Source organism: Elephas maximus, chromosome 7, assembly GCF_024166365.1.
Source record: "Elephas maximus indicus isolate mEleMax1 chromosome 7, mEleMax1 primary haplotype, whole genome shotgun sequence".
NCBI classification, from domain to species: domain Eukaryota; kingdom Metazoa; phylum Chordata; class Mammalia; order Proboscidea; family Elephantidae; genus Elephas; species Elephas maximus.
The window spans coordinates 62336185-62408273 of record NC_064825.1 but is presented as its reverse complement, the minus strand read 5'-3'; the positions used below and the strand labels follow the sequence as shown (position 1 = coordinate 62408273).

General features: G+C 38.3%; 2 protein-coding genes and 2 pseudogenes across 2 annotated transcripts; all 4 read left to right on the top strand.

The window, feature by feature from the left end:
• The first annotated feature begins 17580 nt into the window (after positions 1-17580).
• LOC126079415 (olfactory receptor 502-like) lies at positions 17581-18538 on the top strand (annotated as a pseudogene).
• A 17909-nt stretch (positions 18539-36447) lies between these two features.
• Positions 36448-37381, top strand: LOC126079426 (olfactory receptor 478-like; annotated as a pseudogene).
• Positions 37382-49621: 12240 nt separating this feature from the next.
• Positions 49622-50566, top strand: LOC126079420 (olfactory receptor 502-like). Its single transcript, XM_049890417.1, has one exon. It carries the CDS (start codon positions 49622-49624, stop codon positions 50564-50566), a length of 945 nt encoding a protein of 314 aa, XP_049746374.1.
• Positions 50567-62220: 11654 nt separating this feature from the next.
• On the top strand, positions 62221-63165 carry LOC126079418 (olfactory receptor 478-like). Its single transcript, XM_049890414.1, has one exon. The coding sequence runs from the start codon at positions 62221-62223 to the stop codon at positions 63163-63165; it is 945 nt and encodes a 314-aa protein (XP_049746371.1).
• Positions 63166-72089: the final 8924 nt, after the last annotated feature.

Below are 72089 nucleotides of genomic sequence, written 5' to 3'. Positions count from 1 at the left end.
AACAAACTAAAACTCAAAGGATGGAAAAAAATATATCAAGCAAACAATAAGCAAAAAAGAAGAGGAGTAGCAATAGTAATTTCTGACAAAATAGACTTTAGACTTAAATCCACCACAAAGGATAAAGAAGGACACTATATAATGATAAAAGGGACAATTGATCAGGAAGACACAGCCATATTAAATATTTATGCACCCAATGACAAGGCTGCAAGATACATAAATCAAGTTCTAACAGAATTGGAAAGTGAGATAGACACCTCCACATTTATAGTAGGAGACTTCAACACACCACTTTCGGAGAAGGACAGGACATCCAGTAAGAAGCTCAATAGAGACACGGAAGACCTACTTACACCAATCAACCAACTTGACCTCATTGACTTATACAGAACTCTCCACCCAACTGCTGCAAAATATACTTTTTTTTCTAGTGCACATGGAACATTCTCTAGAATAGACCACATATTAGGTCATAAAACAAACCTTTGCAGAATCCAAAACATCGAAATATTACAAAGCATCTTCTTAGACCACAAGGCAATGAAACTAGAAATCAATAACAGAAAAACTAAGGAAAAGAAATCAAATACTTGGAAACTGAACAACACCCTCCTGAAAAAAGACTGGGTTATAGAAGACATCAAGGAGGGAATAAGGAAATTCTTAGAAAGCAACGAGAATGAAAATACTTCCTATCAAAACCTCTGGGACACAGCAAAAGCAGTGCTCAGAGGCCAATTTATATCGATAAATGCACACGTACCAAAAGAAGAAAGAGCCAAAATCAGAGAACTGTCCCGACAACTTGAACAAATAGAAAGTGAGCAACAAAAGAACCCATCAGGCACCAGAAGAAAACAAATAATAAAAATTAGAGCTGAACTAAATGAATTAGAGAACAGAAAAACAATTGAAAGAATTAACAAAGCCAAAAGCTGGTTCTTTGAAAAAATTAACAAAATTGATGAACCATTGGCTAGACTGACTAAAGAAATACAGGAAAGGAAACAAATTACCCGAATAAGAAACGAGAAGGACCACATCACAACAGAGCCAAATGAAATTAAAAGAATCATTTCAGATTACTACGAAAAATTGTACTCTAACAAATTTGAAAACCTAGAAGAAATGGGTAAATTCTTGGAAAAATACTACCTACCTAAACTAACACATTCAGAAGTAGAACAACTAAATAGACCCATAACAAAAAAAGAGATTGAAACGGTAATCAAAAAACTTCCAACAAAAAAAAGTCCTGGCCCAGACGGCTTCACTGCAGAGTTCTACCAAACCTTCAGAGAAGACTTAACGCCACTACTACTGAAGGTATTTCAAAGCATAGAAAAAGACGGAATACTACCCAACTCATTCTATGAAGCTACCATCTCCCTGATACCAAAACCAGGTAAAGACATTACAAAAAAGAAAATTATAGACCTATATCCCTCATGAACATAGATGCAAAAATCCTCAACAAAATTCTAGCCAATAGAAGCCAACAACACATCAAAAAAATAATTCACCCTGATCAAGTGGGATTTATACCAGGTATGCAAGGCTGGTTTAATATCAGAAAAACCATTAATGTAATCCATCACATAAATAAAACAAAAGATAAAAACCACATGATCTTATCAATTGATGCAGAAAAGGCATTTGACAAAGTTCAACACCCATTTATGATAAAAACTCTTACAAAATAGGAATTGAAGGAAAATTCCTCAACATAATAAAGGGCACAACAGCCAATATCACTCTAAATGGAGAGAACCTGAAAGCATTTCCCTTGAGAACGGGAACCAACAAGGATGCCCTTTATCACTGCTCTTATTCAACATCGTACTTGAAGTCCTAGCCATGGCAATTAGGCTAGACAAAGAAATAAAGGGTATCCAGATTGGCAAGGAGGAAGTAAAGCTATCACTATTTGCAGATGACATGATCGTATACATGGAAAACCCTAAGGAATCCTCCAGAAAACTACTGAAACTAATAGAAGAGTTTGGAAGAGTCTCAGGTTATAAAATAAACATACAAAAATCACTTGGATTCCTCTACATCAACAAAAAGAACACCGAAGAGGAAATAACCAAATCAATACCATTCACAGTAGCCCCCAAGAAGATAAAATACTTAGGAATAAATCTTACCAAGGATGTAAAAGACCTATACAAAGAAAACTACAAAGCTCTACTACAAGAAATTCAAAAGGACATACTTAAGTGGAAAAACATTCCTTGCTCAAGGATAGGAAGACTTAACATAGTAAAAATGTCTATTCTACCAAAAGCCATCTATACATATAATGCACTTCCAATCCAAATTCCAATGTCATATTTTAAGGGGATAGAGAAACAAATCACCAATTTCATATGGAAGGGAAAGAACCCCCAGATAAGCAAAGCATTACTGAAAAAGAAGAAGAAAGTGGGAGGCCTCACTCTACCTGATTTCAGAACCTATTATACAGCTACAGTAGTCAAAACAGCCTGGTAATGGTACAACAACAGGCACATAGACCAATGGAACAGAATTGAGAACCCAGATACAAATCCATCCATGTATGAGCAGCTGATATTTGACAAAGCACCAGTGTCAGTCAATTGGGGAAATGATAGTCTTTTTAACAAATGGTGCTGGCATACCTGGATATCCATTTGCAAAAGAATGAAACAAGACCCATACCTCACACCATGCACAAAAACTAACTCCAAGTGGATCAAAGACCTAAACATAAAGACTAAAATGATAAAGATCATGGAAGAAAAAATAGGGACAACCCTAGGAGCCCTAATACAGGGAATAAACAGAATACAAAACATTACGAAAAATGATGAAGAGAAACCAGATAACTGGGAGCTCCTAAAAACCAAACACCTATGCTCATCTAAAGACTTCACCAAAAGAGTAAAAAGACCACCTACAGACTGGGAAAGAATATTCAGCTATGACATCTCAGACCAGCGCCTGATCTCTAAAATCTACATGATTCTGTCAAAACTCAACCACAAAAAGACAAACAACCCAATCAAGAAGTGGGCAAAGGATATGAACACACATTTTACTAAAGAAGATATTCAGGCAGCCAACAGATACATGAGAAAATGCACCCGATCATCAGCCATTAGAGAAATGCAAATTAAAACTACGATGAGATTCTATCTCACACCAACTAGACTGGCATTAATCCAAAAAACACAAAATAATAAATGTTGGAGAGGCTGCGGAGAGATTGGAACTCTCATACGCTGCTGGTGGGATTGTAAAATGGTACAACCACTTTGGAAATCCATCTGGCATTATCTTAAACAGTTAGAAATAGAACTACCATACAACCCAGAAATCCCACTCATCGGAATATACCCTAGAGATACAAGAGCCTTCACACAAACAGATATATGCACACCCATGTTTATTGCAGCTCTGTTTACAATAGCAAAAAGCTGGAAGCAACCAAGATGTCCGTCAATGGATGAATGGGTAAATAAATTGTGGTATATTCACACAATGGAATACTACGCATCGGTAAAGAACAGAGACGAATCTCTGAAACATTTCATAACATGGAGGAATCTGGAAGGCATTATGCTGAGCGAAATGAGTCAGAGGCAAAAGGACAAATATTGTATAAGACCACTATTATAAGATCTTGAGAAATAGTATAAACTGAGAAGAACACATACTTTTGTGGTTACAAAGCGGGGAGGGAGGGAGGGAGAGGGTTTTTTATTGATCAATCAGTAGATAAGAACTGCTTTGGGTGAAGGGAAAGACAACACTCAAGACAAGGAAGGTCAGCCTAATTGGACTGGACTAAAAGCAAAGAGGTTTCTGGGATAAAATGAATGCTTCAAAGGTCAGCGGAGCAGGGGCTGGGGTCTGGGGAACATGGTTTGAGGGGACTTCTAACTCAATAGGCAAAATAATTCTATTATGAAAACATTCTGCATCCCACTTTGAAATGTGGCGTCTGGGGTCTTAAATGCTAACAAGCGGCCATCTAAGATACATCAATTGATCTCAACCCACCTGGAGCAAAGGCAAAGGAAGAACACCAAGGTCACACGACAACTAAGAGCCCAAGAGACAGAAAGGGCCACATGAACCAGAGACCTACATCATCCTGAGACCAGAAGAACTAGTTGGTGACCGGCCACAATCGATGACTGCCCTGACAGGGAGCACAACAGAGAACCCCTGAGGGAGCAGGAGATCAGTGGGATGCAGACCCCAAATTCTCATAAAAAGACCATACTTAATGGTCTGACTGAGACTAGAGGAATCCTGGCGGCCATGGTCCCCAGACCTTCTGTTGGCACAGGACAGGAACCATCCCTGAAGACAACTCATAAGACATGAAAGGAACTGGACAGTGGGGGGGAGAGAGATGCTGATGAAGAGTGAGCTAATTATATCAGGTGGACACTTGCAATTGTGTTGGCATCTCATGTCTGGAAGGGGGATGGGAGGATAGAGAGAGTGGGAAGCTGGCAAAATCGTCACGAATGGAGAGACTGGAAGGGCTGACTCATTAGGGGGAGAGCAAGTGGGAATACGGAGTATGATGTATGTAAACTTATATGTGACAGACTGACTTGATTTGTAAAGGTTCACTTGAAGCTCAATAAATGTTATTAAAAAAAAAAAAATTCCAGCCTGCTTTTCTGGGTTCTGACTCTGGCCTTAGATATAAGGGGTCCGCAAAGTCTAAGAGAACAAGACCACCCCGACTAACCTGTGAATTGCTCTATCAGATCAGAAGAGATGAATTCCCCTGAGGGAATGAACACAGTTCTCAAACTCATCAGTGACTAAGCAGAGCAAAAGCAAAAAAGGATTACCAGGAGAATCCAGCAAACTGGATGACATTGAGTCTGTGAGGAAGAAAATCTTGGAGGAATTTATGATCAGGCCCACATCCTGCTCATAAAACTCCACGGGACGGGACTGTTTCTCAGCTGAAATAGTGACTGCCCCTCTGGACAGGCTAAATTAATCTCTATATGCAGATGACTGCTACATTTATTTCTGTCTCCTGTCCCAACTTGGTGATTCAGACACAAATTCAATCTTTTTCTAAACAGAAACACACAGCATGTCTTATTCAGGTTTCTCTAGAAAAACAGAACCAGTAGAGAGAGAAAAACAGAGAACATACCTTCGAGCCTTCTGTTCCAGCAACTGCAGGTTTGGTCATTTTAAGGAAATCTCCTGGTGAGCACAGCTAAAGAGAGAGAGGGATTTTTCTAGAGGAACTAGCTTACATGATTATGGGAGCTAAACCTGTTGCCATCAATCGAGACTCATGGTGACACCACGTGTTACAGACTAGAATGCTCCATATGGTTTCCTGGCTATACTCTTTATGGAAGTAGATTGCCAGGTCTTTCATGGATAGCACAGTTGGATGGGTTAGAACTGTCAACCTTAGGTTGGCAGCCCAAAGCAAACCGTTTGCATCATCCAGAGCTGTATATATATTCTGGAATATATGTAAATAGCCTCATGGCGGTCAAGTTGATTTCAACTGAACTGCCACATAGAGTTTCCAATGGTGTAATCTTTAGGGAAGTAGACTGCCACATCTTTCTCCTCCTCTGGCTGGTAGTTCCAAATGCCAAACATTTGGTTAGTAGCCAAGTGCTTAACCACTGTGCCAAGAGAGAGAGATCGATTTTGAGAAAGTAGCTCACAGGATTAGGCAGGCAAGAAAGTTCAAAATCAATATGTCAGGTAAAAGGCTGAAAACTCCAGCAATGTTTACTTACAGTGTTGAAGCCAAATCCTTCTTCAAGAAACCATAGTTTTCTCATAAGGCCTTCAACAGTTTGGATGAAGCACATCCGCATTTTGGAGGGTAATCTGCTTAGTTTAACATTAATTGATTTAATGTTAATCCCATGTGAATAGCTCTATAGCAACAACTAGACTACTGTTTGTCCAAACAACTGGGCACCACAGCATATTCATGATGACATAAAATAATCATCACAGGGCATTAATCATTTCATTCACTACAAATTTATACTGAAGAATGAAAACACTTCCTATCAGAACCTTTGGGACACAGTGAAAGCAGTGCTCAGAGGTCAATTCATATCAATAAATGCACACATACAAAAAGAAGAAAGGGCCCAAATCAAAGAATTATCCCTAAAACTTGAACAAATGGAAAGACAGCAACAAAAGAAAGCTTTAGGCACTAGAAGAAAGGAAAAAAAAAAAATTAGAGCAGAACTAAATAAAATAGGAAACAGAAAAACAATTGAAAGAGTTAACAAGACCAAAAGCTGGGTCTTTGAAAAAATTAACAAAATTCATAAACCATTGGCCAAACTGACAAAAGAAAAACAGGACAGGAAGCAAATAACCAGAATAAGAAATAAGATGGGTGATATTACAACAGACCCAACTGAAATTAAAAGAATCATATTACCATGAAAAATTGTACGCTAAAAAATTTGAAAACCTAGGAGAAATGGATGAATTCCTAGAAACACACTACCTACAAAAACTAACACAAACAGAGGTAGATCAAATAAATAGACCCATAACAAAAGAAGAGATTGAAAAGGTAATCCAAAAACTCATAACAAAAAAAGTCCTCACTCGGATGGCTTCACTACAGAGTTCTACCAAACTTTCAAAGAAAAATTAACACCACTATTACTAAAGGTATTTCAGAACATAGAAAAGGATGCAATACTCCCAAACTCATTCTATGAAGCCAGCATATCCCTGATACCAAAACCGGGTATAAACACCAGAAAGAAAATTACAGACCTATATCCCTTATGAACTCAGATGCAAAAAGTCTCAACAAAATTCTAGCCAATAGAATTCAACAACATATCAAAAAAGCAATTCACCATGACCAAGTGGGATTTTTACCAGGTACGCACAGATGGTTAAACATTAGAAAAACAATTAATGTAATCCATCATATAAATAAAACAAAACACAAGAATCACATGATTTTTTCAAACGATGCAGAAAAGGCATTTGACAAAGTTCAACACCCAGTCATGATAAAAAAAAAAAAACTCGCAGTAAAATACAAATAGAAGGACAATTCCTCAATATAATAAAGGGCATTTATGCAAAGCCACCAGCCAACTTCATCTTAAATGCACAGAGTTTGAAAGCATTCTGCTAGAGACCGGGAACCAGGCAAGGATGCCCTTTATCACCACTCTTATTCAACATTGTGCTGGAGGTCCTAGCCAGAGCTGATAGGCTAGATAAAGAAATAAAGGGCATCCAGATTGGTAAGAAAGAAGTAAAAGTATCTCTATTTGCAGATGACATGATCTTATACACAGAAAACCCTAGGGAATCTTCAAGAAAACTACTGAAACTAATAGCAGAATTCAGCAGAGTATCAGAATACAACATAAACACAAAAAAAATCAGTTGGATTCCTCTACACCAACAAAAAGAACATCGAAGAGGAAATCACCAAATCGATACTATTTACAGTACACCCAAGAAGATAAAACACTTAGAAATAAATCTTACCAGAGATGTAAAAGACCTATACAAAGAAAACCACAAGATGCTACTGCAAGAAACCAAAAGAGACCTACATAAGTGGAAAAGCATACCTTGCTCATGGATAGGAAGAATTAACATTATAAAAATGTCTATTCTACCAAAATCAATCTATAGACACAATGCAATTCCGATCCAAATTCCAATGACATTTTTTAATAAGATGGAGGAACAAATCACCAACTTTATATGCAAGGGAAAGAGGGTCCAAATAAGTAAAGCATTCCTGAAAAAGAAGAACAACGTGGGAGGCCTCACTCTACCTGATTTTAGAACCTATCATACCACCACAATAGTCAAAACAGCCTGGTACTAGTACAACAACAGATACATAGACCAATGGAACTGAATTAAGAATCCAGACATAAATCCATCCACATAGGAACAGCTGATATTTGACAAAGGCCCAAAATCTGTTAAATGGGGAAAAGACTGTCTCTTTAACAAATGGTGCTGACATAACTGGATATCCATCTGAAAAAAAAAAAAAAGACCCATACCTCACACCATGCATAAAAACCAATTCAAAATGGATCAAAGAGCTAAATATAAAATGTAAAACAATAAAGATCATGGAAGAGAAAATAGTGACAACGCTAGGAGCCCTAATACATGGCATAAACAGTATACAAAACATTGCTAACAATACACAAGAGAAACTTGATAACTGGGAGCTCCTTAAAATCAAAAACCTATGCTCATTCAAAGACTTCACCAAAAGAGTAAAAAGGTTACCTATAGACTGGGAAAACGCTTTTAGCTATGACATTTGCGATCAGTGCCTGATCTCTAAAATCTACATGATACTGCAAAAACTCAACTACGAAAAGACAAATAACCCAATTAAAAAATGGGCAAAAGATATGAACAGGCACTTCACTAAATAAGACATTCAGGTGGCGAACAGATACATGAGGAAAATGCTCATGATCATTAGCCATTAGAGAAATGCAAATCCATCTCACTCCAATCAGGCTGGCATTAAACCAAAAAACACGAAACGATAAATGATGGAGAGGTTGTGGAGAGACGAGCACTTCTACATTGCTGGTGGGAATGTAAAATGGTACAACAACTTTGGAAATCGATTTGGCGCTTTCTTAAAAGGCTAGAAATAGACCTACCATATGATCCAGCAATCCCACTCCTTGGAATCTACCCTAGAGAAATAAGAGCCTTTACACAAACAGACATATGTACATCCATGTCCACTGCAGCACTGTTTACAACAGTAAAAAGATGGAAGCAACTAAGGTGCCCCTAACGGTACAATGGATAAATAAATTATGGTATATTCACACAATGGAATATTATGCATCAATGAAGAACAATGATGAATCCATGAAACATTTCATAACATGGAGAATCTGGAAGGAATTATGCTGAGTGAAATTAGTCAGTTGCAAAAGGACAAATACTCTATAAGACGACTATTCTAAAAACTGGAGAAATAGTTTAAACAGAGAAGAAAATACTCCTTAATGGTTACGACAGGGGGGAGGGAGTGATGGAGGGAGATGAGTTTTCACTAATTAGATAGTAGATAAGAACTATTTTAGGTGAAGGAAAAGAAAACACACAATACAGAAGAGGTCAGCACAACTGGACTAAACCAAAAGCAAAGAAGTCTCCTGAATAAACTGAACGCTTCAAACACCAGCAGAGCAGGGACAGGGGTATGGAGACCATGGTATCAGGGGACATCTAAGTTAATTGGCATAATAAAACCTATTAAGATAACATTTGGCATTCCACTTTGGAGAGTGGTGTCTGGGGACTTAAATGCTAGCAAGTGGCCATCTAAGTTGCATCAACTGGTCTCAACCCACCTGGAACAAAGGAAAATGAAGAACACCAAAGTCACAAGGTAATTACGAGCCCAAGAGACAGAACAGGGCCACATAAACCAGAGACTAAGTCAGCATGAGACCAGAAGAACTAGATAGTGCCCAGCTACAACCGATGACTGCTCTGACAAAGAACACAACAGAGAACCCCTGAGGGAGCAGGAGAGTAGTAGGATGCAGACCCCAAATTCTAAAAAGACCAGACTTAATGATCTGACTGAGTTTGTTATGATCCACAAACTTGAATGCCTTTGCATAGTCAATAAAGCACAGGAAAACATCCTTCTGGTATTCTCTGTTTCAGCCAGGATCCATCTGACATCAGCAATGATATCCCTGGTTCCATGTCCTCTTCTGAAACTGGCCTGAATTTCTGGCAGTTCCCTGTCAATATACTGCTGCAGCCATTTTTGAATAATCTTCAGCAAAATTTTGCTTGTGTGTGATATTAATGGTATTGTTCTATAATTTCCACATTTGGCTGGATCACCTTTCTTGGGAATAGGATTAAATATGGATCTCTTCCTGTCAGTTGGCCAGGAAGCTGTCTTCCATATTTCTTGGCATAGATGAGTGAGCACCTCCAGCGCTGCATCTGTTTGTTGAAACATCTCAATTGATATTCCATCAATTCCTGGAGCCTTGTTTTTCACCAATGCCTTCAGAGCAGCTTGGACTTCTTCCTTCAGTACCATCGGTTCCTGATCATATGCCGCCTCTTGAAATGGTTGAACATCGACTAATTCTTTTTGGTATAATGACTCTATGTATTCCTTCCATCTTCTTTTGATGCTTCCTGTGTCATTTAATATTTTCCCTATAGAATCCTTCAGTATTGCGACTTGAGGCTTGAATTTTTTCTTCGGTTCTTTCAGCTTGAGAAACGCCAAGTGTGTTCTTGCCTTTTGGTTTTCCATCTCCAGCTCTTTGCACCTGTCATTACAATACTTTATTTTGTCTTCTCGAGACGCCCTTTGTAATCTTCTGTCCAGTTCTTTTACTTCATGAATTCTTCCTTTTGCTTTAGCTGCTGGACACTCAAGAGCAAGTTTCAGAGTCTCCTCTGACGTCCATCTTGGTCTTTTCTTTCTTTCCTGTTTTTCAATGACCTCTTGCTCTCTTCATGTATAATGTCCTTGATGTCATTCTACAACTCGTATGGTCTTGGGTCACCAGTGTGCAATATGTCAGATTTATTCTTCAGACGGCCTCTAAATTCAGGTGGGATGTACTCAAGGTCATATTTTGGCCCTCGTGGACTTGCTCTGATTTTCTTCAGTTTCAGCTTGAACTTGCATATGAGCAATTGATGGTCTATTCCACAATTGGCCCCGGCCTTGTACAAACTGATATTGAGCTTTTCTAATATCTCTTTCCACAGATGTAGTCAATTTGATTTCCGTATGTTCCATCTGGTGAGGTCCATGTGTATAGTCGCCGTTTATGTTGGTGAAAGAAGGTATTTGCAATGAAAAAGTTGCTAGTCTTACAAAATTCTGTCATTCAATCTCCAGTATTGATTCTATCATCAAGACCATATTTTCCAATTACTGATCCTTCTTCTTTATTTCTCTTTCACAATCTAATCACCAGTAATTATCAATGCATTTTGATTGCATGTTCAATCAATATCAGACTGTAGCAGCTGATAAAAATCTTCTATTTCTTCATCTTTGGCCCTAGTGGTTGGTGGGTAAATATCAATAATAGTTGTATTAACTGGTCTTCCCTGTAGACGTATGGATATTATCCTATCACTGACAGCATTGTACTTCAGGACAGATCTTGAAATGTTCTTTTTGACGATGAATGCAATACCATTCCTCTTCAAGCTGTCATTCTCAGCATAGGAGACTATATGATTGTCTGATTCAAAATGGCCAATACCAGTCCATTTCAGCTCACTAATACCTAGGATATCAATGTTTATGCATTCCAGTTCATTTTTTAATGATTTCCAGTTTTCCTAGATTCATACTTTGTACATTCCAGGTTCCAATTATTAATGGATGTTTGCAGCTGTTTTCAGGGAACAGGGGCAGCTGTTTCTTCTCATTTTGAGCCGTGCCACATCAGCAAATGAAGGTCCCAAAAGTTTTACTCCATCCACGTCATTAAGGTCCACTCTACTATGAGTCCATACCTCATACTATTAAAAAAATTTTTAAATAGATGAAGAATCAAAATACGAAACCATAACATTCTTACAACAAAATATGGGCGCACAGCTATAGGATGTACTTCTTAATGATGGATTATCACTTATGACAGCTAAAGGATCACTGAAGAGGACATTCAGATGGCTTAAAAACACATGGAAAGATGCTCAACAGCATTAGTTATTGTTGTTGTAGTTGCTGTCTAGTGGCTTATTAGTATTTGTATAGGATGGAGTGCTGGGTCACTATGTTTATGAGCCACTTTCCCACTTCCACCAAGGGGAGCACTGGTAGGACTTTATAAATTGAGGATTAGGAAGAGAATTATATTGGGTTATCAGGTTGAAGATACTTGCTTCTACCATCAACTCTCTAGTCACATAAGCCACAAACCACTAGTCAGCCCTTTGAGGCAATGCAGTATGAATACTGTCTTATTAAATTATGGATAACTTTTTTATTTCATAGTTCTCCATCTATACAACTTTTAAGGTACTAAGTTTATAACTTTTGCTAGAAAAAATAAGTACATATCTTAAATAATTTTGTTATTAAACATTCATCTTTACATGCTGTTCTACCTCATATTTCCCAAGGTATCGAACAGACTTTCTCATTCTCACTACCAAGTACTTACAAAATGAACAAGCTGAATGAATGAATGAAGATAATGTTACCTTTTATGTATGAACTTAAGTATTCCTTAAGATGAAATATCAAAGTAAATTAAAAACTAACATTTAGTTATGAGAAATTTATTTTATTATATCCCAATAATTGTTAAATGAGAGTGCACCAACACCTATATAGAAACAAAAATAAATTAATAAACAGGCCATTTGAGAATTGACAGAACCCTTAAGACTAGTTGTGTATGTGTGATTTCAACTGTTCATTTTCCACTGGGAATGTGATAATGATCTTTGGTGCTTTGAATTCACATTTGAATATTCAAAGAGCTTTATCCCCAAAGGCAAACAATAATAGAATGATAGTGTGGCTGCTATATAATTACAATGACTTTGGATTTATCACTGAAAGATGAACGAATTATTTCAAGAGGTAAGATTTCAGCATCTGTGAGTGAATCTGAAGTATTGACTATAATTCACCATTGAGAACACTTTGCTCTCTAGGACTGTGTCTGTACTCAGAAGCCATAGTTGGGGAACCAGGCAGATGTAATCAGGCCATCAGCTAGCAAGTAACTTTGATTGAATTCTTTAAGATTCTAGTCAGATTAGTGTGAAAAAATGAGCTTAATTCAAAATAGCAGGACTCCTTATTTGTCTACCCATCATTCCAGAAATTCACATAATCTTTAAAACTATCTATACATGACATTCGCCACAATGCTAATTAATTCATTAGCATCTAGATTCTTTGGGGATTTATTATTTTAAACATCTTTGCAGAAAGATTTACTTTATTTATGGGTATGAGTGCTCTAGGATCACAATCAACAAGATACAATGAACAAAGCCCAGAATAAAAAGCCAGAAAATTTGCTGATGAGGGTCAACCTGGCCACTAGCTGGGTGATCCTGGCTAAACTTCTTAACTTGTGAGGCTATACTTTATTCAACCGTATATTATGTCAATAATAATATTATTTCTTTCTACAATACTCCAATTAGAAAACATTGTTACAGTAGAAAATGATTTGATTTATTTGGATAATTGCACTTTAATTACATCTTGAATATTAGTCTTATGATGTTTTGTATGGTGATTCTATTGATATTACACACTCCTTCATAAAACAGTATTTTAACTACAAATATTGAATACATTTACAGAAGGTGACTATTCCCTAATTTCAAATTCCTGTGTTGTATTAACATCAAAAATAATTGTATTTCACCCACTAGCACAAGTTGCTTAAACTCCTCATTCTCCATTTTCTCATGTGAAAAATAAGCATAATAAAAGCAGGTAACCTCACAAAATTATTGTAATTGTGACTATTAAATTTATGTAAAATGTTAAGCATAGTTCTTGGCACAAAATAAGCTCTATGCTGGTTCTTATTTTGTTGGAGGAAAACCCTACTTCACTCATTCTTCAGAGAGAAAGAGATAAGAGTTTCTAAAATTAGAATTAGTAAGAGAATTAGGATAAGACTTTTGTCTTCAGATTGACAGCACATGTTTACCACGACTATCCCCTCTACACTGTAAATTACTCCTCAGGAGGGAACCCACAGAGGCATTGAGAGTGAGCGAAAGAATATTTCTTATCTGGAATTCCTCCAAGCCTCTTTTTATACTTTAGCTCTCTAACATACAATTTCCAAGATGTGTATTTTCTAACTTTTGCTATAATAATTAATGTACAAGTCTTAATAATTCTTGTTGTTTAAAATTCAACTTTACATAAAGTTCCATCTTATATTCCCCAAGGTACTTAATGACTTCTCTTGTAAATATCAGTAAAAAACATTTATCAGTGAACAATGCAGAATGGATAAAGCTAAGACTACCTTTTTATATCTGTAGTTCAGTACTGAGTATCACTTAATCAGATATACCAAAGTAAACTTGGAACCAACATTTAGGTAGAAAACCAAAATCTAACCAGTTGCCATGGATTCGATTCCAACTCATAGAGACCCTAAGACAATTTACACTCTACTCCCCAATAATTATTAAACGAAAGTTATAGAACTGTGCATGAACATCTATGGGGAAACAAACGAATAAACTGAGTACTTGAGAATTTACAGAATCCTGGGCGGAAAGCCTGGTGGCGCAGTTGTTAAGCGCTATGGCTGCTAACCAAAGGGTCAGGAGTTTGAACCCTCCAGGTGATCCTTGGAAACTCTGTGGGGAAGTTCCACCCTGTTCCACAGGGTCGTTATGAGTCAGAAAACCCTGGGCGGCAGTGGGTTTAGTTCTGGTTCTGTGTGGCCGGCAGCTGCTCAATGTGCCCTCCAGACTGTGATAACGCTCCGTGGGGCTTCGGAATTCACATCTGGGTCTCCAGAGTCTTCAGAGATTCATCCCCAAAGGCAAACGATAGTAAATGATAATCCATGAAACCACGGTGACTTTAGAGTTGTTACCAAAGATGAAAAAAAAAAAAGATGAGTGAGTTCTTATTCCAAGAGGTAAGAATTTCTTTCTTTTTTTAAATGAATCTGAAAATTGATTTTCATTTAGCATCTGAGAGACATTACTCTCTAAGGCTGTCTGTACTCACAGGTCAAGGGTGGCAAACGGCACATGTAATCAACCAATCAACCAGCCAGTAAGAATCTCTGGCTGATTTACTCTGTTTCCACAATCAGTTTCATCTGAATAAAAAGGGATAATCCAAGTTACCAGGATTCCATATGACCAGAAATTTATACGATCATTCAACACCATCTAAACAAGATATTTAGCCAGTTAAAAAACAAAAACAAAAAAACCACTGCCATGGAGTGGATTCCAAGATGCGTTGGGTATTTATTGTTAGTAAATAGCTTGGCAGAAAAACTTACTTTGCTTATGGGTCTGAATGCTTTTAACAGTGGACAAGTTCAGAATGTAAAGCTGGAATATTTGAAGATGTGAGACAGCATAGCCACTAGGGGGGTGATTCTCGGTAAACTTTAAAAATTTTTAGGTTACACTTTATTCAGCTGTACACAGGCATGTGTGGCTTACAACATTGCACAGCATATAGTCCATGGTCTCATGAAGTTTTTTTTTTTTTTTTTAATGGAAAGCAGCTCTCCTTTTGTGTATTTGTCCCTAATGGTTTTAATGGAGCTCTGGTGGCTTATTGGCTAAGAGCTGGCTGCTAACCAGACATCAGTAGTTCAAATCCACTATCTGCTCCTTGGAAACCCTATAGGTTCTACTCTGCCCTATAGGTCACTGCGAGTTGGAATTGACTTGCCCGCAACTAGAGTGTTTGCTTTTTTTAAAAATCATTTTAAAGACCCTAAACCCAGACCCCTTTAGCACTGGACAACCAGTGGGTTATAGGCAGTTGAGTCAGAGGACTCGGCTCTGGGCATGGGCTCTTAGTTTTTCTCAGGCAGTGGCTGAAGCTGCGGCTGTGGGGGCCGTGGGTACTCCTGCAGTTCAGGCTGGCAGACCATCCGGCTGGGCCCACTCTGCCCTCTCCTGCCTGACTTCCTTACCTCCTGTGACTCTGCTCCTACCACCACCTGTTCCACTGGCCTCTGCCTGCAGCTCCAGCACTAGAAGTATTGGCAATAGCAGCGACAAGGACGACTGGAAGCTGGCTCCCAGGTCTTTAACATGGTGTTAGCATGATGCCCAAATCACCTAACATTCTATTTCACAGAATGTATCATGGACCAATGCATATCTGTATTATGTTAAGAACAGTATAATTTTATTCTATAATGCTCCAATTAAAAAAGATTATTAGAATAGGAAATTATTTTATTTGCTTGAATAAATGCACTTGACTAATATCCTGATTATCAATCATAGTTTGCATAGTAATTAGACTGATATTTCAAACTAGAGGTAGCCCACAAGTTCAGTTATGGATGAACCACGCTTAGGACCATCTGCTTCTAACTTTTTTTGTACCTTACCATTAGTGATATGTATGACATACAATGATGCAGCGCATAATTAGCTGATGTTATCATGCTCAAATGTTCACTCAAAGACATTCAATGATATGATTTACTGTTCAAAACACTGCTGTATAGAAAGCTATGAAAACTACAAAAAAAAAAAAAATGAAGCATTTGACTTGCATTGGAACCAATTAACACTGAGATTCTCAGAATGGAAGTGAGTCAAAGCCAGAGGCCTACCTGTACTTGATAAAATGATAGCATATTAATTACAAATATTTACAAATTGAATAAATTTACAAAAGATGACTCCATTCACCCCTAATTGTGTACTATTTTCCAAAGCAATTGCATTTCTATTCTTTTTAGATGATTTTACTTAACCAATAAACCAAAAATCAAACCCATTGCTGTCTAGTCAATTCTAACTCATAGCCACCCTATAGGATGGGTAGAACTGCCCCATAGGATTACCAAGAAGCACTTGGTGAATTAGAACTGCCAGCCTTTTGGTCAGCAGCCTAGCTCTTAACCACTGCTCCACCAGGGCTCTATAGTGGAGCCATAGACCTTGTAAAATCTCTAACTAACTAGTCTCCTCTCTCATATATTAGCTGTCAAAACACTTAAAGGATAATCTAATATCCACCTATTGGCAAGTGCATTGGACACTAAGGTAAGTATTTAACTTCATTTATAGAGCAGTTACTAAAGAAATGTCAGACTTGCTGGCAATCACGTGTTGCCATGTAACCTTGTACAAGCTACATAATCTCTTTAACTTGGTTTCCTCATTTACAAAATAATGACAGCACTTACTACGATTTTATAGAAAATAAAAAGGAACTATGTCTTGTGGTTTAGTGGTTAATAGCTACACCCGTAACCTAAAGGTTAGCAGTTCAAATCCACCACCCGCTCCTTGGAAACGGTATGGGGCAGTCCTACTCTGTCCTATAGGGTCGCTATGAGTCACAGTCGACTCAACAGCAACGGGGTTGTTTTGGTTTTGGATATGTATATATAATTCTAAGCCCTATTCTTATCATTGAAGAAGATTGCAATGAATGACAGCTTTTTCTGAAGGTTTCATTACGAAACCTGTATTTTGCTTAGTATTACACTCACCATTCCTTTTGTTATTCTAATCAGTTTTTTTTTATTCTTTAGCATTAAAACCACCTTAAATGTACTTTTGAAAAATATAATATAAAAAGGAAAATCATCATATGTTGAATTTTCTTGTGTTTTTGCCAAAAACAGTAAATGTATATATATATATAATTGGGTATCAACATGTGAAGACAAGTATATATTTATCATTACATGTTAATATGCAATGACACTTGAATGATATCTTTATTTATAATGACTTTCCATATGTGTGTTAATGAAATTGGAGCCATGACATTTATAAGTTATTTAACACAATTTTTTCATCACAGATCTTTTTTGATACCAGCTGCATTGTCTCATGGATTCCCTTGTGGATGGGAACTACACTGCAGTGACAGAGTTCATCCTTATTGGGCTTAACAGAAGATCCTACCCTTCGGGTCACCCTCTTCATGGTCATCCTATGCATCTATCTGGTGACCATATCTGGCAATCTCAGCACAATCATTCTGATCAGAATCTCTCCTCAGCTCCATCATCCTATGTATTTTTTTCTGAGCCACTTGGCTTTGACTGACATAGGCTTTTCATCGTCTGTCACACCTAATATGCTTGTAAACTTCCTGGTGGAGGGAAATAAAATCTCCTATCTTGGATGTGCGATCCAACTTGGATCAGGTGCTTTCTTTGGGACAGTTGACTGCTTTCTTCTGGCTGCCATGGCCTATGATCGCTTTGTAGCAATCTGTAACCCACTGCTTTATTCGATTAAAATGTCCATGCAAGTGCGTGAGCAGTTATTCTCTGTGGCTTATGTAGGTAGTTTTGTCAATGCTTCCTCCTTTACGATTTCCTTCTTTTCTTTATTCTTCTGTGGACCAAATCAGGTCAATCATTTTTTCTGTGACCTTGCTCCTTTAGTTAAGCTTTCCTGTTCTGATGTCAGTATCCCTGCAGTGGTCGCCTCATTTTCTGCTGGCTCCATCATTGTGGTCACAGTGTTTGTCATAGCCATCTCCTACATCTACATCCTCATCACCATCGTGAAGATGCGCTCCACTGAGGGCCGCCACAAGGCCTTCTCCACCTGCACCTCCCACCTCATTGCTGTCACGCTGTACTATGGGACCATTACATTCATTTATGTGATGCCCAAGTCCAGCTACTCAACTGACCAGAACAAGGTGGTGTCTGTGTTCTACACAGTGGCAATTCCCATGTTGAACCCCCTCATCTACAGTCTCAGGAATAATGAGATTAAGGGTGCTCTCAAGAGACAGCTTGGTAGAAAAATATTTTCTCAACAAAACCTCTGATTTTCTACAGTTTGATGCAATAATATACCATTAGTGTAATATTAAAAGAAATTTGGTTCCTGTGGGCAAAATATATTTGCATATAATTCGCCTGTATGGGGTTTATAGTATATGCGGGTGTAGATCTTCCGATAGTAAATCAGAGACACTAGTGAGTTAGGTTTAATAAATTAAATTGTATTTTAGAATTAATAATCACAAATTGGTTCACATGAAGAAAATCTTAATCTGCTGAAAATCCTTCTTATGTTTTATTCATATATTATTTTTCAAAGAAATTCTATGTTGTAAGTTAGGGTTATTGTACTGCCAAACCTTTAAAGACATGTTCATTTTCAACAGCTGATTATGCTGAGATGAGCCTGATAATCCTAGTTTTTCCTTTTCCTTGACTGAATAAATTCTGAGGGGAAATCACAAAATGGAACCACACAGGAAAATTGCTAAACACATGGTGCTTGGAGAAATCTTATCTGCTGGGGGTGGCCTTTGTGGACTCTTAAAATTCCAGCCTGTGTTTCTGGATTCTGACTCTGGCCTTGGATATAAGGGCTCCCCAATCTAAGAGGATGAGAACACCCTAACTAATCTGTGAATTGCTCAGTCCTCTGAGGGAATTAATATGGTTCCCAAACTCATCAGGGATAGAGCAGAGTAAAAGCAAAAAAGGATTTCCAGGAGAATCCAGGAAGCTGGATGACATTGAGTCTGTGAGGAAGAACCTCTTAGAGGAATTTATGATCAGGCCCACATCCTGCTCATAAAACTCCAGGCGACTGACTGTTTCTCAGCAGAAATAGTGCCTGCCTCTCTGGGCAGGCTAAATTCACCTGTATATACTCATGACTGCTACATTTATTTCTATTTCCTGTCCCCATTTAAGGATTCAGACACAAATTGCATCTTCTTGTAAACAGAATCACACAGCATGTCTTATTCAAGTTTCTCTAGTGAAACTGAACCTGTAGAAAGAGGGAAAAAAAAAAGAGAGAACAGACTTTTGAGCCTTTTGTTCCAGCAACTGCAGGTTTGGTCATTTTAAACAACTCTCATGGTGAACACAGCTAAAGGGAGAGAGGGAATTGGCCCACACGGTTATGGGAGCTAAACCTTTTGCCATCAATCGATTGAGACTCATGGTGACGCCATGTGTTATAGACTATACTGCTCCATATGGTTTTCTTAGATGTAATCTTTATGGAAGCCGATTGCCAGGTGTTTCTTCCACAGCACTGTTGGGTGGGTTAGAATTATCAACCTTCAGGTTAGTAGCTGAAAGGAAACTGTTTGTACCACCCAGGGCCATATATGTATATCCTCGAATATATGTAAATAACCTCACTGGTAGTCGAGCTGATTTCAACTAGACTGCCCCATAGAGTTTCCAACACTGTAATCTTTACGGAATGGACTACCACATTTTTTTCCTACTGAGTTGATGGTGAGTTCAAACTGCCAACCATTTGGTTAGGAGATGAGTGCTTAACCACTGTGCCACTAGGGGGAGAGAGAGAGAGATTGGTTTTGAGAAACTGGCTGGTGGATTAGGCATGCTAGGAAGTCCACAATCCATAGGTCAGTTAAAAGGCTGGTAATGCAAGCAAGGTCTATTTACAGTGTTGAAGCTGACTCCTTCTTCAGGAAACCATAGTTTGCTTATAAGGCCTTCAACGGATTGGATGAAGTACATCCATATTATGGAGGGTAATTTGTTTAGTTTAAGGTCAATTGATTAAATGTTAATCACATGTAAATATCTTTATACCAACATCTAGACTAGTGTTTGTCCAAACAACTGGGCACCATGGCCTATTCATGTTGACATAAAATTAATCATCACAGAGCATTATTCATTTCATTCAGTCAGAAATTATACTCAGTGCTTTTAATATCTCTGGTAGTGTGTGGGCTCTTGGAAGTATAAGTGATAAACAAAGGTGTCAGCCTTCTTGATATTAATATTCTAGTAGAGGAGACAGAACACAAAACTAACATGTATGTGATATAGACTACTAGAGTTAGTGAGTGCAAAAGAGACAGAAAAAGCAAAGCAAAGTAAAGAAGACTGGCATTTCAGTGTAGACCTTACTGAGAAGGTAATATCTGAGCAAAGGATCAAAGTAGGTGAACATACTTTATGCTAGCTGTTGCCTGTGTACAAACATACAATTGACTTTTGAGGCTTCTGCTCCAGCAATGGTAGGCTTGGAATTTTAATCAACTCTCATGATGAACACAACTAAATAAGCTTGATGAAATATTAAATACTCCATAAAATCATACTAGAGGTTACAGGATAAGTGAGAACCCAAGTAAACTTTGATTACCCAGAGAAGTGAGCTCAGCACTCACAAATGCTTTTATAATGAGGAGATTTGACAAGTAGAAGAAAAAGCTAAGAACTGGGGCTGTGGATTTAGTGCTCTTTTGCAGTGAGAGCGGCAGAACTCAAAGCCTAGGGCATATCCAGGTGAGAAGCCTAATTCATGCACCTCATACACACCATGGTGGTCCGGAGAAACATGAAGTAAACAAACCTTTGTACAGATTTGCAGCCCTGGAAATCTAGGGAAACTTGAGCCTGGGTCTTGGGTTAAGGTGGTCTAAGACAAGGTGACTTGAACATCCTGTCTGGAGAAAGGTCTTCATTTTTCCTGCCGAGAATTACGACCATCAAAGAGTGAAAAATAATGTCCAATGCAAAAGGAAACAAGAGACTAAACATGGGAACCAGTAGGAACAGCAGACCACAGAAACAGAATCACTAAGACTAAGATAAGGGAATTAACAGAGACTATTTTTTTTTATAATACCGCTAAGCTTAAAGAATTAAAAGAAACTTAAAATAAATACAATCAAACCAATGAAATACTAGCAAATCAAATCAAAAAACATATTAAACGATTATATTCTATGATCAAGTGAGATTTATCCATGAATGCACGGGTGGTTCAACATTAGAAAATCAATCACTGTAATATAGCAAAGTAATAGAACAAAGGAAAGAACCACTTGTTCATCTCAATCAATACAGAAAACGCATTTGACAAAATTCAGCACCTTTTCATAATAAAAACAGCAAACAAAACAGAATTTCAAGGAAATGAGTTTCATTGTGTAGCCTTGTGCCTTGCTTCTGTATAAAAGAAAGAGAGAGAGGAAGGAATCAGCTTGGGAGATTTTTTTCCTGAGCCCTAAGGAGTTATTACAGTTTCCCTTATCAGAGTTATCCAGGGAAGAAGCTAGTCCTCCCAGTAGAAATGTCAGTTATGCAAATAGATGAAGCCACTTGAGAGGGGATTAGTCAATTTAGTCAGTGAGGGGATTGGTCAGTTATGCAAACAGGGTGTGAAAATCTGCCCAATAAGATTGAGCCACTTACCTATATAAGTGCCCACCCGACAGAGGTTGAGTGGTTACCTCACTACCAGCAAGAAGAGCCTGAAGTGGAGTGTGTGTTTTGGACACGGGGCTCTTGTGCTGAGAACCTCATAGACCTCGGAGACAGAGAGATCTTTAATACTGAAGAGCAGTGTGAGAATGCGTGGTCAGCTTCCTGGCCCATGGAGTGAGGTGGCTACAGTGCACTTACCAGCCCATGGAACAAAAGAACTGAGGGCCTTCAGGTAGGAGGCTTACTGCTGTAGTGGGGTGCCTCTAGGCACTTGGTGGTGGAGTGAATAAGCTCCAGAACAGGCATGAGGAGAAGCAGAGGCCAGGCCTAGGAGAAGCAGAGGCCAGGCCAGCAGAGGCAGAGGTAGAGGCCAGGCTCTGGCTCCGAGAGTGAGGACCTGGTAGCACCAGCCAAGCAGAAGGTGTCCTGATTGAAGAACTATATCCTGAGTTATTCCTGTCACTTCTGTCTATATGGACTTTAAACCTTAAAACTGAGGTCCTGGCATAACTGAAATGGATGACTTCAGGCCTAAATTAAAACTCCATTCTGAATTAAACTGTAATCTTCACTTCTGCTGTTCTAAATAGAAAATTCAGCCTTTTTGTCAAAATATAACTGCTTGGGACACAAAAGGAGCAAGAGTCAGAATTTCTGGCATGGATGAGGAATTGTTAGTTGAAGGTGTTTATTAAGAATGTTTATTCAGACTTCTGGCCAACATGGCGCCATAGACAGAAGCACCATGCTGTCCCTTCACAGCAAATACCCAAAAAAACTAAGTAAAACAGAGACAAAGGTCATTCCTGGAACCTGAAGTGTCAAATGAAGATGTATAGAACTCAGCCGAGCACCTAATGGAATAAGAAACTGACAGAGGACAGACAGCAAGCAGAGATAGGTGTGGACAGCCCCATCAGCTAACACAACCTGGATCTGGCATCTTAGACTCCTTTTGGGGATTGGCAGACAGGGACCAAAGGGAAGCAGCTTCAGAGAACTCCCAGCAGGACACAGAACACCTGGTAAGTGGCAATACGCACTTTCCCACCCCTCATTCTCTCCCCATTGCTCTACCTCTGAGCTTCCCGGCTGACTGTGGTGGCTAAACTGGCCGGGAAGTGCAGCATCTGAGTCACTTGGATTCGCCCCACCCATGTTGGACAAGGCTGACAGAGAGTTCGAGAAAGCAACTTCACAAAGTTCCCAGCAGCAGACAGAACACCCAGTAATGAATAATATACACTTTCCTAGCCCTCCCCCTCCTCACCCTCCCTTCAGCCTCCTCTGCTTCCTGCCAGCCAGTCTCTTGTCCAGGAGGTAACTGCTTTGGCCCCAAGCTGCTTGGATTCACCCTGCCCACACTAGCTGGTCCCCTGAGCTGGTGTTGGTTCTTTCCATGTCTTTTGGTTTCTACTGTGCCTCCTATCACCTCCCCCTCCTTTGTCTGGAGCACCTGGATCCATGTGCCATCTTCGCTTCTTCTTGAAAGGCTGTGAAGCCATGCTCAACTGGCAAACCACACCCCTGGCCCATGACACCATGCTGGTGGGATTCCTGGGGCTTTTTTTTTTTTCCCTCATTTTGCTTTGTTCTGTTTGTTTGTTTTTCTTTACACAGCTTGGGAGTCCCTTCTAGCCAGGCTGCACTGTACAGCATAGGAGTCACTCCCCCAGTATATGCAGCCGCATAAGAGGGATGCCTGGGGGTGTTTCTTTTTTTTTTTTCCTTTTCTCTTTCTTTTGTCCTTACTGTCTTTCTTCATTTGTCAGTTCTCATCTCTATACACTTATCTTCTTTTCCTGTCTCCTGAATACCTGGTGCTGTATGACGTGTATATCCCTTCTAGCCAGGCTATACTGCACAGCCTGGGAGCTATTTCCACAGTCTTAGCATTCCCACTGGTGGGACTCAGGGAATCCTGGAGACTTTTTTTTTTCGTTTCCAAATTTTTATCTAGCTTTTTTTTTTTTCCTTCTGCTTCCCTTTTTCTTTTATTTTCCTTTTTGTTTTTCTCCATTTCTCAGTTTCTCATCTATCCACTCCAATGGAAAACTCACTTACCACACTTTTTTTTCTTTGTTTTCTTGTTTCTTTTTGGCTCCTGTTTCTCCTCTTTCCCATGCCCCTGTTAGCTCCATACAGCACAACCTTTCCCCTCTTTCCTGCCTACCTGCAATGTGCACTGAGCATCACACCCCTGAGCAGCACAGGCACAACCTACTGGAACCTGCCCAGACCTGGTTCCTGGCCCGCCTTGTTGACCCAAGTACGTGCCCCAAAATCCCATCCCAGCCCCTCACCTTCAGCTGGACCTGCCCTGCTACACCACAGCTGAATTACTAGCCCAGCCTATTGGAAAAAGAGGTGAAAATTATCGTGATTACAGGCAAGCAAACAACAAAGAATAATGCACAGCCCGCGTGTTTAGATGTAAACAAATAAAACAAAAAAGCAGGGAAAAAAAAATCCACAATTCAGGAATGAAGAAAATAACAACTGAACGTCCCTAAGACAGCAGACAATAACAAAACAAAAAAGGACAGGATGGTTCAAGTAGGTGTCCAAAATAAAATACCAGATGACGTTGCAGTAGAAGAAAGGACACTAGAACTACCTGACAGGGAAATAAAATCTCTCATATTCAGAGCAACCCAAGAGTTGAAGGAAAAAGCAGAAAAAAAAAGAGGAAAAAATAGACAAATTTCTGGAAAATGCAGAGAAATTCATGGAAAATACAGACCAAAACAATGCAACAATTCAGGAAAGTAATACAGGAACAAAATGCAAAAATATATTTACAACTAGAAATCATTTAAAACCAAAAATTAGAAATCCAAAAGATAAACAACAAGATTTTAGAAAGGAAGTGTCATAGAAGGGCTGAGGAGTAGGTTTGAAGAGAAGGAAGACAGAATCACATAAATTGAAGACAAACACTTGGATACAGCTCTATTTCAGAAAAAAGGTGAAAAAAGAGTGAAGAAAAATGAAGAAACCCTAGGAATTACATGGGATATAGTCAAAGGGAAAAATTTGTGAGTAATCGGAGTTCCAGAACACGGAGAGAAAACGGAAAACACAGAGAGGATCATTGAAGAGTTGCTGACAGAAAACATCCCTCATATCATGAATGATGAAAAGCTGACCATCCCAGAAGCTCAACAACACCATATAGGATAGACTTCCAAAAGAAAAACTCCAATGCATATCATAATCACACTAAAACCAAAGACAAAGAAAAATCCTGAGAACAGCTCGAGAAAATCAAAAAGTCACATACACAGGAGAAACAATAAGGCTCAGCTCTGATTATCTGGCATAAACCATGCATTCGTTGCCAAGAAGGCAATGCAATGTCATCTATAAAACCTCGAAAGAAAAAAATTGCCAACCAAGGATAATATATTCTGCAAAACGTTCATTCAAATATGATGGTGGAATTAGGACATTCCCAGGTAAACAAAAATTAAGGGGTTATGTAAAAACCAAACCAAAGTTACAAGAATTATTAAAGGGACTCCTTTGGTCTGAGAACAAACGACATCAGGCCACAGCATGAATCTAGGATGCAAGATTGTACCAGCCAGATACCAACCGAGGAAATGAACTCTCAAGGACTATCCAAAACCAAAACAATTGCAACAGGGAACCAGAGAAGTTAATCTGTAAATGATGACAACGTCAGAACAATAAAAGAGGGAATAAATGGCATAGGTATAGAACTTTCTAATTAATAAAAAGGCAATACCAACTAATAATAGGCTGGTTCAAATTTAGGAAGATAAGGGTAAATTTCAAGGAAACCACAAAGAAAGTTAAGAAACTACTCATCAAAATAAAGAAGAAAAACATAAAATCTCAATAAAAACAAAATCTACAAAAACAAAAGAAATTGGGAAAATAAATCCAGAAATGAAAGGAACTCAACACAGAGAGTAAGAGGAACAAAGAAAATGTTAGCACCACAAAAAAAGCACTACAAAATGACAGCAATAAACTCACACCTATCAATAATTACGCTGAATGCAAACAGCCTAAATGCACCCATAACGAGACAGAGAGTGACAGAATGGATAAAAAAAACAGGATCTATCAATACGCTATCTACAAGACACACTTTAGAAACAAAGGATGTAAATTTATTAAAAAATCCAAGGATGGAAAAATATATCTAGCAAATACCTATCAAAAAAACAGCAGGAGTGGCAGTACTAATCTCAGATAAAATAGACTTTAAAACAAAATACGCCATAACAGACAAAGAAGGGCACAATATAATGATTAAAGGGACACTTCACCATGAAGACTTAACCAAAATAAACATCTACACACCCAATGACAGGGCTCCAAAATACATAAAACAAACTCTAACAGCAATGAAAACAGAAATAGATAGTTCCACAATACTAATAGGAGACTTCAACACACCACTCTCGCTAAAGGAGAACATCTAGAAAGAAACTCAACAAAGATACAGAAGAGCTAAAGCGCTCAATCAGCCAACTTGATCTCATTAAAAAGCAGGCAAAGGAAATGAACAGACATGTCACCAGAGAAGACATTCTAGTGGCCAAAAGACACATGAGGAATGCTTAAGATCTCTAGCCATCAAGGAAATGCAAATCAAAATCACGATGAGATACAATGTCACCCTAGCATTACTGGCATGAATCAATAAAACAGAAAATAACAAATGTTGGAGAGGCGGCGGGGAGATCGGAACTCTTATGCACTGCTGGTGGGAAGGCAAAATGATACAACCTTTTTAGAAAATGATACGGCGCTTCCTTAGAAAGCTAGAAATAGAAAGGCCATAGGATCCAGTAATCCCACTCCTAGGAATAGGTCCTAGAGAAATGAGAGTCATATATAGAACACTCCACCCCACAGTTGCAAAGTACACATTTTTTTCCAATGCATATGGAACATTCTCCAGAAGAGACCACATCTTAGGCCACAGATCAACCCTCAACAAAATCCAAAACACTGAGATAATACAAAGTATCTTCTCTGACCACAATGCCATCAGTGTACAAATTAAGAACAGGAAGACTAAGGAAAAAAATCAATTATGTGGAAACTGAAGAACACCATGCTTAAAAACCACTGGGTAATAGAAGATATCAAAGGTGGAATCAAAAAGTTCCTAGAATCAAACAAGAATAAAAACACATCATACCAAAACCTCAGGGACACAGAGAAAGCAGTCATCAGAGGTCAATTTATAGCACTAGATGCACACATCAAAAAAGAAGAAAGAGACAAAATCAAACATTAGCTATCCAACCTGAAGAAATAGAAAGAGAACAAAATAAGAAGCCCATAGCCACCAGAAGAAAGGAAATAATAAAGATCAGAGCAGAAATAAACAGAGAATAGAAAAACAATAAAAAGAAATAACACAACTAAAAGTTGGTTCCTGAAAAGGATCAACAAAATTGACAAACCACTGGAGAAATTGACAAAAGAAAAACAGGAGAGAATGCAAATAACCCAAATAAGGCATGAAATGGGGGGCATTACAACACACACAACTGAGATAAAAAGGATCATAACAGAGGATTATGAAAAATTATACTCCAACAATTTGAAAACCTAGAGGAAATAGACAAATTTCTCAAAACACACTACCTACCCAAACTAACACAAAATGATGTTGAAAATCTGAACAGTCCTATAAAAAGAGAAGAGATTGAAAAGGCAATTAAAAAAAAAAAAAAAAAACCAACAAGAAAAAGCCCTGGCCCAGATGTCTTTACTGGAGAATTCTACAAAGCATTCAGAGAAGACCTTATACCAGTACAACTCAAACTATTTCAGAACCTAGAAAAGGAAGCAAAACTTCCAAATTCATTCCATGAAACCAGCATAACCCTGACACCAAAACAGGCTAAGACACCATAAAAAAAGAAAATTACAGACCAATATTTCTCATACATATAGATGCAAAAATTCTCAACAAAATTGTAGTCACTAGAACTCGGTATCATACCAAAAAAAATAATACACCACAACCAAGTAGGATTCATACCAGATATGCAAGGATGGTTCAACATTAGAAAATGAATCAACGTAATCCACCACATAAATAAAAGGAAAGAAAGGAATCATATGATCATCCCAGTCGATGCAGAAAAGGCATTCGACAAAGTCCAACACCCGTTCATGATAAATACTCTCAATAAAATAGGTAAAGAAGGGAAATTTCTCAATATACTAAAGGGCATCTATGCAAAACCAATGGCCAACATTGTTCTCAATGGAGAGAGGCCGAAAACATTCCCCCTGAGAACAGGAAAAAGACAAGGATGCCCTTTATCACCACTCCTATTTAACAGTGTGTTGGAAGTCTTTGCTAGAGCAATAAGGCAAGAAACAGAAATAAAGGCATCTAAACTGGTAATGAAGAAGTTAAACTGTCCATATTTGTGGATGATATGATTTTTTTTTTATGATACTGTACTTAGAAAATCCAGAAGACTCCAAAAGAAAACTACTGGAAGTAATAGATTCAGTAGAGGTGCAGGATACAAGATAAACATGCAAAAATCAGTTGGATTCCTATATACCAATAAAGAGAATGGTGAAAAGGAAATCAGGAAAACAATACCGTTAATAATAAATAGCCCCTAAAAAAATACAATACTTGGGAATAAATCTAACCAGGGATGTAAAAGACCTATACAAAGAAAACTACAAAACACTACTGCAAGAAACCAAAAGAGATCTACATAAATGGAAAAACATACCATGCTCACAGATAGGTAGACTCAACACTGTGAAAATGACAATTGCACCCACAGCGATTTACAAATACAAAGCCATACTGATACAAATAACAACATTCTTTAAAGAGATGGAAAAACTGATCAGTAACTTTATATGGAAAGGGAAGAAGCCCCAGATAAGTAAAGCACTATTGAAGAAGAAGAATAAAGTAAGAGGACTTGCATTACCTGACCTCAGAACCTACTATACAGCCATGGTAGTCGAAACAGCCTGGCACTGGTACAACAACAGATACATTGACCAATAGAACCTAACTGAGAACCCAGATGTAAATCCATCACCTATGGTCACCTGGTCTTCAACAAAGGCCCAAAGTCCATCAAATGGGGAAAAGACAGTCTTTTTAACAAACGGTGCTGGCAGAATTGGATGTCCATCTGCAAAAAAAATGAAACAGGGCCCATTCCTCACACCATATACAAAAACTAAGTCAAAATGGATCAAAGACCTAAATATAAAGCCAAAAACTATGAAATTCATAGAAGAAAAAATAGGATCAATGCTAGAGCCAGTAATACCGGCATTAACAGGATATAAAACACAACCAACAACACACAAGCTCCAGAGGATAACCTAGATAACTGGGATCTTCTAAAACTTAAAGTCATCAAAACTTCACGAAAAGAGTAAAAAGAGAACCTACACCCTGGGAAAAAATTTTTGGATATTACAAATCAGACAAAGGTCTAATCTCTGAAACCTACAAGAAAATCCAATACCTCCACAACAAAAAGACAAATAATCCAATTAAAAAGCAGGCAAAGGAAATGAACAGACATGTCACCAGAGAAGACATTCTAGTGGCCAAAAGACACATGAGGAATGCTCAAGATCTCTAGCCATCAAGGAAATGCAAATCAAAATCACGATGAGATACAATGTCACCCTGGCATTACTGGCATGAATCAATAAAACAGAAAATAACAAATGTTGGAGAGACGGCGGGGAGATCGGAACTCTTATGCACTGCTGGTGGGAAGGCAAAATGATACAACCTTTTTAGAAAATGATACGGCGCTTCCTTAGAAAGCTAGAAATAGAAAGGCCATAGGATCCAGTAATCCCACTCCTAGGAACAGGTCCTAGAGAAATGAGAGTCATCACACGAATAGATATACGTGCACCCATGTTCATTGCAGCATTGTTCACAATAACAAAAACATGGAAACAACCTAGATGCCCATCAACAGATGAATGGATGAACAAACTGTGGTATGTACACACGATGGAGTATTATGCAATGCTAAAGAACAACGGTGAATCTGTGAAGCATCTCATAACTTGGATGCATCTGGAGGACATTATGCTGACTGAAATAAGTCAGTCACAAAAGGAAAAATAGTGTATGAGACCACTACTATAAAAACTCATGAAAAGGTTTACATACAAAAAGAAACAGTATTTGATGGTTACGAGGGAGGGGAGGGGTCGGGATGGAAAAACACTTGACAATAGGTAAGTGGTAACTAAAAAAAAAAAGACAGTACATAATACTGGGGAAGCCAGCACAACCTGTACAAGGCAAGGCCATGGTAGCTCCAGAGACACATCCAGTCTCCCTGAGGGTCTGAATTGCTGGGCTGAGGGCTGTGGGAACCATGGCCTCAGGGAACATCTAGCTCACTTAGCATAACAGAGTTTATAAAGAATATGTTCTACATTCTACTTTGGTGAGTAGCGTCTGAGGTCTTAAAAGCCTGTGAGCAGCCATATACAATACTCCACTGGTCTCACCCCTTTGGGAGCAAGGAAGAATGAAGAAAACTAAAGACAAGGGAAGTTTAGTCCAATGACCTCCACCAGACTGAGTCCAATACAACTAGATGGTGCCTGGCTGCCACCACTGACTGCTCTGACAGGGACCAAAATAGAGAGTCCTGGACAGAGCTGGAGAAAAGTGGAGAACAAATTTCTAACTCGAAAAGAAAGACCAGACTTGCTGGCCGGACAGAGATTGCAGAAACCGTGAGAGCACGGCCCCCGGACACCGTTTCCGCTCAGTAATGAGGCCAGTCCTGAGGTTAACCCCTCAGCCAAAGATTGAATGGTCCCATGGCACAAGACTAAAGTGGCGCACCAGCCCTGGGACAGGGACTGGAAGGTAGGAGGGAACATGAGCGCTGGTAATAGGGAACCCAGGGTTGAGGAGGGAGGGTGTTGACATGTCGTGGGGTTGTTAACCAATGTCATACAACAATGTGTGTACTAACAGTTTGATGAGAAGCTAGTTTGTTCTGTAAATCTTCATCTAAATTTCCAAAAAAAAAAATTTTTTTATTTACCCTGATGGGGGAGGATACCAGTGGGATGCAGAGCTCAAATTCTCGTAAAAGAACCAGACTTAATGGTCTGACTGAGACTAGAAGGACCGCAGAGGTCATGGTCCCCAGAGCTTCTGTTAGCCCAAGACGGGAACCATTCCCAAAGCCAATTCTTCAGACAGGGATTAGACTTGACTATATAAAACAGAAAATGATACTGGTGAGGAGTGAACTTCTTGGACCAAACAGACACTGGAGACTACATGGGCAGCTCCTGTCTGGAGGGGAGATGACAAGGCAAGGGGGACAAAAGCTGGCTGAATGGACACAGAAATAGAGAGTGGAGGGAAGGAGTGTGCTGTCTCATTAGGGGGAGAACAAATTTTTGCCCTGTAACCCCCCCTCCACCATCTTCTGCAGTCCTTTCTTTGTTCCACCTCATAAGATCACTGTTCTCCCTGCAATTTGGAACACGCTACAGCATCTTGCCTGGGTGCTTGTGTGTTTGCCCATTTCGTGAAATGTTTTATTCTTTACTAAAGCTCTTTTTTTTTTTTTTTTCTCAAAAAAATTAAAAAAGTCAAATCAAATCCATTGCCAACGATTCGATTCCAACTAGCAGAGTATAAATCTGATGTTTTAACAGGACGCTTCCAAGTTAATCCTGATCCCATGTTCCTTCCTTAATGAAACATGTAACAATGAGTATGGTCTGTCAGTTGTGTGTGGCTGTTGCGACAAATTATACAACCCAGCAGAGAAGTAGAGAGTGCAGTGGGGAGGACAGCTGCTCTCAGAATTAGTAAAAAGTTTGAAGAGGAAGTGTGTCTGACCTCAACCTCATATGAATCAGCTTCATGCTGAGGCTGATTCTTATTCTCCCTGAAGTTAGACGAGGTCCGACACTATTGGCACCTCACTGCAGAAGGTGAAAGGCTTGTACATAAAATGCTGGAAGACATTATTAATAGAACTTAAAAAAAGACCTAAATAAATGAAAGGACACTCTGTGTTTATGGATTGGAAGGCTTAATATAGCTAAGATGTCAATACTACCCAAAGCAATCTACAAATTCAGTGCAATCCCCATCAAAATGCCAACAGCCTTTTTTGCAGAAATGGAAAACCAATTCTCAAATTTATATGGAAGGAGAAGGAACCCCAAATAGCTAAAGCAATCTTGAAGAACGAAGTTGGAGGGCTCAGGCTTCCTGATTTCAAAACATACTATAAAGCCACATTAATTAAAACAGACTGGGACTGGTATAATATAGACATATACTACAATGGAACAGCATTGAGAGTCCAGAAATAAAATCATACATCTATGATTAACTGATTTTTGATAAGGGTGCTAAGTCTATTTAGGGGGAAAGGAAGTCTCTTCAATAAATTGTGCTAGAAAAATTGGATTTCCATGTGCAGAAAAATGAATCAGATACCATTCCTCATAACATACAAAAAAATTTTAAGTAGATATAGAACCAAAATATGAAACTATAAAATTCTTACAAGAAAATATAGGGGCACGGCTGTAGGATGTACTTCTTTTTTTTTTTTTTTAATAATTTTTATTGAGCTTTAAGTGAACGTTTACAAATCAAGTCAGTCTGTCACGTATAAGCTTATATACACCTTACTCCATACTCCCACTTACTCTCCCCCTCAGGAGTCAGCCCTTCCGGTCTCTCCTTTCGTAGTCCTTGTTGTTAGTTGCTGTCTAGTTGCTTATTAGTATTTATGTAGAATGGGGTCATGGGCCATCATTTTTCTTATGAGCCACTTCCCCACTTCCACCAAAGGGAGCATCCGGAGGATTTTATAAACTGAGGATTAGCAAGAGAATTATAGTCTTTGGGTTGAAGATACTTGCTTCTACCATTATTCCCCTAGTCACATAAGCCATAAACCAGTAGTCATCCGTTTGAGGCATGCAGCATGAAAGACTGTCTTATTTGGAAATCATTTTTCATTTCACAGTTCTCAATCTATACAACTTTTAAGATATTTTATAACTTTTGCTAGAACAATATGTACATGTCTTAAATAATTTTGTTATTAAAAATTCAACTTTGTATGGTATCCACCTCACATTCCCCAAGGTATTGAATGGAGTTTCTTTCAGTAACTACCAAAACCCAGACCAAACTAAATTCAGTGCTATCAAGTCGATTCCAACTCATAGCGACCCTATACGACAGAGTAGAACTGCACGATAGAGTTTTCAAGGAGCATCTGGTGGATTCGAACTGTTGACCTCTCGATTAGCAGTCATAGCACTTAACCACTATGCCACCAGGGTTTCCAGTAACTACCAAATACTTATAAAATGGACACACTGGATGAATGAAGATAAAATTACCTTTTATATATGAACTTTAGCATTCCTTAAGATGAAATATCAAAGTAAATTAAAAACTAACATTTAGTTATAAGAAATTTAGTTTATTATACCCCAATAATTGTCAAATGAAAGTGCACCAACACCTACATAGAAACAAAAATAAATAAATAAATAGGCCGCTTGAGAACTGACAAAACCCTTAAGACTAGTTGTGTATGTATGATTTGAACTGTTCAATTTCCATTGGAGAATGTGATAATGATCTTTGGTGTTTTTGAATTCACATTTGAATCTTCAGAGGTTTGTCCCCAAAGGCAAACCATAGCAGAAAGATAGCATGGTTGCTATATAAATACAAAGACTTTGGATTTATCACTGAAAGATGAACGAATTATTTCAAGAGGTAAGATTTCAGCATCTGTGAGTGAAACTGACCTACTGATTCATAATTTACCACTGAGAACACTTTGCTCTCTCAGATCGTGTCTGTACTCACAAGTCATAGTTGGGGAACCAGGCAGATGTAATCAAGCAGTCAGCTAGCAGGGAACTTTGAATTCACTTAAGATCCTAGTCAGATTAGTATAAAAACATGAGCTTAATTCAAATTACTAGGACTCCTTACTTATCCACCCATAATCCAGAAACTCTATCTATATGTGACATTCAGCTACAATGCTAAGAAATTCATTACCCTTTTGTCCATCAACGGATGAATGGGTAAATAAATTGTGGTATATTCACACAATGGAATACTACACATTGATAAAGAACAGTGACGAATCTCTGAAACATTTCATAACATGGAGGAACCTGGAAGGCATTATGCTGAGCGAAATTAGTCAGAGGCAAAAGGACAAATATTCTATAAGACCACTATTATAAGATCTTGAGAAATAGTATAAACTGAGAAGAACACATACTTTTGTGGTTACGAGGGGGGGAGGGAGGGAGGGAGAGGGTTTTTTATCGATTAATTAGTAGATAAGAACTGCTTTAGGTGAGGGGAAGGACAACACTCAATACATGGAAGGTCAGCTCAATTGGACTGGACCAAAAGCAAAGAAGTTTCCAGGATAAACTGAATGCTTCAAAGGTCAGTGGAACAAGGGCGGGGGTTTGGGGACCATGGTTTAAGGGGACTTCTAAGTCAATTGGCAAAATAATTCTATTATGAAAACATTCTGCATCCCACTTTGAAATGTGGCGTCTGGGGTCTTAAATGCTAACAAGCAGCCATCTAAGATGCAGCAATTGGTCTCAACCCACCTGGAGCAAAGGAAAATGAAGAACACCAAGGTCACACGACAACTAAGAGCCCAAGAGACAGAAAGGGCCACATGAACCAGAGACCTACATCATCCTGAGACCAGAAGAACTACTTGGTGCCCGGCCACAATCGATGACTGTCCTGACAGGGAGCACAACAGAGAACCCCTGAGGGAGCAGAAGATCGGTGGGATGCAGACCCCAAATTCTCATAAAAAGACCATACTTAATGGTCTGACTGAGACTAGAGGAATCCCGGGGGCCATGGTCCCCAGACCTTCTGTCGGCACAGGACAGGAACCATCCCCGAAGACAACTCATCAGACATGAAAGGGACTGGACAGTGGGTGGGAGAGAGATGCTGATGAAGAGTGAGCTAATTATATCAGGTGGACACTGAAGAGAGTGTTGGCATCTCCTGTCTGGAGGGGGGATGGGAGGATAGAGAGAGTGGGAAGCTGGCAAAATTGTCACGAAAGGAGAGACTGGAAGGGCTGACTCATTAGGGGGAGAGCAATTGGGAGTACGGAGTAAGATGTAAGTAAAGTTATATGTGACAGACTGACTTAATTTGTAAATGTTCACTTGAAGCTCAATAAAAGTTAATAAAAAAAATTCATTACCTTCTAGATTCTTTGGAGATATATTATTTTAAACATCTTCGCAGAAAGATTTACTTTATTTATGGGTCCGAGTGCTCTAGGATCACAGTCAACAAGACACAATGGACAAAGCCCAGAATAAAAAGCCAGAAAATTTGCAGAGGAGGGTCAACATGGCCACTAGCTGGGTAATCCTGACTAAACTTCTTAACTTGTGAGGCTATACTTTATTCAGCTCTATACTATGTCAATAATAATATTATTTCTTTCTACAATACTCCAATTAGAAAACATTAGTACAGTAGAAAATGATTTGATTTGTTTGGATAATTATACTGTAATTACATCATGAGTATCAGTCATATAGTACTTTGCATGGTGATCAGATTGATATTTCATACTCCTTCATAAAGCAATAATATTTAACTACAAATATTTAATACATTTACAAAAGGTGACTATTCCCTAATTTGAAATTCCTATGTTGTATTAATGTCAAGAAAAATTGCATTTCTCCTTTAAAAATATTCTTGTTTAACTGATAGCCTTTGTGAACTATGTAACTAACTAGACATCTCTTTTATATATTAGCTATCAGAAAGCAGAAAGTCTAATCTCTTATTAACTAATTTCCAAGTATACTCAACTTCATCAATATAATTATTCAATGTCACTTATGTTATAGTTACTAAAGAAGTGGACTGGATTCAAACTCTGGGGCTCATATCGTGATTCCACCACTTCCTACGCAACAATAGCTAAGTTACTCAACTTTTCTGCTATCAGTTTCCTTATCTGTAAAATGGGAATAATAAAATACTTAATATTATTTCATGGAAATTAAAACAGAAGTATGTATATAAAATGCTCACTCCCGTGTCTGTTGTTTAAAAAACATTAAATAAAAATTAGTGATTATGCTATTTTCAGTATGTAATTTTTTTATACGTTCTTCTTTAAACTTACCAATCCTTTTGTTATTTGCATAAGTCTTATGTTTTCTAATCTTTACATTTAGAGGCACTTTGAGTGCGCTATTGTAAAAAATAAATTAGACAGAAAACAATGCATTATTTCAACCAAGTTTTCCGATGCTTTTAATAAAAGTGATCTAAACATAGAGAGGGACTCATTACTGCATAGAAATATATACATTTTTCTGGGGCTTTAAGTAAACACTAAATTTTTAAAAACAAAACTTGGCTGCTTGAATGAAAACATCATGCATAAATCAGCTACATTGTCTCATGGATTCACTGGTGGATGGGAACCACACTGCAGTGACAGAGTTCATTTTATTGGGCTTAACAGAAGATCCTACCCTTCGGGTCACCCTCTTCATGGTCACCCTGTGCATCTATCTGGTGACCATATCTGGCAATCTCAGCACAATCATTCTGACCAGAATCTCTTCTCAGCTCCATCATCCTATGTATGTTTTGCTGAGCCACTTGGCTTTTTCTGACATAGGCTATTCATCTTCTGTCATGCCCGATATGCTTGTAAACTTCTTGGTGGAGAGATACACAATCTCCCACCTTTGATGGGCCATCCAGCTTGGTTCAGTTGTTTTCTTTGGGTCAGCTGAGTGCTGTCTTCTGGCTGCCATGGCCTATGATCGCTTTGTAGCAATCTGCAACCCACTGCTTTATTCAACTAAAATGTCCACGCAAGTCTGTGTCCAGCTGTTCTCTGTGGCTTATGTATGTGGTTTTCTCAATACCTGTTGTTGTACTATTTGCTTTCTTTATACTTCTGTGGACCAAATCAAGTCAATCATATTTTCTGTGATTTTGCTCCTTTAGTTAAGGTTTCCTGTTCTGATGTCAGTATCTCTGCAGTGGTCAGCCCTCATTTTCCATCATTGTGGTCACACAGTTTATCATAGCCACCTCCTATGTCTATATCCTCATCACCATCCTGAAGATGCCCTCCACCCAGGGCTGCCACAAGGCCTTCTCCACCTGCACCTCCCACCTCACTGCAGTCACTCTGTAGTATGGGACCATTACATTCATTTATGTGATGCCCAAGTCTAGCTACTCTACTGACCAGAACAAGGTGGTGTCTGTGCTCTACATGGTGGTGATCCCCACATTGAACGCCCTCATCTACAGTCTCAGGAATAATGAGATGAAGGCTGCTCTCAAGAGACAGCTTGGTAGAAAAACATTTTCTTAATGAAACCTCTTATTTTGTAAGGTTTGATGCAATAATATACCATTAAAGTAATATCAAAAGAACCTTGGTTCTTGTGGGCAAAATATATCTCCATATAGTTAGACAGCATGAGGCTTCATAGTATACATGGGGGTGGATTTTCAGACACTAAGTCAGAGACAATAGTGAGTTTAATGAAATTAAATTAAATTTATAATTAAAATTTTTTTTTAATTTATAATTAAGAAACAGAAATTGATTCACATGAAAAAATCTTAACCTGCTGAAAATCTTTTTTAATATTTATTCATATATGATTTTTCAAAAGCAATTCTGTGTCATAAGTGAAGGTTATTGTACTTCCAAACCTTTAAAGCTGTGTTCGTTTTCAACAACAGCTTATGCTGAGATGAGCCTGATAACCCTAGTTTTGCCTTGACTGAGCACCTTCTGAGGGGAAATAACAAAGTGGAACCAGACAGTAAAATTGATAAAGACATTGTGCTTATAGAAAGGTTATGTGCTGGGGATGGTCTTTGCAGACTCATAATTCCAGCTGTTTTTCTGAGTTCTAACTCTAGCCTTGGAACCAAGGGGTCCCCAGAGTCTAAGAGGAGCACTAGTGGCGCAGTCATTAAGAGCTCAGCTGCTAACCAAAAGTCAACAGATTGAATCCACCGGCTGCTCCTTGGAAATCCTATGGGGCAGTTCTACTTTGTCCTATAGGGTCACTATGAGTCAGAATTGACTCCAAAGTACGGGTTTGGAGCCCTGGTAGCACAGTGGTTAAGAGCTTGGCTGGTAAACCAAAGGTCGGCAGTTTGAATCCTCCAGCCACTCCTTGAAAGACCTGTGGGGAAGTTCTACTCTGTCCTAAAGGGTCACTATAAGTTGGAATTGACTTGACAGCAATGGGTGGTGGTAGAGTCTAAGAGTAAGAGACTGCCCTGACTAACCTGTGAGTTGTTCAATCAGATCAGAAGATTTGACTTACTTTGAGGGAATGAGCAGGTTCCCAAACTCATCAGGGACTGAGCAGAGCAAAAGCAGAGAAGGATTTCTAGGAGAATCCGGCAAGCTGGATAAAACTGAGTCTCTGAGGAAGAAACTAATGAAGGAATTTGTTTATGATCAGGCTCACATCCTGTTCTTAAAACTCCAGGGGACTGAATCTTTCCCAGCTAAAATAGTGACTGCCTCTCAGGACAGGCTAAATTAACCCCTATATGCAGATGACTGCTACATTTATTTTTGTTTACTGTCCCTACTTAAGGATTCAGACACAAATTGCATATTTTTGCAAAAAGAAACACAGGGAATGTCTTATTCTGGGTTCTCTAGAGAAGCAGAACCAGAAGAGAAAGGAAAACAGAAAAGGACTTTGAACCTTCTGTTCCAGTAAGTGCAGGTTTGGTAATTTTAAGCAACTCTCATGGTGCATAGAGCTAAAGAGAGAGGGATTTATCTAGCTGAATTGGCTCACATGATTATAGGAGCTAAACTCGTTTCCTTTGATCGACTGAGGATCATGGTGATGCCATGTGTTATAGACTAGAACTGCTCTATATGGTTTTCTTAGCTGTAATCTTTATGGAAGGAGACTGCCAGGTCTTTCCTCCACAGCACCATTGGGTGGGTTGCAACCATCAGCCTTTGGGTTACTAACTGAAAGCAAACCGCCTGCACCACCCACAGCCGTATAAATAGTCTGTAGTTTATACAAATAACTTCATCACCACCGAGTTGACTGTGACGGAACTGCCCCACAGAGTTTCCAATGCTGTAATTTCTATGGAAGCACACTGCCACATCTTCCTCCCACAGAGCAGCTGGTTCGTCTGAATCATCAACATTTTGGTTAGTGGCTGAGTGCTTAACCACTGTGCCACCAGAAAGACAGAGAGAGAGATTGATTTTGAGAAATTGGCTCACAGAATTAGGTGGGCCAGAATGTCTGAAATCTGTATGTCAGATAAAGGTTAGAAATTCAAGCAATGTTGTCTGTTTACAGTGAAGCAGCTGAATCCGCCTTCTTCAGGAAACTATAGTTTGGTCTTAAGGCCTTCAAATGATTGCATGAAGCACATTCACATTGTAGAGGGTAATCCGCTTAGTTTAAGGTCAATTGATTAAATGTTAATCATATGTAAATATCTTTATAGTAACCTCTAGACTACTGTTTGTCCAAACAACTGGGCACCTTAGGCTATTCATGTTGACATAAAATGAGTCATCACAGGGCATTAATCACTTCATTCACTCAAAAATTATACTGAGTACTTCTAATATTTCTAGTACTGTGTGGGCTATTGGAAATATAAATGACAACAAAAGTGTCTGCCTTCCTGGAATTAATCATCTAGCAGAGGAGACAAACAACAAAACTAACAAGTACGTGATATAGACCATTAGAAGCTGGTGAGTGCTATGGAGAAAGAAAAAGCAAAGCAGAGTAAGGGAGACTGACATGTCAGTGTAGACCTCACTGAGAAGGTAATATCTGAGCAAAGGGACTGAGGTAGGTGAAGAGACCTCATGCCAGCTGTGACGTTGCCTGTGTACACACATACAATTGACCTTTGAGGCTTCTGTTCCAGCAATGGTAGGCTTGGTAATTTTAATCAGCTCTCATGGTGAACACAACTAAATAAGCTTGTGGAAATGTTAAATACATCATAAAATCACATTAGAGCTCACAGGATAATAAGTGAGAACCCAGATAAACTGTGATTATCAGGGAGATAAGCTCACCACTCAAAAATACTTTTTCAATAAGAAGATTTGACAGGTAGGAGAGAAAGCTAAGAACTGGGGCTGTGGATTTAGTGTTCTTTTGGAGTTGAAAGAGGCAGAAATCAAAGCCTAGGGCATGTCCAGGTGAGAAGTCTAATTCATATACCTCATATACATCAATATGGTCGGGAGAAACATGAAGTAAACAAGCCTTTGTACAGATATGCAGCCCTGGAAATCTAGGCAAAGTCAAGCCTGGAACTTGGGTTAATGTGGTCTAAGACAAGGTGACTTGAATAAATACGTGAACATCCTATCTGGAGAAAGGTCTTCATTCCAAGCCTTTTTTTTTCCTGACAATAATTACGACCATGAAAGAGTGAAAAATAATGTCCAAAACAGAAGGAGACAAGAGACTAAACACGGGAACCAGTGGGAACAACAGACCACAGAAACAGAATCACTAAGACTAAGATAAGGGAATTAACGGACAGAGACTATAGTGCTAAGCTTAAATAATTAAAAGAAACTTAAAAATAAATACAATCAACTCAACAAAATACTAGCAAACCGAATCAAAAACACATTAAAGGATTATATACCATAATCCAATGAGATTTATCCCAGGAATGCAAGGATGGTTCAACACTAGAAAATCAACCAATGTAATACAGCAAACTAATAGAACAAAGGAAAGGACCACTTGTTCATCTCAATCAGTACAGAAAAGGCATTTGACAAAATTTACCACCCTTTCATGATAAATACAAACAAGGTAGGGATATAAGGGAAATGAGTTTCTTTGCGTAGCCTTATATTCTTGATTCTGTACAAGAAAGACAGAGGAAGAAATCAGCCTGGGAGATTTTCTTCCTGGGCACTAAGGAGTTGTCATAGTTTCCCTTATTACAGTTACCCAGGGAAGAAGCCAGTCCCTGCCAGTAGAAAATATAAGTTATGCAAATAGATAGAGCCACTTGAGAGGGGATTGATCAGTTCAGTCCAGTGAGAGGATTGGTCAGTTATTATGCAGAGGGTGTGTAAAATCTGCCCAATAAGAATGAGCCACTTGCCTATATAAGCAACTATCCCACAGAGGTTGAGGGGATACCTCAGTACCATCAAGAAGATCCTGAAGTGGAGTGTGTCTTCTAGACCCGGGGTCCTTGTGCTGAGAACTTTCTAGACCGAGGAGACAGAGCTGTAACACTGAAGACCAGCATGAGATGGTATGGTGGGCTTCCTGGCCCACGGATTGACGTGGTTACAGTGCAAGCACAGACCCATGGAACCAGAGAAATGAGGGCCTTCAGGTAGAAGACTTGCTGCTGTAGTGGGGTGCCTGCAGGCACTTGTTTGTGGAGTTAATAAGCTCCAGCACAGGCATGAGCAGGGGCAGAGGCCAGGCCAGAAGGGGCAGAGGTACAGGCCAGGCCCAAGCCCTGAGAGTGAGGGCCTGGAAGCAGCGGCCAAGCAGAAGCTGTCCTGACTCAAGTACTATATCCCGAGTTATTCCTGTTACTTCTCTGTGTGTGGACTTTAAATCTTAAAACTGAGGTACTGGCATAACTGAAATGGATGACTTCGAGCCTAAAGTTAAACTCCATTCTGAATTAAATTCATATCTTGACTTCTGCTGTTCTAAAGAGAAAATTCAGCCTTTTTGTCAAAATTTAACAGCTTGTAACACAAAGGGGGGATAGCAGGATTTCTGGCATGGATGAGGAACTATTTGTTGAATGTGTTTATTAAGAATATTATTCAGCTTGGTCTTAAAAGAATGCCTATCTCAAGCATGTCCACAGAGGTTACAAAATAGGATTAGAATTGATAATGTTAAGATGAAGCCTGTAACTTTCTAATAACTCTATAACCAAGATGAGGTAAACATCAATTAACCAAGTCTTAATCAAACTACACTTTCACTTACTGGAATCTTCTGCTCCATTTCTGCTAACGCTTTGTAAACCCGTAACTAGGTAAAATCATAAGCCCGTTACCTTAAAATGAGGGAAAAGGCAGACATACAGCCGGAATTAAAAGTATTCCCACACAATGCCTTGTTAAACAAACCTCAGGATGTAACAATCACACAATGTAACAAATAGACTTACTGATGTTAAGAAGAATGTCTTGGTTAAACATGTTAGGAAGGTTAGAAATTAATGTTACAAAAGCTTGTAGCTTAAGAAAATCCTTGTAATTTCTTGCCATGTAATACCCTACCTCCACCAATTGCAGTCATTTGTTTGATCGACCTGATAAAACTTCATCGTTCTCTGTGCAGTTTGGAACACACCACAAACTCTTGCCTGGGTGCTTGTGTGTTTGCCCGTTTTGTGAAATGTTTTATCCTTCAATAAAACTCTGTTTCTATTTCTTAAAAAAGAAAAAAAACAAACTCAAACCCATTACTGTCGAGTCAATTCCAACTAGCACAGCGTAAGTCTGGTTTTTTACCACGACATTTCCAAGTTAATACTGATCCCATTTCACTTTCTTAATAAACCATGTAACTGTGAGTATGGCCTGTGAGTTGTGTGTGGACCTTGCAACAAATTATCAAATCAGGCAGAGAAGTAGAGAGTGCAGTGGGGAGGACAGCTGGTGTCAGAATTAGTAAAAATTTTGAAGGGTGGAAGTGTGTGTGACCTCAACCTCATATGAATCAGCTTTGTGCTGATGCTGATTCTTATTCTCCTTGAAGTTAGACAAGGTCCCACACTGTTGCTACCACATTTCAGAAGATGGAAGACTTGTACATAGAATACTGTAAGATGTTACTAAAAGAAATTAAACAAGACCTTAATAAATGAAAGGATAGCCTGTGTTCATGGATCAAAGGCTAATCATAGCTAAGATGTCAATCCTACCCAAAGCAATGTGCAAATTCAATGCAATCCCCATCAAAATTCCAACAGCCTTTTTTTTGCAGAAGTGGAAAATCAATTCTCAAATTTATATGGAAGGAGAAAAAAAAAAGAACCCAAAATAGCTAAAGCAATCTTGAAGAAGAACGAAGTTGGAGGCTTCAGGCTTCCTGATTTCAAAACATAGTATAAAGCCACAGTAACTAAAACAACTTGGTCCTGGTATAATAATAGACATATAGAGCAATGGAATAGAATAGAGAGTACAGAAATACAATCATACATCTGTGATCAACTGATTTTTGACAAGGGTGCTAATCTATTTAATAGGGAAAGAACTCTCTTCAATAAATTGTGCTGGAAAAATTGGATTTCCATGTGCAGAAAAATGAGTCAGAGTTCATGCCTCATACTACACAAAAAATAAAATAAAATAAAATAGATGAAGAACCAAAATATGAAACCATAAAATTCTTACAAGAAACTATAGGGGCACAGCTATAAGATGTACTTCTTAATGATGGATTATCAGATGTGACAGCGAAAGGATCACCGAAGAGGACATTCAAATGGCTTAAAAATACGAGAAAAGGTGCTCGAAATCGTTAGTCCTTGTTGTTCTTAGTTTCTGTCTACTTGTTTATTAGTATTTCTGTAGGACAGGGTGCTGGGCCATTATTTTTCTTACGAGCCACTTTCCCGCTTCTGCCATGGGGAATATTGGGTGCACTTTATAAATTGAGGATTAGCAAGAGCATTACATTGAGCCTTTGGGTTGAAGATACTTGCTTCTACCTTCATTCCCCTAGTCACATAAGCCACAAACCAGTAGTCATTCCTTTGAGGCACGTAGTATGAAAGACTGTCTTATTTGAAAATCATTTTTTTAATTCATAGTTCTCGACCTATACTACTTTTAAGGTAGTTATTTTTAAACTTTTGCTAGAAAAAATATATAAATGTCTTAAATAATTTTGTTATTAAAAATTCAGCTTTACATGGTTGTCCACTTCATATTCCCCAAGGAATCGAACAGACTTTCTTACTCTCACTACCAAATACTTACAAAATGAACAAGCTGAATGAATAATGGTAACATTACCTTTTATATATGAACTTTAGTACGCCTTAAGATGCAGTATCAAAGTAATTTCAAAACTATTATGAGAAATTTATTTTATTGTATAACTGTCAAATGAAAATGCACCAACACCTACATAGAAACAAAAATAAAAAAATAAATAGGCTGCTTGAGAATTGACAGAACCCTTAAGACTAGTCATGTATGCGTGATTTGAACTGTTTGGTTTCCACTGGAGAATGTGATAATGATCTTTGGCGCTTTCGAATTCACATTTGAATCTTTAGAGATTTATCCCCAAAGGCAAACAATAATACAAAGCTAGAAAGATAGTGTGGCTGCAATATAAAAACAATGACTTTGGATTTATTACCAAAAGATGAATGAATTATTTCAAGAGGTAAGATTTCAGCATCTGTGAGTAAAACTGACGTATTGATTATAATTCAACACGGAGAACACTTTACTCTCTAAAATTGTGTCTGTGGTCACAAGCCATAGTCAGGTAACCTGGCAGATGTAACCAAGCTGTCACCTAGCAAGTAACTCTGAATTAACTTAGGTTTCCAGTCAGGTTAGTTTGAAAAAATGAGCTCAATTCAAATTACCAAGACTCCTTATTTATCTACCCCTAAGTCCAGGAACTCATATAATCTTTAACACTATCTACACATGACATCCACCACAATGCTAATTCATTAGCTTTTAGATTCTTTGGGGATTTATTATTTTATACATCTTTCCAGAAAGTTTTACTTTATTTATGGGTCTCAGTGCTCCAGGATCACAGTCAACAAGACACAACAGATGAAGCCTAGGATAAAAAGCCAGAAAATTTCCAGATGCGGGTCAACCGGGCCACTAGGTGGGTGATCCTGGCTAAACTTCTTAACTTGCGAGGCTATACTTTATTCAGCTGTACACTATGTCAAAAATAATATTTCATTCTACAATACTCCAATTAGAAGCATTCTTACAGTAGAAAATCATTCGATTTTTTTTGATAATTGTACTTTAATTACATCCTGGGTATCAGTCATATACTGTTTTGTAAGGTGATTAGATTGATATTTCACATTCCTTCATAAAACAATAATATTTTAACTACAAATATTTAATAAATTTACAAAAGGTGACTATACCCTAATTTGAAATTCCTGTGTTATATTAATAACAAGAACAATTGTATTTCACCCATTAGCACAAGTTGCTTCAACTCATTCTCAGTCTTCTCATGTGAAAAATAAGGATAATAGAAGTAGGTAACCTCGTGAAATTCTTGTGAGAATTTGAACTTATGTAAAATGGTAAGCATAGTTCCTACCACAAAATAAGCTCTGAATGAATGTTGGTTCTTATTTTGTTGGGGAAAATCCTACTTCACTCATTCTTCAGGGAGGGAGATAAGAGTTTCTAAAATTAGGATTAGCAAGAGAATTAGGATAAGATTTCTGTCTTCAAATTGCCAACACGTGTTTACCACGACTATCCGTCCTCCCTATACTGTAAACTACTCCTCAGGAGGCAACCCTTTGAGGCACTGACAGTGAGTGAAAGACTATTTCTTATCCGGAATTTCTCTAAGACTCGTTTTATAAGTTAGCTATCTATATAATTTGCCATATGTGTGTCTTTTAACTTTTGCTATACTAATCAATGTACATGTCTTTATAATTCTTGTTATTTAAAATTCAACTTTGCATAAAGTTCTACCTCATGTTCCCCAAGGCATTTAATGACTTGTCTTATAAATATTAGTAAAAAAATATTTATCAGTGAACAATACAGAATGGATAAAGCTATAAGCTTAACTTTCTATATCTGAAGTTTAGCACTGAGCATCCCTTAATCAGAAATATCAAAGTAAATTTGGAACCGATATTTAGGTAGAAAACCAAAACCAAACCAGTTGCCATAGAATCGATTCCAACTCATAGAGACCCTAAGACAATTTATATTATTCTCCTCAATAATTATTAAACGCAAGTTATAGACCTGTGCATGAACATCTACGGAGAAACAAAAGAATACATTGGCCACGTGAGAATTTACAGAATCCTGTGAGGACTGCAACTGCTCGATATGTGCTCCAGGACGTGGTAATGCTCCGTGGCACTTTGTGAATTCACATTTGAATCTCTACAATCTTCAGAGATTTATTCCCAAAGGCAAACAATAATAAATGATAATCTATGCAACCACAGTGACTTTAGAATTTTTACTAAAGATAAGTGAGTTTTTTTTCCAGAAGTTTGTGTGTGTGTGTGTGTGTGCATGTGTGTCTGTGTGTCTGTGTGTGAATGAATCTGAAGTATTGATTTTCATTTACCATCTGAGAACACATTACTCTCTAACCTGTCTGTACTCACAAACCAAGGGTGGGAAAGAGGGCACACGTAATCCAGCAATCAACTAGCTAGTAAGAATCTTTGGCTGAATGACTCTGTTTCCACAATCAGTTTCATGTGAATGAAAAGGGACAATCCAAACTACCAGGACTCCATATGACCAGAAGCTCAGGATCGTTCAACACTATCTAAACAAGATATTTACCCTGAAAAAAAAAAAAAAAATCACTGCCATGGAGGGGATTCTGAAATGCATTCAGTATTTATTGTTAGTAAATAGCTTGGCAGAAAAACTTACTTTGTTTACGGATCTGAATGCTTTTAACAGCAGGACAAAGCTCAGAATGTGAAGCCCCAAAATTTGGTCATCGGAGCCAACGCAGCCCCTAGCTGGGTGATCCTGGGTAAACTTTTCAATATTTAGATTATACTTTATTCGGCTATACACAGGCAGGTGTGGCTTAAAACATTTGACAACATATAGTCAAGTCCACGGTCCTGTGAAAAAAACATTTTTTTTTCTTTAAAGTGTAAGCAGCTCTCCTTCTATCATTTCCCCCTAACGGTTTTAAGGAAACCCTGGTGGTGTAGTGGTTAAGAGTTACAGCTGCTAACCAAAAGGTTGGCAGTTTGAATCCACCAGGCGCTCCTTGGAAACTCTACAGGACAATTCTACTCTGTCTTTACGGTCAGTATGACTCTGAATCAATTTGACGGCAACGCATTTGTTTTTAATGGTTTAAATGAAATTCCAGTGGCTACTAACCAAAATGTCAGCAGTTCAAATCCACCAGCTGCTCCTTGGAAACCCTATAGAGCAGTTCTACTCTGTCCTATAGGCTCGTTTTGAGTCGGAATTGATTGCCCACAGCAAGAATTTTTTTTTTAATGGTTTTAAAGACCCCCAAACCCAGACTCTTGCAGCACCGGACCACGGGTGGGATACAGGCAGGTGAGTCAGAGGACACGGTTCTGGGCATGGGGTCTTGGGCTTTGTCAGGTGGTGGCTGCAGCTGGGGCTGCGGGGGCCCTGGCAGCTCCACAGTTCAGGCTGGCAGAACATCGGGTGTGGCTGGCCTCGCTCTGCCCTCTCCCCCTTCATTTCCTCACTTCCTCTCCATGGCCACCCATTCCTCTGGCCTTCACCCTCAGCTCCACCAGCAGCAGCAGTGGCAATAGCAGTGACAAGGGCAACTGGAAGCTGACTCCCATAGGGTTTTTAATATGGTGCTAATATAACAGAAACCCTGGTGGTGTGGTGGTTAAGTGCTACAGCTGCTAATCTAAAGGTCAGCAGTTGAAATCCGCCAGGCGCTCCTTGGAAACTCTATGGGGCAGTTCTACTCTGTCCCATGGGGTCGTTATGAGTCGGAATCGACTCGATGGTAACGGGCTTGTTAGTATAATGTCCACATCACATAACATCCTATTTCACAGAACATATGATGGACCAATGCGTGTCTTTATTATGTTAAAAATTATATGATTTTATTCTACAATGCTTCACTTAGAAAACATTATTAGAGTAGGGAATGATTTTGTTCGAATAAATGCACTTTAGTTATGTCCTGATTATTAATCATAAAGTGTTTTGCGTAGTAATTAGATCGATATTTCAAACTATAGGTAGTCCCCAATTTATGAGTTACGGATGAAGCACACGTAGGACCGTCCGGTTTTGTTTTGTATCTTACCGTCAATAATATGTACTACATACAATGTTGCAGCACGTAATTTGCTGCTTTAACATTCTCAGAAGTTCACTCAAAGATGTTCAGTGTTACGACTTACCGTTCAAAACACAGCTGTATAGAGAACTATGAAAACTAAAAAAAATATATTTGACTTGCGTCGGAACCGATTTACATTGGATTTCTCAGACCGGAGACAGGTCTAAGTCGGGGACTACCTGTGCTTGATAAAACAATAATATTTTAATTACAAATATTTAAAAATTTAGTAAATTAACAAAAGGTGACTCCATTCATCTCTACTTTGAAATTCCCTTCTGGTACTATTATCAAAAGCAATTGCACCTCTATCCTTTTAGATGATCTTATTTAACCAATAAACCAAAAACCAAACCTATTGCTGTCCAGTAGATTCTGACTCATAGCGACCCTATAAGACAGAGTAGAACTGCCTCATAGCGTTACTGAGAAGCAGCTGGTGGATTTGAACTGCCAACCTTTTGGTTAGCACCCTGGCTCTTAACCACTGCACCACCAAGGCTTCATAGTGACCCACAGACATTGTAAAATATATGTCACTAGCCTACTTTCTCATTTATTAGCTTTTAAAAAGCTTAAAGGATAATCTAATATCCACCTATTGGCAAGTGTATTGGATACTGAGGTAAGTATTATTTAACTTCATTTATAGTAAAGTTACTAAAGAAATGTCAGACTTGCTGGCAATCACATTTTGACTCCACACTTGCTATGTAACCTTGTGCAAGTTACATAATCTCTTTCACTCATTTTCCTCATCTACAAAATAATAATGAAAGCACTTAATATTATTTTATAGAAAATAAAATGGAACTATGTATGATGGTGCAGTGGTTAAGAACTACAGCTGCTAACCAAAAAGTTGGCAGTTGAATTTCACCAGCTGATCCTTGGAAACCCTATGGAGCAGTTCTACTCTGTCCTCTAGGGTCACTATGAGTGAGAATCGATTAGACAGCAACAGGTTTATTTTTGTACTGGATATGTGTATATATGGATATGGGTATATATGGATATGTGTATATCTATGTATTTTATATATACATATACATAAATATATATACTCCTAGCCCTATTCTCATCACTCACTAAGCTTGTAATAATAGATTTTCTCAAGCTTTCAATATAAAACCTATATTTTTCTTTGTATTATACTCACCATTTCTTTTTGTTTTTTAATCAGTTTCTATTTTTTAGATTTAAAAACCACTTTAAATACATTTTTTGAAAAATTATAATATAAAAAGGAAAATCATCATACATTGAATTTTCTGGTGTTTTTTTCCAATAACAATATAAATAAATATAATTGCATATCAACAAGTAAATACAAATATATACTTATCATGACATATTAATATGCAATGACACTTGAACGATATCTTTATGTATAATGACTTTCCATGTATGTATTAAAGAAAATGGAGCCATAAAATTTATAACTGCTTTAATGCAATTTTTTCATCACAGATCTTTTCTCATTCCAGCTACCTTGTCTCATGGATTCCCTGGTGCATGGGAACCACACTGCAGTGACAGGGTTCATTTTATTGGGCTTAACAGAAGATCCTACGCTTCAGGTCACCCTCTTCATGGTCATCCTATGCATCTATCTGGTGACCATATCTGGCAATCTCAGCACAATCATCCTTATCAGAATCTCTCCTCAGCTCCATCATCCTATGTATTTTTTCCTGAGCCACTTGGCTTTGACTGACGTAGGCTATTCATCCTCTGTCACACCCAATATGCTTGTAAACTTCCTGATGGAGACAAATACAATCTCCTATCTTGGATGTGGGATCCAACTTGGATCAGCTGCTTTCTTTGGACCACTTGAGTCCTTTCTTCTGGCTGCCATGGCCTATGATCACTTTGTAGCAATCTGCAACCCACTGCTTTATTCAACTAAAATGTCCACGAAAGTCTGTGAGCAGTTATTATCTGTGGCTTATGTAGGTGATTTTCTTAATGCTTCCTCCTTTACCATTTCCTTCTTTTCTTTATTCTTCTGTGGACCTAATCGAGTCAATCATTTTTTCTGTGATTTTGCTCCTTTAGTTAAACTTTCTTGTTCTGATGTCACTATCCCTGCAGTGGTCCCCTCATTTTCTGCTGGCTCCATCATTGTGGTCACAGTGTTTGTCATAGCCATCTCCTACATCTACATCCTCATCACCGTCCTGAAGATGCACTCCACTGAGTGCCGCCACAAGGCCTTCTCCACATGCACCTCCCACCTCACTGCAGTCACTCTGTTCTATGGGACCGTTACATTCATTTATGTGATGCCCAAGTCCAGCTACTCAACTGACCAGAACAAGGTGGTGTCTGTGTTCTACTTGGTGGTGATCCCCATGTTGAACCCCCTCATCTACAGTCTCAGGAATAATGAGATTAAAGCTGCTCGGAAGTGGCAGCTTGATAGAAAAATATTTTCATAGCAAAACCTCTTATTTTGTAGGGTTAGATGTAATAATATACTATTAATGTAATATTAAAAGAAATTTGATTCCTGTGGGCAAAATATATCTGCATATAATTAGCCAGTATGAGGCTTCGTAGTATACATGGGGGCTGATCTTCAGACAGTAAATCAAAGAAAATAGTGAGTTAACTTTAATAAATTAAATTAAATTAAAAAAAAAAAACACAAATTGGTTCACAGGAAAAAAAAAATCTGCTGAAAATCTTTTTTAAGCTTTATTTATATATTATTTTTCAAAACCAGTTTTATGTCATAAATCAAGCTTATCAGGCCTCCAAATCTTTAATGCTGTATTCATTTTCAACAGCAGATTATGCTGAGATGAGCCCGATAACCCTAGTTATGCGTTGATTGAGTACCTTCTGAGGGGAAATAACAAAGTGGAACAAGATAGTAAAATTGCTAAAGACATGGTGCTTATAGAAAGCTTAACTGCAGGGGTTGGTATTTGTGTACTCACAAAATTCTAGCCTATGTTTCTGGGTTCTGACTATGGTCTTGGATATAAGGGGTCCCCAGAGTCTAAGAGGATGAGACCACCCTGACTAACCTGTGAACTGCTCAGTCACATCAGAAGAGATGACTTCCTCTGAGGGAATAAACAGGGTTCCCAAACTCATCAGGGAAAGAGCAGAGCAAAAGCAAAAAAAGGATTTCCAGAAGAATCCGGCAAGCTGGATGACATTGAGTCTGTGAGGAAGAAACTCTTGGAGGAATTTATTATCAGGTCCACATTCTGCTCATAAAACTCCAGAGGCCTGGACTGTTTCTCAGCTAAAATAGTGACTGCCCCTCTAAGGCTAAATTCACCTCTATATGCTGATGACTGCTACATTTATTTGTTTCCTGTCCCCACTTAATGATTCAGACACAAATTGCATCTTTTTGTGAAGAGAAATAAAGGGCATGTCTTACTGAGGGTTCTGTAGAGAAACAGAACCAGTAGAAAGAGAAAAAGAGAGAATATACCTTTGAGCCTTCTGTTCCAGCAATTGCAGGTTTGGTCATTTTAAGCAACTCTCATGATGAACACAGCTAAAGAGAAGGAGGGATTTTTCTAGAGAAACTGGCTCACATGATTAGGGGACCTAAACCTGTTGCCATCAATCGAGACTCACAGTGATGCCATGTATTCCCGACTAGAACTGCCCCTCGTGGTTTTCTTGGCTATAACCTTTATGGAAGCAGATTGCCAGGTCTTTTATCCACAGCACTGTTGGGTGGGTTAGAACTGTCAACCTTTAGGTTAGTAACCGTAAGCAAACCATTTGCCCTACCCAGGGCCGTATACATGGTCTGGAATATATGTAAATAACCTGGTTGTGGTCGAGCTGATTTCAACTGAACTGCCCCATAGAGTTTCCAACACTGTAATCCCTATTGAAGTAGACTGCCACATCGTTCTTCTGCTGAGTGGCCGGTGAGTTCTAACTGCCAACCTTTTGGTTAGTAGCTGAGTGCTTAAACACTGTGCCACCAGAGAGAGAAAGATTGATTTTGAGAAATTGGCTCATGGGATTAGGCAGGCTAGGAAGTCCAAAATCCATATGTCAGGTAAAAGGCTGGAAATTCCAGCAATGTCTATTTACAGTGTTGAAGTTGAATCCTTCTTCAGGAAACCACAGTTTGCTTGTAAGGCCTTCAAGGGATCAGATGAAGCACATCCACATTACGGAAGGTAATCCGCTTAGCAGCATCTAGACTCGTGTTTGTCCAAACAACTGGGCACCATAGCCTATTCATGTTGACATAAATTTAATCATCACATGGCATTAATCATTTCATTCATTAAAAAATTATACTGAGTGCTTCTAATACTCTGGTACCACATAGACTACTGGAAATAAGTGGCAAACAAAGGTGTCTGCCTTCCTGAAATTAATATTCTAGCCAAGGAGACAGACAACAAACACAGCAAGGACATGATATAGAGTATTAGAAGCTGGTGAGTGCTGTGGAGAAAGAAAAAGCAAAGCAGAGTAAGGGACACTGACATGTTAGTGTAGACCTCGCTGAGAGGGTAACATCTGAGCAAAGGATCGAAATAGGTGAAGACACTTTGTGCTAGCTGATACCTGTGTACACACACAGAATTGACCTTTGAGGCTTCCACTCCAGCAATGGCAGGCTTGGCAACTTTAATCAACTCTTATGATGAACACAACTAGATAAAAGCTTGATGAAATACTAAATATATCATAAAATCATATTAGAGCTTAAAGGATAATAACTCAAAACCCAAATAAACCGTGATTACCCAGAGAAGTGAGCTTAGCACTCAAAAATGCTTTTACAATGAGGAGATTTGAGAAGTAGAAGAAAAAGCTAAGAGGTGGAGCTGTGGATTTAGTGTTCTTTTGGAGTGAGAGAGGCAGAAATCAAAGCCTAGGGCATGTTCAGGTGAGAAGTCTAATTCATGCACCTCATATACACCGTGATGGTAGGGAGAAACATGAAGTAAACAAGCCTTTGTACAGATTTTCAGCCCTGGGAACCTAGGGAAACTTAAGCCTGGAAATTGGGGTAAGGTGGTCTAAGACAAGTGGACCTGAATAAATACATGAACATCCTATCTGGAGAAAAGTCTTCATTCAAAGACTTCATTCCAAGGCTTTTCTACCAATAATTATGATCATCAAAGAGTGAAAACTAATGTCCAATGCAAAATGAAACAAGAGACTAAACACAGGAACCAGTACGAACAACAAATCATAGAAACAGAATCGCTAAGACTAAGATAAGGAGATTAACAGAGACTATAATACTGTTAAACTTGAAGAATTAAGAGAAACTTAAAAATTAATACAATCAACTCAAGAAAATACTAGCAAACCAAATCAAAAAACATATTAAAGGATTACACGGCATAATCAAGTGAGATTTATCCCAGAAATTCAACGGTGGTTGAACATTAGAAAGTCAATCAATATAATACAGCAAACTAACAGAACAAAGAAAAGGACCAATTTTTCACCTCAATCAATATAGGAAAGGCATTTGACAAAATTCAACACCCTTTCATGGTAAAAACAAACAAGATAGGAATATAAGGGAAATGAGTTTCTATGCGTAGCTTGGGAGATTTTTCTCTGGGCCCTGAGGAACTGGTACAGTTTCCGCTGTTATAGTTACCCAGGGAAGAAGCCAGTTCCTGCCAGTAGAAAATGTCAGTTAGATGGAGCCACTTGAGAGGGATTGGTCACTTTAGTCCAGTGAGGGGACTGGTCACTTATTATGCAAAGAGGGTGTGTAAACGCTGCCCAGTAAGATTGAGCCACTTGCCTATATAAGCAACAATCCCACAGAGGTTGAAGGGGTACCTCACTAACACCAAGAAGAGCCTGAAGTGGAGTGTGTCTTTTGGACGCGGGGTTCCCATACTGAGAATATTAGACCTGGGAGAAAGAGAGAGCTGGAACACAGAAGACCAGCGTGAGACAGCGTGGTGGGCTTCCTGGCCCATGGAGTGAGATGCCTACAGTGCACTTGCTGACCCATGGAACAAGAGAACTTAGGGCCTTTAGGTAGGAGGCTTGCTGCTGTAGTGGGGTGCGTCCAGGCACTTGTTGGTGGAGCTAATAAGCTCAAGGCCAGGCCTGAGCAGAGGCAGAGGCCAGGACCAGGTGGGGACAGAGGCCAGGCCAACAGGGGCAGAGGTAGAGGCCAGGACCAAGTCCTGAGAGTGAGAGCCTGGCAGCAGAAACCAAGCAGAAGGTATCCTAATTGAAGAACTATATCCTGAGTTATTCTTGTTACTTCTCTGTATGTGGACTTTAAACCTTAAAACTAACCTAGCGGCATAACTGAATGGATGACTTCAGGGCTAAATTAAAACTCCATTCTGAATTAAAGTGAAATCTTCACTTCTATTGTTCTAAAGAGAAAATTCAGCCTCTTTGTCAAAATTTAACTGTGTGTAACACAAAGGGAGCAATAGCAGGATTTCTGGCATGGATGAGGAATTGTTCGTTGAAGGTGTTTATTAAGAATGTTTATTCAGCTTGTTCTTAAAAGAATGCCTATCTCAAGCATGTCCACGGAGGTTAGGAAATAGAATTGATAATGTTAAGATGAAGCCTATAACTGTCTTATAATTCCATAACCAAGATGAGGTAAACATCAGTTAACCAAGTCTTAAACTGCATTTTCAATACTGGAGTCTCCTGCTCGGTTTCTGCTAATTCCTTGTAAACCCGTAACTAGGTAAAGTCATAAGCTGGTTAGCTTAAGAAGGGGGAAGAGGCAGATGTGTAGCACTGTAATTAAAATGACTGCCAACAGAATGCCTTGTTCAACAAATCTCAGGATGTAACAATCTTAGAGTGTAGCAAATAGGCTTACTGATGTTAAGAAGAATGTCTTGGCCAAACAGGTAGACAGGTTAGAGATTAATGTTAGGAAAGCTTGTAGTTTAAGAAAGTCCTAGTAATTTTTTGCCATGTAACTCTTCCCTTCACTCCCCACATCTGCAGTCCTTTGTTCCACCTGATAAAACTTCACTGTTCTCCCTGAAGTTAGGAACACAGTACAGCATCTTGCCTGGGTGCTTGTGTGTCTGCCTGTTTCGTGATATGTTTTAGCCTTCAATAAAGCTCTTTGTTTTTATTTCTCAAAAGCAAAAAACAAAAACAAAAAAACCCGTTACCTTTGAGTCAGTCCCAACTAGCAAAGTATAAATCTGGTGTTTTACCAAGACACTTCCAAGTTAATCCTGATCCCATGTTACTTTCTTAATAAGCTATGTAAGTGTGAGTATGGCCTGTGAGTTGTGTGTGGCTGTTGCAACAAATTATCAAACCCAGCAGAGAAGTAGAGAGTGCAGTGGGGAGGACAGCTGGTGTCAGAATTAGTAAAAACTTTGAAGAGTCAGCTTTGTGCTAATGCTGATTCTCATCCTCCCTGAAGTCAGACAAGGTACGACACTGTTGCTACCTCGCTGCAGAAGGTGAAAGACTTGTACATAAAACACTGGAGGACATTACTAAAAGAAATTTTTTAAAAAGACCTAAATAAATGAAAGGAGAGTATGTGTTCATGAATTGGAAGGATTAACATAGCTGTCAATACTACCCAAAGCAATCTACAAATTCAGTGCCACCCCCATCAAATTCCAACAGCCTTTTTTTTTGCAGAAATGGAAACCAATTCTCAAATTTATATGGAAGGAGAAGGAACGCCAAATAGCTAAAGCAATTTTCAGGGAGAACGAAGTTGCAGGACTCAGGCTTCCTGATTTCAAAACATACTATAAAAAAGCCACACTAATTAAAAGAGCCTGAGACTGGCATAATAGTAGACATATGGACCAATGGAATAGCATTGAGAGTGCAGAAATAAAATAATATGTCTATGATCAATTGATTTTCGATAAGGATATTTATTTGATTGGGAAAGAAGTCTCTTCAATAAATTACGCTGGAAAAATTGGAGTTCCATGTGCAGAAAAATAAACCAGAATCCATGTCTAATAATACAAATTTTTTTTTAATAGATGAAGAAGCAAAACATGAAACCATAAGATTCTTACAGGAAAATGCAGGGGCATGGCTAAAGGAAGTACTTCTTAATGATGGATTATCAGATATGACAGCAAAAGGATCACTGAAGAGGGCATTCAGATGGCTTAAAAACAAATGAAAAGATGCTCAACAGCATTAGTCATTGTTAGTTGCTGTCTAGTGGCTTATTAGTATCTGTATAGAATGGAGCACTGGGCCACTATTTTTATGAGCCACTCCCCCACTTCCACCAAGGTGAGAATCAGGAGGACTTTATAAATTGAGGATTAGCAAGAGAATTATATTGAGTCTTCGGGTTGAAGATACTTCCTTCTACCATCATCTCCCTAGTCACATAAGCCACAAACCAGTAGTCATCTGTTTGCAGCATGCAGTATGAAAGACTGTCTTATTTGGAAATCATTCATAACTTCTTTACTTCATAGTTCTCAATCTATACAACTTTTAACGTACTTATTTTGATAACTTTTGCTAGAAAAAATATGTGTCTTAAATAATTTTCTTATTAAAAATTCAACTTTACTTGGTGTTCTACCTCATATTCCCAAAGGTGTCATACAGACTTTCTTACTCTCACTACCAAGTACTTATAAAATGAACAAGCTGAATGAATGAAGATAATGTTACCTTCTATATATGAACTTAAGTATTCCTTATGACGAAGTATTGAAGTAAATTAAAAACTAACATTTAGTTATAAGACATTTATTTTATTAGAACTCAGTAATCATCAAATGAATGTGCACCAACACCTACTTAGAAATATAAACAGGCCACTTGAGAATTGACAGAACCCTTAATACTAGTTGTGTATGTATGACTTGAACTGTTCAATCTCCACTGGAGAATGTGATAATGATCTTTGGTGCTTTGAATTCACATTTGAATCTTCAAAGAACTTTATCCCCAAAGGCAAACAATAATAGAAAGATAGGATGACTGCTATATAACCACAGTGAGTTTGAATTTATCACTGGAGGATGAACGAATTATTTCAAGAGGTAAGATTTCAGCATCTATGAGTGAACCTGACATATTGACTATAATTCATCATTGAGAACACTTTGCTTCTAAGATTGTGTCTGTATTCACAAGCCATAGTTGGGGAACCAGGCAGATGTAATCAGGCTGTCAACTAGCAAGTAACTTTGATTGAATTCTTAAGATTCTAGTCAGGTTAGTAGGAAAAAATGAGCTTAATTCAAATTACCAGGACTGCTTATTTATCCACCCTAAGTCCAGAAACTCATATAATCTTTAACACTACATACAACATTCACCACAATGGTAATGAATTCATTAGCATCTAGATTCTTTGGGGATTTATTATTATAAACATCTTTGCAGAAAGATTTACTTTATTTATGGGTCTGAAAGCACTAGAATCACAATCAACAAGGCACAATGGACAAAGCCCAGGATAAAAAGCCAGAAAATTTGCAGATGAGGGTCAACCTGGCCACAAGCTTGGTAATCCTGGCTAAACTTCTTAACTTGTGAGGCTATACTTTATTCAGCTGCATACTATGCCAAAAATAATATTATTTCATTCTACAATACTCCAATTAGAAAACATCATTACAGTCGAAAATGATTGGATTTGTTTGGATAATTGCACTTGAATTACTTCCTGAGTGTTAGTCATATGGTGTTTTGTATGGTGAATGGATTGAAATTTCACGCTCCTTCATAAAACAATATTTTAACTATAAAGATTTAATCCATTTGCAAAAGGTGACTATTCCCTTATTTGAAATTCCTGTGTTGTATTAATATTAAGAATAATTGTATTTCACCCACTAGCACAAGCTGCTTAAACTCCTTGTTCTCCATTTTCTCATGTGAAAAATAAGCATAATAAAAGCAGGTAACCTCATGAAATTGCTGTAATTGTGAGGATTAAATTCATGTAAAATGTTAAGCGTAGTTTTTGGCACAAAATAAGCTTTGAATGAATGTTGGTTCTTCTTTTGCTGGAGGAAAACCCTACTTCACTCATTCTTCAGGAAGGGAGATAAGAGTTCCTAAAATTAGGATTAGCAAGGGAATTAGGATAAGATTTTTGTCTTCAGATTGACAACACCTGTTTACCACGACTATCCCGCCTATACGGTAAATTGCTCCGCAGGAGGCAACCCTTTGAGGCATTGACAGTGAGTGAAAGAGTATTTCTTATCTGGAGTTCCTCCAAGCCTCTTTTTATACTTTAGCTCTCTACCTTAAACAGTTTTCAAGGTGTGTATTTTCTAACCTTTGCTATAATAATCAATGTACATGTCTTAATAATTCTTGTTATTTAAAATTCAACTTTACGTAAAGTTCCATCTCATATTCCCCAAGGTACTTAATGACTTGTTTTATAAATATCAGTAAAAAATATTTATCAATGAAGAATACAGAATGGATAAAGCTAAGCTTAGCTTTTTATATCTGTAGTTTAACACTAAAAAACTAAGTATCCCTTAATCAGAAATATCAAGGTACGCTTGGAACCAATATTTAGGTAGAAAACCAAAACCAAACCAGTTGCCATAGAGTTGATTCTGACTCATAGAGACCCTAAGACAATTTACATTATATTCCTCAATAATTATTATATGAAAGTTATAGGACTGTGCACGCACATCTATGGAGAAAAAAAAGAATAAACTGACCACTTGAGAATTTACAGAATCGTGTGTGGAAACTCTGGTGGCTTAGTGGTTAAGCGCTATGGCTGCTAACCGAAGGGCTGGCAGTTAGAATCTGTCACTGCTCCTTGGAAACTCTGTGCGGAAGCTCTACTCTGTCCTCGAGGGTCGTTAGGAGTCGGGATACCCTGAGCAGCAGTGGGTTTGGCTGTGGTTTGTGTGGACGGCAGCTACTCAATCTGCGCTCCAGAACGCTCCATGGGGCTTCTGAATTCACATCTGAATCTCCAGAGTCTTCACAGATTTATCCCCAGAGGCAAACGATAATAAAGGATAATCCATGTAACCACAACGATAAGTGAGGTTTTATTCCAAGAGGTGAGAATTTTCTTGTCTTTTTTGTGTGTGTGTGTGTGAATGAATCTGAAATATTGATTTTCACTTACCATCTGAGAAACATTAGTTTCTAAGGCTCTGTACTCACAAGTCAAGGATGCCAAACAGGGCAAACATAATCAAGCAATCAACCAGCTAGCAAGAATCGTTGGCTGAATTACCTGTTTTCACAGTTTCATGTGAATAAAAAGGAACAATCCACATAACCAGGATTCCATATGACTAGAAACTTCTATGATCGTTCAGCACTATCTAAACAAGATATTGACCCTTAAAAAAAAAAAAACCACTGCCATGGAGTGGATTCCGAGATGCATTGGGTGTTTATTGTTAGTAAAGTGCTTGGCAGAAAACCTTACTTTGCTGATGGATCTGAATGCTTTTAACAGCAGACAAGCTCAGAACTTAAACCTGGAAAACTTGGAGTTGTGCGCTAACATAGCCACTAGCTGGGTGATCCTGTGCAAACTCTTAAAATTTTTAGGTTACACTTCATTCAACTGTACAGAAGCATGTGTGGCTGAAAACACTGCACAGCATATAGTCCATGGTCCCATGATTTTTTTTTTTTTAATGGAAAGCAGCACTACTTTTGTTTATTTCCCTCTATTGGTTTTAACGGAGCTCTGGCGGTGAGTGGTTAAGAGCTTGGCTGCTAACCAAAACATCAGCAGTTCAAATCCACTAGCTGCTCCTTGGAAACCCTATAGGGCGGTTCTACTCTGTCCTATAGGGTTGCTACGAGTTGGAAATAACTCGCCCCTAATTTTTTTTTTTTTTAAATGGTTTTAAAAACCCCAAACTCAGACTATTGCAGCACTGGACAACAAGTCGGATACAGGCAGGTGAGTCAGAGGACATGACTCTGGACATGGGCTCTTGGGTTTTGTCAGGTGGTGGCTGCAGTTGGGGCTGTGGGTCCCTGGCTGCTCCTGCAGTTCAGGCTGGCAGACCATCAGATCTGGCTGGGGGCGCTCTGCCCTCTGCCACCTGACTTCCTCAGTTCCTCTGACTCAGCTCCACCTCATATTCCCCAAAGTATTGAATGGAGTTTCTTAAACTAACAAGCAAATACTTATAAAATGAACAGGCTGAATGAATGAAGATAAAGTTATCTGTTATATATGAACTTTAGTATCCCTTAAGGTGAAATATCAAAGTGAATGAAAAACAAATATTTAGTTACGAGAAATTTACTTTATTATACCCCAATAATTGTCGAATGAAAGTACACTAACACCTACACTAACACCTATAAAAATTAATAGGCCGCTTGGGAATTGACAGAACCCTGAAGACTAGTTACACATATATGATTTGAACTGTTCAGTTTCCACTGGAGAATGTGAAAATGATCTTTGGTGCTTTGAATTCACATTTGAATCTTCAGAGGTTTGTCCCCAAAGGCAAACAATAACAGAAAGATAGCAGGGTTGCTATGTAAATACAACGACTTTGGATTTATCACTGCAAGATGAACAAATTATTTCAAGAGGTAGGATTTCAGCATCTGTGAGTACCTGACGTATTCGTTATAATTCACCACTGAGAACGCTTTGCTCTCTAAGATCATGTCTGTACTCACAAGCCACAGTTGCGGTAACCAGGCCGATGTAATCAAGCAGTCAGCTAGCAAGTAACTCTGAATTCACTTAAGTTTCCAGTCAGGTTAGTGTAAAATTATGAGCTTAATTCAAATTACTAGGACTCCTTATTTATCCACCCATAAGTCCAGAAACTACCTACATGTGACATTCAGCCACAGTGCTAATTTATTCATTACCTTCTAGATTCTTTGGAGATTCATTATTTTAACCATCTTTGCAGAAAGATTTACTTTATTTATAGATCTGAGTGCTCTAGGATCACAGTCAACAAGACACAATGGACAAAGCCCAGGACAAAAAGCCAGAAAATTTACAGATGAGGGTCAACCTGGCCACTAGCTGGGTGATCCTGGCTAAACTTCTTAACTTGTGAGGCTATACCATATTATTTCATTCTACAATACTCCAATTAGAACACATTGTTAGAGTAGAAAATGATTTGATTTGTTTGAATAATTGCATTTTAATTACATCCTGAGTATCAGTCATGTAGTGTTTTGTATGGTGATTAGATTGATATTTCACACTCCCTGACAAAACAATAATATTTTAACTACAAATATTTAATAAATTTTCAAAAGACAACTATTCCCTAATTTGAAATTCCTGTGTTGTCTTAATATCAAGAATAATTGTATTTCTCCTTTAAAAAAATGTTCTTGTTTAACTGATAGACTTTCTGAACTACGTAACTAACTAGACATCTCTTTTATATATTAGCTATGAGAAACCAAAAAGGTTAATCTCTTATTAACTAACTTCCAGGTATACTCAACTTCATCGATATAATTATTCAATGTCATTTATGTTACAGTTACTAAAGAAATGGACTGGATTCAAACTCTGGGGTTCATATCCTGATTCACCACTTCGTATACAACTTAAGGTAAGTTACTTAATTTTTCAGCTATCAGTTTCCTTATCTGTGAAATGGGAATAACAAAATACTTAATATTATTTCATGGAAATTAAAACAGAAGTATGTATATAAAATGCTTAGTCCTGTGTCTGTTGTTTAGTAAGCATTAAATAAATACTAGCGATTATGCTAGTTTTCAGTATGTAATCCTGTATTTATACATTCTTTTTTGTACTTACTAGTCCTTTCATTATTTGCATAAGTCTTATGTTTTCCAATCTTACATTTAGAGGTACCTGGAATGCACTATTGAAAAAATAATATTAGAAAGAAAAAAAATACATTATTTCAACCAAGTTATCTGATGCTTTTAATAAAAGTGATTTAAACCTAGAGAGGGACTCATCACTGCATATAAATATATACATTTTTCTGGGGCTTTAAGTAAACATTAAATTTTTAAAAACAAAACTTGAAAAATTTGTTTATAAAGACTTCCATGTATGTATTTACAAAAATGAAACCATGAAATTCACAGCTTCTTTAATGCAATATTTTCAAAACAGGCCCTTTTTGAACCAGCTTTTTTACATCGTCTCATGGATTCCCTGGTGGATGAGAACCACACTGCAGTGACAGAGTTCATTTTATTGGGCTTAACAGAAGATCCTACCCTTCGTGTCACCCTCTTCGTGGTCATCCTGTGCATCTATCTGGTGACCATATCTGGCAATCTCAGCACAATCATTCTGACCAGAATCTCTTCTCAGCTCCATCATCCTATGTATTTTTTCCTGAGCCACTTGGCTTTTTCTGACATAGGCTATTCATCTTCTGTCACGCCCAATATGCTTATAAACTTCCTGGTGGAGAGACATACAATCTCCTATCTCGGATGTGCCATCCAGCTTGGTTCAGTTGTTTTCTTTGGGTCAGCTGAGTGCTGTCTTCTGGCTGCCATGGCCTATGATCGCTTTGTAGCAATCTGCAACCCATTGCTTTATTCAACTGAAATGTCCACGCAAGTCTGTGTCAAGCTATTCTCTATGGCTTGTGTATGTGCTTTTCTCAATACTTGTTGTTGTACTATTTGCTTTGATTCTTTATACTTCTGTGGACCAAATCAGGTCAATCATTTTTTCTGTGACTTTGCTCCTTTAGTTGAACTTTCCTGTTCTGATGTCAGTATCCCTGCAGTGGTCCCTTCATTTTCTTCTGGCTCCATCATTGTGGTCACAGTGTTTATCATAGCCATCTCCTACGTCTACATCCTCATCACCATCCTGAAGATGTGCTCCACTGAGGGCCGCCACAAGGCCTTCTCCACCTGCACCTCCCACCTCACTGCAGTCACTCTGTACTATGGAACCATTACATTCATTTATGTGATGCCCAAGTCCAGCTACTCTACTGACCAGAACAAGGTGGTGTCTGTGTTTTACACGGTGGCGATCCCCATGTTGAACCCCCTCATCTACAGTCTCAGGAATAATGAGATTAAGGCTGCTCTCAAGAGACAGCTTGGCAGAAAAATATTTCCTTAACAAAACTTCTTTTTTTGTGGGGTTTGATGCAATAATATACCATTAATGTAATATTAAAAGAAACTTGGTTCCTGTGGGCAAAATATATCTGCATATAATTAGCCAGTATGAGGCTTCATAGTATACCTGGGGGTGGATCTTCAGACAGTAAATCAGAGAAAATAATGAGTTAACTTTAATGAAATGAAATTAAATTTATAATTAGGAAACACAAATTGGTTTGCATGAAAAAAATCTTAATCTGCTGAGAATCCTTTTTAATACATATTCATACATGATTTTTCAAAAGCAACTCTATGTCATAAGTCAAGGTTATTGTACTTCCAAAACTTTAAAGCTGTGTTCATGTTCAACATCAGGTTATGCTGAGATGAGCCTGATAACCCTAGTTTTGCCTTGGCTGAGCACCTTCTGAGGGGAAATAACAAAGTGGAACCCGGCAGTAAAATTGCTAAAGACACTGTGCTTATAGAAAGGTTATGTGCTGGGGATGGTCTTTGTGGACTCATAAAATTCCAGCTGTTTTTCTGGGTTCTAACTCTAGCCTTGGATTGAAGCCCTGGTGATGCAGTGGTTAAGAGCTCAGCTGCTAACCAAAAGGTCAGCAGACTGAATCCACCAGGTGCTCCTTGGAAATCCTATGGGGCAGTTCTACTTTGTCCTACAGGGTCACTATGAATTGGGTCATTATAGTCAAAATTGACTCCATGGGAATGGGTTTGGAGCCCTGGTGGCACAGTGGTTAAGTGATTGGCTGCTAACCCGAAGCTTGGGAGTTTGAATCTACCAGACACTCCTTGGAAAACCTATGGGGAAGTTCTACTCTGTCCTACAGGGTCAATATAAGTTGGAATTGACTTGACAGCAATGGGTGGTGGTAGAGTCTAAGAGTAAGAGAGCACCCTGACTAATGTGTGAGTTGTTCAATCAGATCAGAAGACATGACTTACGCTGAGGGAATGAGCAGGGTTCCCAAAGTCATCAGGGACTGAGCAGAGCAAAAGCAGAAAAGGATTTCTAGGAGAATCCGGGAAGCTTGATAAAACTGAGGAAGAAACTCTTGGAGGAATTTGTTTATGATCAGGCTCACATCCTGTTCTTAAAACTCCAGGGGACTGAACTCTTTCCCAGCCAAAATAGTGACTGTGTCTCAAACAGGCTAAATTTACCCCTATTTGCAGATGACTCCTACATTTATTTTTGTTTCCTGCCTCTACTTAAGGATTCAGACACAAATTGCATCTTTTTGCAAATACAAACACAGGGAATTCCTTATTCAGGGTTCTGTAGAAAAACAGAACCAGTAGAGAAAGAAAGAGACACCAGTACTTTGAATCTTCTGTTCCAGCAACTGCAGGATTGGTAATTTTAAGCAACTCTCATGGTGAATACAACTAAAGCGAGAGGGATTTATCTAGCTGAATTGGCTCACATGATTATAGGAGGTAAACTCGTTGCTTTTGATCGATTGAGAATCATGGCGATGCCATGTGTTATAGACTAGAATTGCTCTATATGGTTTTCTTAGCTGTAATCTTTACGCAAGGAGACTGCCAGGTCTTTCCTCCACAACACTGTTGGGTGGGTTGGAACCATCAACCTTTAGGTTACTAGCTGAAAGCAAAGTGTTTGCACCACCCAGGGTCATATATATATTCTGTAGTACATATAAATAACTTCATTGCCGACGAGTTGATTCTGACAGAACTGCCCCATAGAGTTTCCAATGCTGTAATCACTATGGAAGCAGACTGTCACATCTTTCTTCCACAGAGCAGCTAGTGGGTTTGAACTGCCAACATTTTAGTTAGTAGCTGAATGCTTAACCGCTGTGCCACCAGAGAGACAGAGAGAGAGATTGATTTTGAGAAATTCGCTCACAGAATTAGGCAGGACAGGAAGTCCAAAATCTGTATGTGAAGTAAAAGGTTAGAAATTCTAGCAATGTTGTCTATTTACAATGTGGAGGCTGAATCCTTCTTCAGGAAACTACAGTTTGGTCTTACGTCCTTCAAATGACTGGATGAAGCACATTCACATTGTAGAGGATAATCTGCTTAGTTTAAGGTCAACTGATGAAATGTTAATCACATGTAAATACCTTTATAGCAACCTCTAGACTACTGTTTGTCCAAACAACCGGGCACCATAGGCTATTCATGTTGACATGAAATTAATCATCACAGGCCATTAATCATTTCATTCATTCAAAATTATACTGACTACTTCTAATATATCTGGTACTGTGTGGGCTATTGGAAATATAAGTGACAAACAAAGGTGTCTGCATTCCTGGAATTAATATTCTAGTAGAGGAGACAGATGAAAAGAGTAACAAGTACATGATATAGAGTGTTAGAAGTTGGTGAGTGCAATGGAGAAAGAACAAGCAAAGCAGAGTATGGGAGACTGACATGTCAGTGTAGACCTTGCAGAGAAGGTAACATCTGAGCAAAGGACTGAGGTAGGTAAAGACAGTTCATGCCAGCTGTGGTGTTGCCTGTGTACTCAAATGCAGTTGACCACTGAGGCTTCTGTTCCAGCAATGGGAGGCTTGGTAATTTTAATCAACTTTTATGGTGAACACAACTAAATAAGATTGATGAAACATTAAATATATCATAAAATCACATTAGAGCTTACAGGATAAAAAGTGACAACACAAATAAACTGTGATTACCCAGAGAAGTGAGCTCGGCACTCACAAATGCTTTCATAAAGAGGAGATTTGACAAGCAGAAGAAAAAGCTAAGAACTGGGGCTGTGGGTTTGGTGTTCTTTTGCAGTGAGAGAGGCAGAAGTCAAAGCCTAGAGCATGTCCAGGTGAGAAGTCGAATTCATACACCTCATATACACCGTGATGGTAGGGAGAAACATGAATGAAACAAGCCTTTGTACAGATTTGCATCCCTGGAAATCTAGGGAAAGTCACGCCTGGAACTTGGGTTAAGGTGGTCTAAGACAAGGTGACTTGAATAAATACATGAACAGCCTATTTGGAGAAAGGTCTTCATTCTAAGGCGCTTTTTTTCCTGACAATAAGTACAAACATCATAGAGTGAAAAATAATGTCCAATGCAAAAGGAAACAAGAGACTGAACAGGGGAACCAGTAGGAACAACAGACCACACAAAAAGAATCACTAAGACTAAGATAAGGGAATTAACAAAGACTATAATACTGCTAAGCTTAAAGAATTAAAAGAAACTTAACAAGTAATACAATCAACTCAACAAAATACTAGCAAACCAAATCAAAAAACATATTAAAAGATTATACATGATGATCAAGTGAGATTTATCCCAGGAATGCAAGGGTGGTTCAACACTAGAAAATCAACCAATGTAATACAGCAAACTAATACAACAAAGGAAAGGACCACTTGTTCATCTCAATCAGAATAGAAAAGGCATTTGACAAAATGTAACACCCTTTCATGATATACAAACAAGATAGGCATAGAAGGGAAATGAGTTTCGTTGTGTACTGTTATGCCTTGCTTCTGTACAAGAGAGAGGAAGAAATCAACTTGGGAAATTTTTTTCTTGAGCACTAAGGAGTTGTTACAGTTTCCCTTGTAACAGTTACCCAGTGAAGAAGCCAATCCTTGCCAGCAGAAAATATCAGTTATGCAAATAGATAGAGCCAGTTGAGAATGGATTGGTCAGTTCAGTCCAGTGAGGGGATTGGTCAGTTATTATGCAAAGAGGGTGTGTAAAATCTGCCCAATAAGATTGAGCCACTTGCCTATATAAGCAACCATCCCACAGAGGTTGAGGGGATACCTCACTACCATCAAGAAGAGCCTGAAGTGGGGTATGTCTTTTGGACCCAGGGTCCCTGTGCTGAGAACTTTCTAGACCCAGGAGACACAGAGAGCTGTAACACTGAAGATCAGCATGAGAGGGCATGGTGGTCTTCCTGCCCATGGAGTGAGACGGCTACAGTGCACGCACTGACCCATGGAACCAGAGAAATGAGGGCCATCAGCTAGGAGGTTTGCTGCTGTGGGGGGTGGGGTGGGGGGCTTCCAGGCACTTGTTGGTGGAGTTAATAAGCTCTGGGACAGGCTTGAGCAGGGTCAGAGGTCAGGCCCAGAGTGGGAACAGAGGCCAGGCCAGCAGGGGCTGTGGTAGAGGCCAGGCCCAAACGATGAGAGTGAGGTCCTGAGAGCAGCAGCCAAGCAGAAGCTGCCCTGATTCAAGAACTATATCCTGAGTTACTCCTGTTACTACTCCGTGTGTGGACTTAAACCTTAAAATTGAGGTACTGGCATAACTGAAATGGATAATTTCAGGCCTAAATTTTAACTCCATTTTGAGTTAAAGTGAAATCTTCACTTCTACTGTTCTAAAGAGAAAATTCAGCCTTTTTTAAAAAAATTAACTGCTTGGAACACAAAGGGAGCATAGCAGGATTTCTGGCTCAGATGAGAAATTGTTTGTTGAAGGTGTTTATTAAGAATGTTATTCACCTTGGTCTTTTAAAAGAATGCCTATCTCAAGCATGTCCATGGATGTTAGGAAATAGGATTAGAATAGATGATATTAAGACGAAGCCTGTAACTGTCTTATAACTCTGTAACCAGGATGAGGTAAACATCAATTAACCAAGTCTTAATCAACTCTGCATTTTCACTCACTGGAATCTTCTGCTCCATTTCTGCTAATGCTTTGTAAACCTGTAACTAGGTAAAGTCATGAGCCAGTTACCTTAAAATGAGGGAAAGGCAGGCATACAGCTGTAATTAAAACTATTCCCACAGAATGCCTTGTTAAACATACATTAGGATGTAACATCTCAAAATATAACAGATAGACTTACTGATGTTAAGGAGAATGTCTTGGTCAAACATGTTAGAGAGGTTAGAAACTAATGTTAGGAAAGCTTGACGTTTAAGAAAATCCTTGTAATTTTTTCCCAGGTAATACCTCCCTACCCCCATCTGCAGTCATTTGTTCCCTTGATAAAACCTCATCGTTCTCCCTGCACTTTGGAACACACCACAGAATCTTGCCTGGGTGCTTGTGTGTTTGCCGGTTTCGTGAAATGTTTTATCCTTCAGGAAAACTCTGTTTTTATTCCTTAAAAAAAAACACAAACAAACCCAAAACCATTGCTGTCGAGTCAATTCCAACTAAGCAGAGTGTAAATCTTGTGTTTTACCATGACACTTCCAAGTTAATCTTGATCCCATGTTACTTCCTTAAGAAACCATGTGGCTGTGAGTATGGCCTGTGAGTTGTGTGGCTCTTGTAACAAATTAACAAAGCCCTCAGAGAAATAGAGTGCAGTGGGGAGGAGAGCTGGTGTCAGAATTAGTAAAACCTTTGAAGAGTGGAAGTGTGTCTGACCTCAACCTCATATGAGTCAGCTTTGTGCTGATGCTGATTCTCATTCTCCCTGAAGTTAGACAAGGTCTGACACTGTTGCTACCTGATTCCAGAAGGTGAAAGACTTGTACATAAAACACTCTAAGACATTACTGACAGAAATTAAAGTAGACCTGAATAAATGAAAGGACATTCTGTGTTCATGGAATGGAGGCTAAACATAGCTAACATGTCAATACTACGCAAACCAATCCACAAATTCAATGCAATCCCCATCAAAATTCCAACAGCCTTTTTTTGCAGAAATGGAAAACCAATTCTCAAATTTATATGGAAGGAGAAGGAACCCCAAATAGCAAAAGCACTCTTGAAGAAGAACAAAGTTGGAGGACTCGGGCTTCCTGATTTCAAAGCATGCGATAAAGCCACAGTAATTAAAACAACCTGAGACTGCTATAATAATAGACATATAGACCAATGGAATAGCATTGAGAGTCCAGAAATAAAATCATACATCTGTGATCAACAGATTTTTGACAAGGGTGCTAATCTATTTAGGAGGGAAAGAACTCTGTTCAATAAATTCTGCTGGAAAAATTGGATTTCCATGTGCAGAAAAATGAATCAGAGTCCATGACTGAAACTATACAAAAAATAAAATAAAATAGATAAAGAACCAAAATATGAAACCATAAAATTCTTACAATACAGGGGCATAGTTATGAGATGTACTTCTTAATGATGGATTATCAGATATGACAGCAAAGGAACACTGAAGAGGACATTCGGATGGCTTAAAAACACATGAAGAGATGCTCGACATCATTAGTCATTGCTATTGTTAGTTGCTGTCCAGTTGCTTACTAGTATTTGTGTAGGATGGGGTGCTGGACCAGTATTTTTCTTAACAGCCATTTTCCCACTTCCACCAAGGGGAGCACCCGGAGGACTTCATAAATTGAGGATTAGCAAGAGAATTATATTGAGTCTTTGGGTGGAAGATACTAGCTTCTACCGTCATCTCCCTAGTCACATAATCCACAAACCAGTAGTCATCCCTTTGAGGCATGCAGTGTGAAAGACTGTCTTATCTGGAAATCATGCATAACTTTTTTACTTCATAGTTCTCAATCTATACAATTTTAAGGTATTTTATAACTCTTGCTAGAAAAAATATGTACGTATCTTAAATAATTTTGTTATTAAACATTCAACTTTACATGGTGTTCTACCTCATATTCCCCAAGGTATAGAATAGACTTTCTTACTCTTATTACCAAATACTTAGAAAATGAACAAGCTGAATGAATGAAGATAACGTTACCTTTTATATATGAACTTTAGTATTCCTTAAAATGAAATATTAAAGTAAATTAAAAACTAATATTTAGTTGTGAGAAATTTATCTTATTATACCCCAATAATTGTCAAATGAAAGTGCACCAACACCTGCATAGAAACAAAAATAAATAAACTGGCCACTTGAGAATTGACAGAACCCTTGAGACTAGTCGTGTATGTGTGATTTGAACTGTTCAGTTTCCACTGGAGAATGTGATGATCTTCGATGCTTTTGAGTTTGCATTTGAATCTTCAGAGATTTGTTCCCAAAGGCAAACCATGATAGAAAGATAGCACGGTTGCTATATAAATACAATAACTTTGGATTTATTGCTGAAAGATGAATGAGTTATTTCAAGAGGTAAGAGTTCGGCATTTGCAAGGAAATCTGATCTGTTGATTATAATTTACCATTTGAGCACACTTTGCTAAGATTGTGTCTATACTCAGAGGCCATATTTGGGTAACCAGGCAGATGTAATCAAGCAGTCAGCTAGCAAGTAACCTTGAACTCACTTAAGTTTCCAGTCAGGTTAGTGTGAAAAATTAGCTTAATTCAAATTACCAGGACTCTTTATTTATCCGCCCATAAGTCCAGAAACTCAGAGAATCTTTAACACTATCTACACATGACATTCAGCCACAACGCTAATGAATTCAGTAGTTTCTAGGCTTTTTCGGGATTTATTATTTTAAACATCTTCGCAGAAAGCTTTCTTTTTTTAACGAGTCTGAGCGCTCTAGGATCACAGTTAACAAGACATAATGGACAAAGCCCAGGAAAACAAGCCAAAATATTTGCATATGAGGGTCAACCTGGCCATTAGCTGGGTGATCCTGGCTAAACTTCTTAACTTGTGAGGCTATACTTTATTCAGCTCTATACTGTGCCAGAAATAATATTTCATTCTACAATACTCTAATTAGAAAACATTGTAACAGTAGAAAATGATTTGATGTGTTTGGATAATTGCACTTTACTTACATCTTGAGTGTTAATCATATGGTGTTTTGGATGTTGATTTGATTGATATTTCACACTCCTTCATAAAACAATAATATTTAATCAAAATTAGTTCATATTTAACTAATTTAATTAATATTAGTTAATATTTAAGAATAATGCATTTACAAAAGGTGACTATTCCCTAATTTGAAATTCCCATGTTGTATTAATATCAAGAACAATTGTATTTCACCCATTTACACAAGTTGCTTAAACTCCTCATTCTCCATTTTCTCATGTGAAAAATAAGGAAAATAAAAGTAGGTAACCTCACGAAATTCTTGTACTTGTGAGGATTCAGCTTATGTAAAATGTTAAGCAGAGTTCTCTGCACTAAATAAGCTCTGAATGAATGTTGGTTTTTATTTTGTGGGAGGAAAACCCTACTTCACTCATTCTTCAGGGAGGGAGATAAGAGTTTCAAAAATTAGGATTAGCAAGAGAATTAGGATAAGGTTTTTGTCTTCAGATTGATAATGCCTGTTTCCCAGGACTATCCTGCCTATACTGTAAATTGCTCCTCAGGAGGTAACATGTTGAGGCCTTGACAGTGAGTAAAAGACTATTTCTTGTCTGGAATTTCTCCAAGCCTCTTTTTATACTTTAGCTCTCTATCTATACAATTTTCAAAATGTACATTTTCTAGATTTTACTATAGTAATTAATGTACATGTGTTAAAAATTCTTGCTATTTAAAATTTAACTTTACATAAAGTTCTACCTCATGTTCCCCAAGGTACTTAATGACTTATAAATATCAGTAAATAATGTTTATCAATGAACCACACAGGATGAATAAAGCTAAGCTTACCTTTTTATATCTGAAGTTTAGCACTGAGTGTCCCTTAATCAGAAATAGAAAAGTAAACTTTGGACTAATATTTAGTTATAAAACCAAATCCAAACCAGTTCCTGCTGAGTTGATTGCAACTCACAGAGACCCTAAGACAATTTACATTATACTCCTCAATAATTATTATATGAAAGTTATAGAACTATGCATGAACATCTATGGAGAAACAAAAGAATAAACTGACAGCTTGAGAATTTACAGAATCGTGTAGAAACCTTGGTGTCTCAGTGGTTAAGTGCTACAGCTGCTAACCAAACGGTCGCTCCCATAAGGTTTTTAATATGTTGTTAGCATAATGTCCAAATCACCTAACATCCTATTTCACAGAACATATCATGGACCAAAGCATATATGTATTATGTTAAAACCAATATAATTTTAGTCTACAATG

Excerpts from the sequence above, each read along its gene's own strand:
- LOC126079420 (XM_049890417.1), top strand. The coding sequence starts at position 49,622 with ATGGATTCCCTGGTGCATGGGAACCACACTGCAGTGACAGGGTTCATT.
- LOC126079418 (XM_049890414.1), top strand. The coding sequence starts at position 62,221 with ATGGATTCCCTGGTGGATGAGAACCACACTGCAGTGACAGAGTTCATT.